The sequence below is a fragment of the Chiroxiphia lanceolata genome, chromosome 1 (assembly GCF_009829145.1).
Source record: "Chiroxiphia lanceolata isolate bChiLan1 chromosome 1, bChiLan1.pri, whole genome shotgun sequence".
In the NCBI taxonomy this organism is placed as follows: domain Eukaryota; kingdom Metazoa; phylum Chordata; class Aves; order Passeriformes; family Pipridae; genus Chiroxiphia; species Chiroxiphia lanceolata.
In genome coordinates this window covers 95522888-95591945 of record NC_045637.1, presented here as the reverse complement: position 1 = coordinate 95591945, position 69058 = coordinate 95522888, and the positions used below count along the sequence as shown (strand labels likewise).

At 52.2% G+C, this 69058-nt stretch overlaps 4 protein-coding genes across 4 annotated transcripts; all 4 read right to left on the bottom strand.

Annotated features, from left to right (window-relative positions):
- Positions 1-24417: 24417 nt before the first annotated feature.
- On the bottom strand, positions 24418-34609 carry LOC116785465. Its single transcript, XM_032685070.1, has 4 exons — positions 34394-34609; positions 33862-34225; positions 29242-29374; positions 24418-24753 (listed from the first exon to the last, which is right to left on the bottom strand). Exons 1-4 carry the CDS (start codon positions 34491-34493, stop codon positions 24418-24420), a joined length of 933 nt encoding a protein of 310 aa, XP_032540961.1. The 5' UTR covers positions 34494-34609.
- Positions 34610-38376: 3767 nt separating this feature from the next.
- Positions 38377-39156, bottom strand: LOC116796569 (glutenin, high molecular weight subunit PW212-like). The gene is made up of 2 exons (XM_032707272.1): positions 38985-39156; positions 38377-38819 (listed from the first exon to the last, which is right to left on the bottom strand). The coding sequence occupies exons 1-2, from the start codon at positions 39152-39154 to the stop codon at positions 38516-38518; spliced, it is 474 nt and encodes a 157-aa protein (XP_032563163.1). The 5' UTR covers positions 39155-39156; the 3' UTR covers positions 38377-38515.
- A 3587-nt stretch (positions 39157-42743) lies between these two features.
- On the bottom strand, positions 42744-43805 carry LOC116785424. The gene is made up of 2 exons (XM_032684932.1): positions 43634-43805; positions 42744-43468 (listed from the first exon to the last, which is right to left on the bottom strand). Exons 1-2 carry the CDS (start codon positions 43731-43733, stop codon positions 42744-42746), a joined length of 825 nt encoding a protein of 274 aa, XP_032540823.1. The 5' UTR covers positions 43734-43805.
- Positions 43806-47392: 3587 nt separating this feature from the next.
- Positions 47393-48345, bottom strand: LOC116785380. Its single transcript, XM_032684803.1, has 2 exons — positions 48175-48345; positions 47393-48009 (listed from the first exon to the last, which is right to left on the bottom strand). The coding sequence occupies exons 1-2, from the start codon at positions 48272-48274 to the stop codon at positions 47393-47395; spliced, it is 717 nt and encodes a 238-aa protein (XP_032540694.1). The 5' UTR covers positions 48275-48345.
- Positions 48346-69058: the final 20713 nt, after the last annotated feature.

Genomic DNA, 69058 nt, shown 5'->3' with positions numbered 1-69058 from the left:
GTGGGATCCTCTCCGCCGCCCACGCTCCATAGCCCCGGTTTTTGCGTACCTCGTGCGCTGTTTGTGTTTGTCTTTCCCGGTGCCTCTTTCGTTTCCGGGTTCCGGGTTCCTTCTGCCTTCTGAGTGGTTCCCGCTCGGGTCCCGCTGCTGCTTCTGCCGGCGCGGGTCTCTCGATCTCGTTGTTTCCTGGGCGCCGGAGGTGGTGGCCCTTCCTCAGGGACCTTCTCCGGGGTGTTGACCTCACGCGTCTGGCCGCCGCTTGGCTGCTGCTGCTGAGAGCGGTAGCGGGCGGTGACACAGGGACTTGCCGAGGCAATGCGGCAGTTTGCTGGCGCTGGCTCGCACCCCGACCCTGCACAGGGTGGCTGCAGCGGCGGTGGCCATGGTTCTGTCTCACACGGCTCTCTCTGGGCAGCGTGTGTCGGGCTGCAATGTGCTTGTGCGCTCAGCTCGGCGGCTGGGGCCCGGCCCGGGCAGCAGCTGCTGAGGTTTTTTCAGGCGGTTGCCGAGTCCCTCCAGCGCGTACCAAGAAGGTTGGTAACGTTCAGTTCTGACATGTGACGCTGGGCCCACAGCAACAGGTTCTGCAAGGGCCGTTCGTCGATTTTCGCGCTGTGCTGCTTAAGCTCGCGTTTTAAGATTAAATAAATGTGGTTTTGTTCAGAAGATATTTGAGTCCCCATTGTACCCTACTTATCGTTACAAAGTCTTTAAAATAATTACCCAATCCGGAGTTCGTAGTCAGCTCACTCAGCAGTTCCCGCCTGCTGAGGACAAGTTTCCGTGCACGTCTTCCGCTTTCTCTCAGTTCTGACTACGCACACACCACCGAAACACAAGGAGTGCTGCTTCCCTTGGTCCAGCCAGCCGATGGCTGAGGAATCTTCTAAATGTTAGAAGGTTCTCAGCCCCACGGTTGTGGCGACATTAGTGGCGGTCTGAAAAATAAAAGCTAGACACGATCCCAGTATGGGGGGACTGGAATAGTTTATTGAACATGAGAACACGATTTTAAAGGTATCTGAGGTTGGACATGTTAATGAAAGGGACGAGTTATGTTAATTATGGAATTACACAAGTTTTTACTGCAATTTCTAAATAGTTAATTTTTCTTCTAGTAAGATTACATGGGGGATAGAGGGATTACAGGTTTGATACAATCATCTCAAGAGTCCTTTCTCATTTCTGCTGGAGCCAGACGGACTATATTCCAAGTACAGCCTCACAAGTGCAAAATTCATGGGAAGCATCACTTTTCTTAACCTGTTAGCCATCTGGGTTCCCCAAATTATTTTCTAAAAAGCTGATTTCCAGCCAGTCAAATGCAACGTCTACAGTTACAAGGGACTATTTCACCCCAGATGCAAACTTTTGTCTTTCTGATATTGCAGATGGTACTTTTTGCCAGCTAATGACAGATTTCATTCTAAAATTTTATTTGCTTCCACTCTCTGCTCCAAATTATAAACAAATAAATAAATACACACAGCAAAACAACTTTTTCATTCTGTAATTAACCATTCAGACTTTTCTGTGAATTTGAATTTTTTGACAATACCACCCCTAGCAAGTATGAAGATCAGTGGAAACTTCATTCATACCAGCAGCATGCACAGATTTGAATAAAACTATGGAGCATGAAAACAGAACAACAAACTCCTTCATACAGGTTGAATTCTATGATATTTTCATATTCAGAGACTTCTTTACCTTAGATAAAATTCTGCTAGAACAGGTATTTTATCCATGCCAGTGGCAGAAGCTGGACTTTTTTACTTTTTCCCTATGTATCTTTTGGCCTGATAATTAAAAAGTTTCTATACCCAAATAATAATGCCTCCAGTCACACTGGCAGATACTCATGTACTTCTTGTTGTAAAACCCCATAGTATATGCAGACAACTCTCCTGTTCCACTTGTGATCCCCAAAAGTTTCTACAAAAATCATAGCAATGAGTAAACAAGAAGAGCACCTCACCACAACCTACTGTGCACAGCAAGCATTGAGTGGATGCAGTGGACATTCTTTCTTGCCTGACTGACTCCAGGTTTTACATCAGAGTTCATCTTTTTCAGTCACAGCTACTCTTAACAAGAACAGCTGACTCCTCAAGAAAATTGCAAGACTAAAAAGAAAAAAACTGAGAAGGCAGCCTTGAAATTATCAAAAGGATATCCTGGAAACATATTTTCACAAGGGAAGTGGAAGCCTATAAAGCAATATTCAGGGGAGCCCCTGTGACAAGCTGAAGGAACAAACTATGTGTATTCAGAGCTGCATTACAGGACATTGTCTATAAAGGCAGAAAACAGGAGTGGAAAAAATCAAGTAATGGCAAGAATAAACTGGCATCAGAGAAAGAGTTGCAGAAGAATTGAAAAGAATCATTGACTGTCCCAGCTCAAGTCACATCAGAATGAAAAAGAACACTTTTCCAAGAATAAAGCTGGAATCAGAAAGTACAATAAACCCTGCCTTAGCTTTGCATAAGTCTTCAGGAGCTGTTGGAGAAAGCTGACTGACAAGGGGGCACTGAATGAAACAGAAAATGCAGCAGGATGGTCAGCTTCTCCAAAGCTTTGGAGCCTTTTACAAGCAAAAGCTTGCAAAAAAGAAGTTAAGTGTTAGGAAAGAGAAAATGTGTGTAAACCTTTATTGGTCTTGCCTTTCCTTTTGCATGCTACGCAGCTTTGGGTGAACAAATGAATAATGCTTTATTTTGAAGAAGCTGGTTTTGACTCATGTGTACCAGCTACTCTCACGAGTGCCTGAACTAAAAGAGCTTACAGGTGAACAATGGAGCTGAGCCTACTGCCTTAATGCTGCTTGGAAATCAATCCCTAGAGGGATGTGGATATCGAGAGAGTGGCTCACAGAGATTGGTCCTTAAAATGGGATGAAAGGACCCCAAAGTACTGCTCACCCCTCAGCTCCCCAGTGTGCCTTTGGACCCCACAAAGCCATAGTTTTGCCTTTAGAAATAGAGATACACATCCTTATGAAAAAGTTACCACTCATTATCTGCGGACAGAGCATTATCCACGGAGGTTAATGAGCAAGAGAGAATGGTGTTGATCAGCCAAAATCCTGCTTCACCAGGAAAGCCGAACTAGTCCGTGGCATTGGCATATCATTGTTATTGAAAATACAAAATTCAAATGGAAATGTAATCCGAGTTCCCACTGTTGGGTGCATTGCACAATTTCTATAAAGCCCACTATAAAAAACTGGTTGCTTAGCTGGTACTACAGAAACAACAGCCATAGGAAGCTGTTTTTGGCAAGGGATCCAGCTGTTGTGTTAAAAATAATCTCAATAAAAGATAAAGAAAAAGTAGCAGGTTCCAAAGGAAGAAATCTGATAAAATTAAAGTGTAATAGACACTTCAAACTGTGTGATCTGACCTAATAAGTTATTAATAGGGAACCATTACTCCTCATACATTTTTTATGAGGAAGGCATTGCCTTTTTGTCAAGATTAGTGGATTATAAAATATTTGTGCTACACAATATAAATGACCCTACCTATTAATAAGTCTCTGGAAAGATATGCTTAAATTGAATTACATTAAGAAGAAAAGTGCCAACAGAAAATTAGGTATAATTAATGGGAACACATAAATAAACCAGAGATAGAGGGAAAAGGACATTCTCTCCATTGATCATTTTGAGGATTAATTGCTGATATGCTCTAATGACATACCGACTATTACTGTTTTTATAAGGATCATTTCACAGAAGATGAAATCCATGTAACTATGAATATGTATTGCAATTTATTGCCAGAAGATAATTACGCTGATCACATATCTCTAATTAGTCAGTACAGTATTGAAGGCTAAAAGATACAGCTTAAAATTTAATATACAATAGAGGTTCATTACACTCTTATAGTAAAATAGATTATTTTTTTTTTTGCTGATACTCAAATACTCAGCCTTTCCTGCTTGTTTTCAGGATAAACAGTGCTGAAAGTGAGAACATGGGCAACACCACTGTTATTTTCCAGACCCTTTCAGAACAGGGAGATGCAGGAAATTATTTTTCACATCTCATTCACATAATGGACAAAGTGAATAGAGTTACACAGTGAACAAGCGCTCTAGTCTTCTCTATTTGCCAGCATAGATAAGGTTTCCTTGGATATCACAGCACTGCTTCCAGTGTATGCGGCCACATTCTGGTTTTCACAGACCCACAGAAATTCTGAAAGATTTCATTATTAATCAGGAATGTAAATACAAAGCTTTATTGCTCTGTATTTAAAAAAAAAAATCTTAGAGACTGTAAATAGAACAGTTATTTTGCTCACAAAGTAAAGCCCTCAAAATAAAATTAATTTTTTCAAAAAGTTAAATAAGGCTTTTTTTTTTTCTAAGGGGAAGAAAAGAAAGAGGACCCATTCATTACAAATAATCCACCTGAAACAAAACACCTTACACTAATCCCCTAAAAACCTTATCTACTCTTTGACACTGTTGTAACAAACACTTCCAAAGTACTGTGCCAACATTGCTCATGTGTTCAGTGGATTTTAATTAGAGCTCTGAAAGCTTGGGAAAACTGTCCGAGCGAGCAAGCTGCTCTTTTCAAATGGCAGCACAACTGTCCTTTTGCCCATGTCCCAGTCAGAGCATATGTTTAATTAAAAGCAGTGCAAATAATGGAGACAGAAGAGACAAATCTCCTTCCCACAAATTAGTGAGGAAAATATCATTAATAAGGTGCACAGCAAGCTGAAGAAAGCAACCCATGTTGTTCTTTAGTTGCACTCTGAACTGGATATCTGTGGATAAGTCTCGGAGAACCATTGTTTGTGAATGGTATGAATAGCTTCATATACAAGATTCTTTAAGTGCTTTAGAAAGAGCAGAGGTATTTAAGGATGAATAGCAAAAGGAAAAGTACAGCAGATAAGGACACAGAGAGAGGCAGAGAGGGAGTTCTGGCTTGTTCTGCTGTTGCAGCAGTAATCACCTCAAATATTTGTCAGATAATACTTAGTTTTCTAATTCACCATGAGGGAATGCTTATCCATCTGTCACCTTTACTAAAGCAAACCAATTCCATAGTCCACATCACCAAGTGGGTTAGAAGATGTCTCCTACTTCTCCTACAGCATCAGTCTCCCAGCCCAATGAACACTCTTACTTTGTTCTGCTCCAGAATGCACCAGAGACTGTGAGAATAAATCCCACAACAACTAGGGGAGGAGAGAAAGGATCCAGTGGTGAGAAAATGCTGCAAGAGCCAAGGAGGAAAACCTTGGGCCAGTTGTGTTGTGACCACTTCACCCAGAAAATTCAAGCTCATTACATACAGAGCTTGATGAAGATGAAGAAGATCGACTATCAGACAAAGAAGATCAACTGGACCACAGTACAGAAAACACATCAGTGAGAAGAAAGAATATGAGAGAAGAATGAAGATTAAAAGCAAAGCAATGGTTGTGTGGTATGCATGTAAGAAGGAAAAATTAAACACAAAACCAAGAAGGAAGACAGTCACAAGAATAACTATAAACCAGTCACATCCTGTAGGTTACTCTGATGCGTAGTTATTGAAGCAAGTTTGAATATGAGAAATATCAGTAATAAATAGGATTTCCTCATGCAATCTTTCATCAGGACTTGAATCTGCACAAGAAAGTTAACAACACTGAGCCTAAAATTTTTGTAAAAGCTACCAAAGCTGAGCCTAAAACTGCTGTTTATCTTGTCAAAGTAATAATATAGAAAGTTGATATTTCAGGGATATCAACTATATTTATTTTTATATAGTGATCTATAAAATTACAAAACTAACAATAAAATCAAAATAAATGCAAAGAGACCTATACAGTATGTGAAATACTTCTAGAAAATCTCTAATTAGTATTACCAGAGGGTTTGTCCTACTAAATCAGAATACAAACAATCTGTATGGAAGACCTGGGGTCAGAAGGGGTACTACTGAGCATTTCTGAATGCTCAAAAAGCTTAACAAATGCTGAATGTCAGAAATAATTTTTTGATTAACTACTGTGCAAATGGAAATAAAATTCAAGAGTAATAATAATTTTTTTTAATATTTGCTGAAAACTGAGGATAAGGTCTCTCATTGAGGCACAGAGTGAAATAATAAGGAGTTCTTACAATGTTATTTTTAAACTGAAAGTCAGTGTGGTTTCAGAGCCAACAGGAGCACCACAGACATGGTATTTGTCCTCAGACAACTGCAAGAGAAGTGTAGGGAACAGAACAAAGGTCTCTATGTAACCTTTGTCGACCTCACCAAGGCTTTTGATACTGTGAGCAGAAAAGGTCTCTGGCAGATTTTGGAACGTGTAGGTTCCTTAAAAGGTTTAGGTTCCAAGTTCCTTAAAATGATCATCTCACTCCATGAGGATCAGCACGGCCAAGTCAGATATGGCAACACACTTTCTGAGCCCTTTTTAATTAAGAATGGTGTGAAACAAGGCTGCGTTCTCGCTCCTACCCTATTCACCGTCTTCTTTAGCATGATGCTCCAAAGGGCCACAGCAGACCTCGATGATCAGGACGGTATCCACATTCGATACCGTACTGATGGAAGTCTATTCAATCTAAGGCGACTGAAGGCCCACACCAAGACCTTAAACCATCTTGTCCGGGAGCTGCTTTATGCTGATGACACCACCCTTGTTGCCCACACAGAAGCAGCTCTGCAGCGTTTAACATCCTGCTTTGCAGATGCTGCTGAGCTCTTTGGGCTGGAAGTCAGCTTGAAGAAGACAGAGGTCCTCCATCAACCTGCACCTCAGGAAGTCTTCCATCATCCCCACATCACCATCGGCCAATCAGAGCTCAAATCAGTCCAACAGTTTAACTACCTTGGTAGCCTCATCTCCTCAGATGGTAAGATCGACGGAGAGATAGACAACAGGTTAGCTAAGGCATATAATGCTTTTGGAAAACTCCACAAAAGAGTATGGCGTAATAAACACTTGAAGAAAAGCACCAAGATCAGTGTTTACAAAGCCATAGTGTTGTCTACTCTCCTATATGGTTCCGAATCATGGGTCATCTACCGCCACCACCTGCGTCTCCTAGAACGCTTCCATCAACGCTGCCTCCGTACAATCCTTAACATCCACTGGTCAGATTATGTGACCAATACATCTGTTCTTGAGCAAGCAGCTGTCACAAGTATTGAGGCCATGTTGATGAGAACACAGCTGCGATGGGCAGGGCACATCTCAAGGATGAAGGACCACCGCCTTCCTAAGATCCTGCTCTATGGTGAACTTGCCACTGGCTGCCGCATGAGAGGAGCCCCGAAGAAAAGATACAAGGACTCCCTGAAACAACATCTCAGCCTTGGCCATATTGATCACCATAACTGGTCTACTCTGGCCTCAAATCGGGAGACCTGAAGACACAGCATCTATAACGCAGCTGTCTCCTTTGAGAACTCACGCAGGATCACTCTCGAGGAAAAAAGGCAACGCAGAAAGAACCGTGTCTTGCAGATTACACCATCTAAGGAGTCTTTCTGTTGTGCCTTTTGCAATCGGATATGTCTGTCACGTATTGGCCTCATAAGCCACCAGCGTGCCTGCAGCAAATGTGGATAGTGCCTTCCCAAATCTTCATTCGCGAAGTCTAGCCATGATGATGATGATTTTTAAACTGATACCAAGGTACATCTGGACTTCTCTGTTTTGGTAGTTGTAATTCTTTGATCTTTCAGCTATATTTAGCAGATTGAAAAGACAGTAAAATAGAGTTTGAGAGATGATGTTGATGCACAGTAGCAATTACTAAAAAGTACGACTCTTTGGGGTGGGGGGGAACAGGGGAGATAGAAGTCTCTCCTGACCTTAGGGAGTAGAATGTTATTGCCACGGTCCGCGGGGGTAGAGGGATGGGACCACGCACTGCAATTAGAGTTCTGACACAGTTGAGACCTCGTGCAGCAATGCCGGTTTTTTCAGGGGTACAAGGGTTTAAATAAACGAGGTTTGAGGGGCGGATTCCAAACCGGGGAGGCGCAAGAGATTGACAGCTCAGGGAAAGATGTGATAGGGGGACAGGGGAAAGATGGGTGGAACTCCCGGGTCTCTGAGGGAGCTGGCTAATGGTAGCTCTCCCTGCCCTGTGATAGCTACAGCCAATCAGTGGCAGATGAGCGGGAAAACAGGGGAGACAAAGAGACAAACAACTTTCAAAGGGGAAGTCTGAGGGAGAAATGGGGACAATATGGAGGTACAGCAGGATTCATAAATTTTGACAATAAACCGGGGTGTGCAAGGATTCATAAGCACACAACAGTAAACTGGGGAAAAACTGTCAGTCTGCTGGGTGGATTATCTAGTGAGTAAAAAGTCCATTCAGATTCCATTAATGCTTCTCCAGGCAACATATCTCTCCCATTCTGTCTTTTCATCCATCACATGTTATAATGAAGATTTTCTGCAGAATTTAAATTTTTCTCTCTTCTACAGGGTCCACTGTAACAATTTTTTAATAAATAAATAAATGAAAGGGGGGGGAATTATATAAATCCTGAAAGGAAAGCTGCCACCTGCAGTTTACATACCTGCAAGAGAATAAGTAATAACCTGCACAGGAAGCAAAAGCTTTATCATCAAGTTGGTTGTATTAGCAGGTGAGAGATTTTTTTTAAGTGCCTGGAGAGTTCAAAGCCATGTTTTCAAGAGCTGTGTTTATTGAGCTGCAGAAGCTTTGCATGTTATCAGCAGATGAATAGGAATAAAAAACTACTTTCTAACCATTTTCTGAAAATCAGTTGCAATTTTTTTCAGTTGTTTTTCAGGTTTCTCATGGAAGCAGGACAGCTGCAGGAAGGTGGTAGCTACCACACACACACTTGGAGGCAACTATCACAGAAGATTCAAAAAACCTGTTTACATCCCTAAGAGAGATTACCCTTAAATTGGTGGCAACTGCACTTTCACCCACAGCACTGAAGTCATAATCATCTATAAATGTAATTCAGTGTGTACAAAACATATTGATTATTTTTCTTTTCAGCTTACATGTTTACAGATACTACTTTGCCTTAGTATTCTAGAATTTAATACTCATAGCATCAAATTATATAAAAGGATTTCCCCCCCTAATACCATGTCCAAGATATTTATATATCTACTGTTCTCTAGTGCCTAGGACAAATTAAAAAAACATGAAGCTATGAGATGCTTGAAGAACTGACTGTTTATATCTAAAGCACTACTGTTCCTAGAATACCTATTTTAAGAAACTGTGTTGCTGAATTATGATTTGCACATGAATGGAGCTATGATTTGAAAGGGAAGCTACTAACTGGGAAAAAAGGTGCAGAAGTGGTAATCGATAAGATGGAGGTAACACTGCCTCCATTTAACTTTCTTTAGTAAAAAAGTTGTGATATTCAAAATGAACAATATTCAGATTGTCTTTCTGTACATTGCACAGCTGAGAGTAGTTTGTCTCTCACAGGTTAACCCTGGATTTGAGTGTAGTAGAAGAGTTTCCAAAAGTTTGAGTAGTTTCAGGTTCGAATCTTGAGTTTTCCCTGGTTTTAAGATGGAATGACTGTTGACTATTTTTCAGATACATATTAGTTTAAAACTGTTTCAAACACAAATAAGAATCTGTGTTTTAAAAATCCCTATGCAAACTTGCAGAGAAAACACATTTTATAAAAAGCATAAGATACCCAGTCTGACAACATTCAGTAGGCTGTTTTGGTTCTCTAATTTGTGAAAACTCTACTCCTTACAACTCTCACTCTAAGTGGCTAAGTTTTGGGATGCAGCTAAATAATGTTCTCTTCTAACCGTACTCATTCAGAAATAATTAACAATGTTATAATTACCAGTGTTAGGAGATTAGGTTGTTTATCATAGAGATTTCTTAGACCCATCTCATTATCCTCTCATATTGTTCTACAACTCCCACATTCTGAATTGCATTAGTACCCACTGATCAAAAATCCTAGTCTGTCAGAAGCAGCTCTGTTGAAGAAGAGGAGATACAAAAAGATTAAGAGAGATAGAAGGGAACTCCAGGTAGAAAACTTAATGTTGTTGAAAATGATCAGCAAATTATTACCTGATTTATATCAGGTGGCACCAACCACATACCTAGCAGGAAAGTGGAATATCATTAAACCAGCCATTTCCAATACCACTAATTGCCAACAATGTTACTGACAATTTCAAACAGAAGTAGTGCCCACTGGATATTAATCCTAATTCCCACTTTACATGGGTTAAGCCTGTATATATCTTGTTTTTGCTATGCTGACTCCTTTCTTTTCAGAAGTGTAGGTTTGGTTACTCACAAAAGTTTATCACTTATGTAACAGGGTTTGGGACATTTTTTTAAACTTTAAAAGTACCTGCCAACAGTTCTATGTTTTTGGCACATCTCAGTCCCACCAAGGGCTGCAAGCCCCAGAGCTGCAAGTGCTGCCATCCAGAAGAAACAGCATAAGGAAAGAGGATTGCTCTAGAATATGTTGTCCTCCTAAACCACATGATGCATTCAGAGAATTAAATTTTCAACAAGTCATTTACTGATAGCCACTCTGCAAGTGCTACTCCACCAGCTTAAGTTTCTTGTGGTTCCACAGGCATTTATAGGACAGGCCTTTGTTATGGAAAGATGCTATGTGGAAGAATTTCTGTTTGTCTTTGCCAAAGTTTGTTCTCACAAAACGAGGTCAGAATTAATAAACACACACACACACACACACACAAATCAGTTTAATATCTTTGCCCTCTAGTTTTCATCACAATTATGAAATGGCAATCGCCCTCATCAAGGGGGGTAGGTGATTAACTGAAGTGCATTCACTATTGATGGGCAGCAAGTGTAAATGAAACTGCAGCACCTCCATGCTGCGAGATTTTAGAGCACGTTTCTCACTGACCAGCTTTTTTGAGATCGTTATCATTTCTCTGAAGTGAATACTCTTTGGTGGAACATTTCTTGCAATGGAATATATTTACCATGCATGTATAACAAGGTGGTATAAGTTCCACCAGGAGGTAATATCATTATCATTTTCCTTTCCGGAGATATCAAGTTTTCCTTTTTCCTTGTTCTTTTTTTTTCCTCTCTTCTTCTTGTGGAGGGCAGGAGGATTTGTAAATAGTCACTAAAAGAACAGAGGTCACAGCTAATTGCAGGCTTTAGATCACTGCAATTTTATCTCAAACTATGTACTTGCTCAGACATAGCTACAATACTTCTCATCTTTTCTCAGTTTTACTCTAGTACAAATCAGATATTTTCATCTAAGACCTTCTTTCAGCTGTAACTGTTTATTTAATACCAATAATATAACAAAAACGTATATATGCATTCACATACTTTTTAAAATCTTCATTATCCTTCAGGCCTTCTGTCTCAAAGGGGGTTAATTACTATTTTGTGAAACTTGGATTCTTAGACTCTCAGAGTTCTAGTAATATGAACCAAGGCAATGATCTTTTGTGTTGAGAACTAATCATTCTAAATTTTCTTTGCATTTCTGAGACCACAAGCAAAAGCAATCCAGGATCAGTAGTACAGGCTCTATGACAGGAGGCATTTTACCTGGGTCTTTGGGAGTTTTATTTGCCTTAATAAGCATATTAAATATTGTTTTCTCCCTCTGAATTATATTATTTTCCTTTACTCCTTCCGAGTGTCTTTCCAACTTTGTGCTGCAACTGCAGCTTAACACAGGAGCTGGGATCTGTTATAGAAAATCTTTGATGTTATATTCAAGATTATTGAGGGAGTTTAAGTAGGATCTTTTTCAGAAGCCTGCTCCAGACCTCAGCGTCAACATTTTTTTTCCTTTTTTTTTTCCATCCCTTTTTATTGGTTGGGTAACCTCAATAACCTGAGGAATTAGACAAGTCAGCAGGAGTTAAGAGAAATTTATGGAAACTACCAAGTAGAGTGGCATTGACATGTTGTAAAAGGAGACATTAGGGGAGGGATGAAAAGGAAAACATAAGAAGGCTTCATTTGGAATACAGGATGTAATTAAAAGCAAGCAGATTAAATCACCTCACACCACCAGCTGAGTGTAAGAATTTGCTAAGTATCAGTAATTGAAGTTACATAGCACTGAGACCCATGGAATAATCTTGTGAGGTTCATGAAATGAAATATAGCAGGTATGTTTTAGCAGGGTTCTACAAAGAATCGCTCTGTTGAATCATCCTGGAGTGGGACAGAAATTTGTATTGCTGATTTCCATGATCCCTAAGTGGAATAAAAGTAGAATTCTGCTCTGTGGAGAGGGGTGATTGAAAACATTTCTTTCATATTAAGAGTGCTTCATGTAGCCAAACTGGTACAGCACCATTCCAGTAATTGAGATTTTCATCAAAGGTTTTGTTGACTTCACTATTCTCACCCTGTCTCATCCTGTGACTTATGAACCTTTTGTGATGAATATTAGTCAAATTACATAAGATGTCATTACAATGTGTTCAGATTACAATATAAGAAGCAGAAGAGTGGAGAGTAATAGAATGAGTCTGCCCTGGAAAGTAGACTACAAGTTACAGAATACTAATATCCAGAAGAAGGATGCTAACGGATTTGGAGTCACTGAGTTGCTTGATCCCTTTCCTATTATCTCCAGTGGTCCTTCTTTATGGCTGAAAAGTCTGCCAAGTGACAATTACATCCTGAATTGCTGCCTTGTGAAGTGAAAACTGAAAGGGCTTTATGCCATCTATAAAACACACTATGAAGTCCACTTTGTGAAATGTCCCTTGCTTACACAAGGTCAGGTGCAAAAGGCGCCATTTGATCACACTGGTCCTGCTGTGCAAGACATTTGCCAAGGAATGGAGAGGAGATAGTACTTTAATTTTACCAATTTTTAAGCACTAATAGAGAGTCCACTTGACTAGAAGTAAACTCCTTCATTGTACATAACCATCCCAGTTTATAATAGGACTTTTTACTTGCATCTTTCAACTCTGATGATACAACCCAAATGAGAACTCTGACTGCTCCATGACAGTTACCTTGTTCCCCAATCGTCTCCCTGGCCTGACCTTGACCTATAGATAGACTTTAGCATTTAGTGATAATGTGGTTTGTGGTAGCAGTAACCGCAAAACAGGATCTTCCCAGTGGCTTCAAGCCAGAGTGTTACTCAGTAGCTAATGGTTGGAATGGAATGATAATAGATATGGGTGGAAAAATCTGAGATTTTGCATTTCTGTTAGTTTGAAATAAGGAGAAAAATCTATACTAGAAGTATCTTTAATCTTGCAAAGTGTTGGTTCTGCAAGACATTCCTTTGAGAAGTTAATGTTTTGTCAGTGGATCTAATATCCATTAGTGTCTCAGTCGTGTAAATATGGAAAATATCTCCCTAGAAAAAAACTCTATCATAAGTTCTTATTTTTTCTTTCCCCAACTCCATTTTACAGCAAGAAACCCTTTATGCAATGTGAGCAGTCGAATTTTGCCTTTGGAACAATAATCTACTGCAGTAAATTGGGTTATAAAAGCAAAAATCACGAATAAACTTTGACCTTTCCATAAAACAGTCTATCTTCTAGAAATCCAATAAACAAAATAGGTGCTTGGTTATCATCAAAATATACCCTTTGCTCCTCATAATACCTTCTGTAATTTCCCAGGTAGGAAATGTAATAAGGTTCACCTACATTGGATCATTTTAACCATGCAAGCACTGATTGTTGATATGGTGGTGCCACCTGAGACTTTTGGTAAGGTTTTGTTGCAACAATGTAGTAATATTACTTCTACCATAAAATTTACAATCTTTTCAACATTCTCTGATATAACTAGCACACAGTGATCCCAGCCTGGACCTCAGTCAGGTAAATTAAGTCCATCACTGTTTTAACACACTGACATTGGTGACAAAATATTAGCCTAATGCTTATGACTATTTTCTCCACTTTCATGGTCCTGCTAATTTTACTGTTCTTAAACTTTTGCTGCCTCTTGAAGAAAACACAAAATGCTCAACCAGCATATGATGGTGTCTTCCTTTTACAGTAGAGCTGCCCAGTCTGAAGCTTCCCACTTTATGACTGGTATACCAGCTGAAAACAAGATTAATTCCCTTTAGTGATATATAACTACACTAATTTTTAACTGTAAAATATTTTGAATTTATTTGTTAAGTATTGACATAATGATAAAAAGTTAAAATACCCCCAGGATATGAAAAAAGACTTTGATTAAATATTTTTGAAGGATTTTAATATGCTATAAAAGTTGTTCTTGGGCATTTTCTTTACCCATTATGCAAATATGTCAACTCATTAATAATTCAAAATAGGTAATACATTAATAATTAGGATCCCCCATTACAAATCTGACCTTTAATTGAATTCTATAGAAAGAGACTGTGAAAAATGAGCCTCTTGATTTATGCTACGAATAAAGGTTAAAAAGCGTTTTCCTAGTAGATCTAATTTTTATCATTATTGCCTAAGCAGAAACATTGAGATAAGAAATTTTTTTCCCAGTTCAAACTGTTTTTTGGAAAGGCTACTTCTAGGGAAAAAGTATTAAAAGATATTTGTTTATGCAGTTTAGTAAGTTGTGTCACTGGACAAGTAATATAGCAATCATATGTACTTCAGAGGTTTGAATTCAACTCTTTTCCTTCATTTCTCTTCGCCAAATGACCCATGGGCTTCATGATTACATAATTCTTCATAGTTAACTAATTTTTCTTCATAATTCTTCTTGTTAACTTCACCACAATGTTTAAAAGTAAAAACATTTACTGACTATATAAAAGAATGATTACTTCCAGCTGTTGGAAAACTGACAATTAAACAGGCTGTTGAAATGCTGCAAGGGCACTGCTACTATGATTATCTGGTCTTCTTTTCTCAGTTCTTCCTAAAATTTCGTTTCTGCAATGTAATGGCAACTGTGCAGACACATTTATTTCTTGTAAATTTTGAGCAAAACCATAACTGAGATCAATTAGAATATCTTTAAGGAAATGGAAGAGGGACAAGGAAAATGCCTAACACATTGGAGTATGTACCAACAGGACTCAAAGAATATTTTATCCATTTAAAAGAGTAATAATAAGCTTGGAAAAAATCTTTTATGCATCCTTGTTGCAGACAAAGTATATAAAGTCTAAATGCATATAGAGGGCTTTTTTCTGAAAGCTATTGCATATTAAAAGTTTGGACTTCTTATTTCATTTCATAATGATCTGAAGTCAAAAAAACACTTGAATGTCCCAGCAGAAAAAGTTTCACAGTGGCTGGTAAATCAAGAGCACTATCTGGTGCCGTAATGCACATCAGAATCAGTTATTGCTATGCAGTAAATATCACATTGGTACAATGCTCTTTAAAAAATGCTAACTTTGAGAAACTATGAATGTATCAAATGAATAGACCCAATCCATTTGAACAATTAAAGCAGCATTGTCACAGACATATGCTTTGAATATTATTAAAAGACCACAACCCTTCTATTCCTAAAAGGGATAAGAATAACCAAACACCCTGTTAACTCCCACTGATGGTACACACATCCAGAACTGGAAATGATTTACAACAAGCTACCTGAGCCATGACCACACTGAGCAGCAGCTTCACAGACCTTTTGTTAGTTCAACATGCAAAGTGTGAAGGAATCACACGTGTGCATTTTCATAGCACAAATTCAAAACCAACCTGAGTAACACAGAGATCAGTTTAACCCAGAAGTAGTTACATGCCACAATAACATTAATATCACTAGAATTTATCAGCTCCCAGAAAACATAAAAAGTAAGCCCAAAAGGGCTGGCACTCCTGGGCTGACCTACAAATAAACACTGCTGCAAGGGCTAATGTTCTGCTTGCCTGAAGAGCTGCTAAATTCATTCTTGCAGTAAACTATACATTATATAGACTTAAATTATCCATTGCCTGAATGGTGCTACAGCCAGGAGAGTTTCAATTATGGTGAAACTGAACTACAACTAATGTTATGAAAGGGACAAGCAGCTCCCTCATTAATGGTCACAGCATGAAACTTCCTACCAAGGATTTAACAACATCACACTCCCAACCACACCAGAAGAGCTGAAAAAGGTGTTGGATGTGCAACAGCCAACCTGTTCAGAGGTCTTAGCACACATTGCACCTTAATCCAGTTTAGGTACATCGGTCTCTCTATGGTTGTGGAACGAGGAGGACTCTGCTTCTTAACAGCAAGTACACCCATGTCACCTTCCTAACAAACTCCATGTTTGCTGCATTTTTTTAAATTCCCATAAGTGGAACTAATGGCAACAAATTGGAGTGGTTTCCCCCTTCAACTTCTTCATTAATAAACTATCTGCTTAGGCTTAGGCTAAAGTTTATAGGCATGACTTGGACATCACTTAGGCTAGAGCACTCCCTCTTCCCAGTCAAACCTCAGCTGAGTCACCTGAGTGCCAGTATTCTTTCCTCCTGCAGCCAAATTCTGCCACAAACAACTCAGGCAATTAGCAAAAAGCACTTCAACACAAATTAACAAGTTTTCTTTGCACTATTTGTATTCTTCACCAATGTTAAAATATTTGCTTTTAATATATATGTTCAAATAAATATAGAAGAGACTCTGTTCCAGCCTAGAAACTGAACTGTGCACGCCCACAAGTATGTTGTCTCTTACAAGCAATACTGCTAAAGCTTTAGGTCTGCTACCATGTACAGGTACACATAATATTTTCAAGTGTAAATTCCTGAAATTTTAGTGTGACTTGGAACATATCTCTGCATTCCGAGACATCAGACCAAGATTCTTTTTTACTGTAACAAAACTTATTCTTACTTTTTCACATCTCTACCACCACTTGAGTTACAGCAAAACTACAATGAATACTGCTCCCCACAAGTGCAAGAAGTTCTTTGGGATGTCAGAGGAAAGACAGCATTAGAGTAATTGATTTATTTCATGGATTGGAAGAGTGTTTTCAATATATTTTGATTTTTCTCTAGCAATTCCCGCTTTCAATTTGACTGTACCTGTACTAGCTACAAGTGGCAAACACCATTTAAAAGAAAAAGGAGGAGGGGGGGGAGGGCTGTAATTGTCATTATTCTATTCTGTTGCCAGAAGTCCCATACAAGGAGAAAAACAGATAATCTGGGGAGCTAATTTACTCATTTCTTTTCCTGCTCCAGGAAAGCAGGCAAATATGATTAGTATGGATTTTATATACTGCCTATAGGGATTGTGATAAACGTAACTTCTGCTTTATGACTAATAAACTTTAAAAAAATGTGTCCAGAACTGATCAAGATACTGAAATCAAGATGTTTAGTTGTGGCAAGGAAAAATCCTGAGTACTCCCATTTTTTGTTTGCAAAATCAAAAAAAAAAGTGTACTGAAATACAAACGACAGAAAATCAGGAATGTCTCCTTTTCAGAAATAAAGCCTTAAAACAGTTAATGTCATCAAGCAAACTGGAAATAAACCCAAACTGTTTCTATCAATACACAGCTGAGATTAATTCAGGAGTGTCTGATTTCAGTGTAGCCTGTACTTTGCTCTGCTATTAGTGCTTACTCAAAGAACCAGGCTGAAGCTACAATATCAGATTGCAGACTGTTTTAGTCAAGTGCTGTTGAAGCTAACTTATCAGACTAAAAAAATGGTTATGAGATATTAGCAGCTACTGAGGCTTCACTCACTTTTCCTTTCTTTCTTTTTACTACCTGCATGATGAAGACCAATTGCTATTTGTCATTAGGCAAAAAAAAATTCTTGTTTTCTATGACACTAAGCAAGTGTTCTCACTACCCCGGCAAATAAATGCCTTGAAGGTGGGTGAAGGTGAAAAAGAAAGAAAAAAAAAAAGAAGAAAAGCAACATACAGGAGAGGTTTTACAGGAAAAGTGAAACCACTGAGTGAAAACTGTGGTGTGAAGGATGATGAAAAAGGCTGTTCCTGATTCAGTGTCCCAGCGCCAGGTCCAACAGCCATTGTTGTTACTTGCGAGGACACGAATCCCTGACCACACCAAAGTTTGAACGATGGCTTCCTTTAGCCATGTGTGGTATCATTTTCTATTGCCTCCAGAACAACAGAAGGCCATAGTATTTTGCTATTTATCGTGAGTTTCATTTCCAACAGCCAAATTAGACATCTAAACTGTTTTCTCTCTTCAGCTTTCAGAGTAGGGGCTGAAAGCAGATAACAGAGAAACACCCTTCCCCCCCCCCCCCCAGTGTTTCTGAATGTAAGAAGGAAGGGTCTTTCAAGGATTTTGTTACAGGGTACATGATAGAGAAGGGCAGAGAAGACAGAGGAATTTTGGAGAAGCAAGGGAGAAATATGCAAAGATTTTAGGAGCTTCCTGTCCAAAACAGAATTAGAACTGCTATCCTATCACTTTGTAAATTAGCAATATTAGGCATGATACATCTTCTGGAAGCAATTGTCATCAGGGTACCCTGGAGCACATTAGGACTGCAGCACTCTATGCATTTATATACAAGGGCCTAGCACAGCATGGTGCCACAGAAACAAATTATACCTAGTACTAGTAAAATATCAAGAACTGTAGAAGTATAATTATCAGTTTTACAGCATGACTGCTGTACTGCAATAATTATGGAAAAGTTGACATGTTAGTGCAGGAAAATAGGTAAAATATCTTTTTATTTCACCAATACACTCTTCTAACTCCTACTAGTGTTTGAAATCCTGATGTTCCCAGTGGAAGTGATGGCCTGGAAAATTTTTCTTCTGCCTCATTTTTCCCTTAATCATCTGTGGATAATTAATGGCCACCTATTAGCATTCCAACCCTTGTTAAAATAGGCCCTTTAATTTTTTATATTTTTACCTGAGTTATAAAAAAGATTGTTCCTGCATAGAATAGTGGACTTGTCATAAACATTTAAGATATACCACAGTGTCGTATTTTCTGGGCAGTATAATAGCATTACATTTTTGTTTCCCAAGGACTATGCCTTTATGAAAAGGCTAATTGATTGAAGTTGGTTGACTCCATTCGTCCTCCAACAGACTCCTCAGCAAAACAATTTCCCTTTAATTAAGTAATATGATGCAAATTACTTGGCAGTTGGTTTAATAAAAATATATGATGCAAACTAGCATGGGGAAAAAATCTTAAAAAAACCAGAATAATTCTCTGTGTAGAGCAGGTAATGGGGAGACTACTGAAAATGAGCTTAGAACAACAATAAAAAGTGAGATTTTATAGACTTTTTCAACATTTCTATTTTTGTAACAGTTAGATGGATGTATCCCTTGCTACCTCCCTCATTTACTAGCGTTAAAGAAATTTGAGCTGTCCCTTTTTCCTCTCTTCTACCCAATTACTAATGTATTTTCTTTAATAATAATACAATCAGTTCTGATGTTAATGCTTTCTGGGGTAGATACACATACTTTTCTGATTTATTTTTTTGATCTATGTATGTTTTTGAGTTTCAAGTGAGAGAAGTTTTCCATTTCTTGTCCGAACCCTTGTGCTAATACTCTTGTGCCCTATTGCATGTATTATTGCTCATGTATATTTTGTAGAAAACCTGTGGGACAATGTTAAGGCAAAATGTCCTCTGCCTGCACTCCTCATCTCAAGTACTGCTTGTTTAAAATTTGTAGATGGTAGGGACTATCCAGTTGCAAAGATTCATAACGCGGTATGTGGTAATTTTGGGGACATCCTTATGAAAATGTATCTCTTTGTAGCACATCTTTTCTCTATGTCCCAGTCTTCTGAGGAGTCATATAAAGGTAGCTCCTATCTGTCATTTACTGTCATCTGTCCCTTTATGGTGCGGGTGAACCCTAGAAGTTATTGTTGCAGAAACAAGTATTTTTCCAGCAATCTCTGCCCAGGGATACTCATAGGAGGAAAAGCTCTTTGGTAGTGCATGTGAACAAGACGGACAGAGAAAATGGAGTCACTACAAACTGATGAACTCCTGGAAAGTACTGAAAGGTTGCAAGAACATGAGCAAGACTGCAAGGACAGGGGAAGGTACCCAGAGAGTGTTACAAAAGGGCTGAGTGGAGCAAACCTTGGTCAAACTCCTGCAACTCAGATACAGAAAAATGTATGATTTTCACATAGGTTCTTTACTCTTCTTGAGAACACTGCTAGCTGTGTAAGAGCCCACCTTTATGGTTTCAAGAACTCAACATGTGTCTGAGGTAGCACCAAGCAGTCTGATTTTACTGTGATTAGTTGCAGTTCTCATGTCTGCAAAATTAGCCCAACAGGCTAAAAAGAACAATTGTTTTGGAGAGAGCTAGTATTTTTTCCAACTTTCTTTTAAGACAAAAATCTTTGACTGTCATTTTGTAGATATCATTTGTACTGACTTTAGCCACCATCAGAAAAAAATAAGCACAAATAAAAACTTTTTTCTTTTGGTTTTAGCATTAAATTAAGTTTCTTTAGGAATCCTTTAGAAACACAAATACACCTCAACTCGGGCTGTGGCCAGAGCTTCAGATCTTATTTTAGTTTAATTTTCTTTACTGAAGCAAACCATCAGTCTTTCCTGGCAGGCAGTTCAACCCAACTAGAATATTTTTCATAGTGAGCTCCAGATACCCAGCATTCTAATGCATGCCTTTAAAGAAAGAAGAAATATCCAGAGTCCTGATGCATTCAATCAAAACAGCAAAAAAGTGATTTCCAACCAGCATTTTCCTCAACAGAGTAATGCAAGGGGAGAAGCAATAATTTCTTTCTGAAATCAGCAATGTCAGTCCTTGACACAAAGGAGGTTGGTGAAGAAAGGTTAGCTTTGGTGTCATCGTGCCATTAGGTCTGAACACCTCTGAGTGATCACTAGTACAACCTGCCATTCATTGGCCCTTGAGGATTTCTTTTTAAACGAAAGGTTGCAAAAATCTCATTCTCTATTCCAGCACTGCACACACGACATACTTCCCTTCCCTCATCCATTGGAAGAAACTAATTGGAATAAGGTCCTTAATGGAGGGCAATGGCAATTCTGTGCAGGTGAGAAGGCATAAAACATTTGCCAGGCAACTATTTTTGACTGGTGTTCAATGAAATATTAATACACGCCCTTCATAATTTTCTCTTTCCATTAAATACCTCAGGGCACTGGAACCAAGGTATTTGAGAAACACTTCCACTTCCTGGTAATCAGGGTTTAAAAGAGAAATAAAAATATATCTGTGCTCCTTGCATTTGTGATCAAAAAGCCTCCTCCAGACTGACTCTGATCTTAGATGCCAATGTCCTTTTGAAAGGATTTTAAAAGAAACTGAATATGAGAGACACATAACTTCTCTACATCTAAAAGCAACATTTGCCTATGGAGATGAAGAGATAAAAGGTTCTTACTTCAGCCACACCACTTCTGGATTGTTGCACTGACTTTTCCTGCCCAGCAGCATTTGAGAAAGCTGTGTAAGGTCTAATAGACTGGAGCTACCTGTTACCCAAAGTTTGGTTGAATGTAAACCTTAGTAAATGTTCTGTCTTTTCCTGAATGTTGATTTATATTCTAGGGTGGAAAGCCAGCTATTTTAAGCAGAAATGATGTAGTAAGTTCCTACTCTTTTCTTTTTCAACCAATGTTCAGGATCCTGAATATTTTCATGCGTAAAACTACCTTACTGTTCAAAGACAACATCTCTTCACCAATGTCAGAAATACCAAAGGTGACTGAACTGGTTTATAAAAAGAATAAAGTTTAACTCATTTATTTTTTGACATATGGATGATGACAGCTATCTAGAAGCAATAGGAAAGATGGCTTTGGGTCCAGAAGAACAAAATGAAAGTGTCAGAGTTCATCAGTGGATGTGCCAAAAGCTTCCTTCACGAGCTTTGGAAAGTAACCTCATTATTTAGTCTAAATGTATCATAAACACCACCGTTTCTGCTACACTCAGAATTATTGTATCGCAATTTTGTATCTATACTCTGCAGTGAAATGCTGAGGCAGCGACAGGCTGCAGAAGATTCTTACCCATGACTGCAATTTCATCCTAAGGCATCTTCAATATCCTGCAAATATGTGGTAGTTTCTCATGACTTAAAAGAAATTGCTAATATGAAAAAAATAATGAAAATGGTATGCTTTCCATTCCATGGGAAGACAAGTGTGGACAAGAAGAACAGGGTTCTGTCCGCTCAGGGTCAAAGGCGCTTTAGGTCTGTGCTGTGATCTGTTGGAGTTGAGCTCTTGTCTAGAGAACGAGGGCTTTCGGGACTGCTCAGCATCTGGCTCCTCACGTGGAATCAGACGTTCCAAGCAGGGAAGGGTATGTCCAAGAGAGGTTCTGCCCACTTGAACTTCTGAACTTGTGGAGCTCTCCTGGCAGTTCTGGGCGTAGTGATTCCGTGGATGTCAATTGGCTGTTCTGGAGAAAAGCTGGGGATTAAAAGAAGCAGTGACAGAACCAGACTGAAAACGGGTGAAAGGGTTGCAGAAAGTGAGGCTGGGCAGCAAGAGCTCAACGATAAGAACAAGGGTGTTTCCCATTCCCTGGCATTAGGAGAAGGACGAAGGGAAACAAGGAGCTCGGCCCCTGGAGAAAGACCCACCGGTGCAGTGTTTTAGGAGACAGGGTGTGCAGCAAATCAGGCGGTGGGCTTCGAGCAGTGAGTGAGGGGAAAAAAAGATTTCAGGCAAGAAGGAAGAAGATCCCTGAAGAGGCTCAAGGCAGCTCTCCTCAGCTCCACGATTCTAGTCTTACAGGCTGCCTTGCTTCCTCCTCCCGCCGTCCCGAGCTCCACTCTTAGCAATAGGAAGGTGTTCTGGCAAAGGCTGTAGTGCAGTCACGGTTCGCAGTGAGAAGCAAGAAGTCACCGGTTGCTCAGTTGTCAGTTCCCAAGAGGTGCCGTTTGCCCGGAGACAGGGGGTCCAGTCGGCAGCACAGAAGGTCTCAGGTGGCCACGTCCTCCCTTTCGAAGCGGTCTCCATTTTGAAAAATGTCAGCGGCCTTCCGAGCCACCTCATCGGGACGTAATGGGGGGCACAGAGTAGGCGTGTCGGGAAGCCTGTAACCCCAGAGTATCTCAGCCAGTGGAGAAACGGGCAGGGAGCAGCGCTCCGGGCAAAGGGGCTAAAAGGGGGCTGCGACCTCCACTGAGCTGAGCCACCTCACTGCGGTTTGTCCAGTGAAGTCTCCCTTTTATTGCAATAAAAGTTTATTTTTTTTCGTCAGCTCCTCTATCTCCTGGCTATTTATGTGTTTCCCACCGGCTGGAATTTCAGACGACCACAATCCCATGGTCTCTACAGCCCCGGCTGTCCCGGACCTTCCCATCTCCAACAAGGTCTTTGCCGTGTGTTAGTAAGAGGTGGAGCAGCACAGCATTCCTTTTGCTTGTCAGAGGCTCCAGCCCCCTGGGCCAGGAAGTTGTGGTCAGCGCTTTCCGGGAACCTGCTGGACTCTTGGTGCTTGGCTGTGTTGCTTCTCCAGCTGCCGTCAGGGCAGTTGAAGTCTCCACGAGAACCAGGGCCTGTGACTTGGAGGCTGCTTCAAGCTGCCTGTAGAGGTCTCCTCCAGCATCTTGCTCCTGCTCAGGAGGCCTGGAGCAAACACCCACAGCAGTGTGCCCATTCCCAGCCTGCCCGCCCTTTGATCCTGACCCATCAACTCCTGAGTGGCTCGCCATCCACCCCAAGACAGAGGTCGAGACATTCCGAGTGTCACCTCCCAGAGATCTAGGGATGTCGTCTCCCTGGGCTCCTGCGAGGCCCTGGATGCGGTTGCCAGCGCATTCTTCCCTCTCCCTTAGCGGCCCTGTCCAATGCAGCCCCAGGGCAGCCCGGAGGAGCCCTGTCTGGGGCTGCTGTGCTGGGGTGACCGGGGACATGGTGAGGTCACTGGGAGCAGCCTTCCAAAGCCCCAGAGCGGGAGGGTGGTGCCCAGGCTGTGCTCAGGGCTGCTTTGGGCGGGGGGCCGTCTGCGCGAGTCCTGCCCGGGACCCATGTGTCCTGGCTGCCACGCCAAAGGGCTGCTTCCCCAGGCGAAGGGGACAGGGGAGTGACCCTGCGTGAGTGCCTGCACCTCTAGCAGTGACTCAGGCCCGGGGTGCCCTTTGGGTGCCCTTGGTGCCCTTTGGGCCTTGGTGGATCTGCTTGGTGCCATTTGCTGGTGCCACCCTGCACTGCCTCCCCATTCCATGCAGACACAGGCAGGTGTTGGAATAAAATCTTTTATTCCGTAACCACAAGAAAACTGTTAACTATATCTACGTCTACATCTCTCTCTGCATCTTCCCTACATCTCTATGTACATCTTCGTGACGTAAACACCCTCCCTCCCTCCCTCCCACTGGGATAGATCCCCAAACGATCTATCCCTCCAACTGGTATAGATCCCCAAACGACCTATGCCTCAACCTGGGATAGGTCCCCAAACGACCTATCCCTCAAAGTGGGATAGATCCCCAAACGATCTATCCCTTTAACAGGCCTAAGCCAATCTTCCTGCCCCAGCCCCGGCTGCGGGAGCCTTGATCTTGCTGGCAACCCCTGGCTCAGAGCCCCTCTTCCTCTTCGCCCCCCGCCTTTCCAGCTTGGTGTCGTCTGGGGACACGCTGCTCTGCGGTGGAGGCAGGCCTGTCCCCACGTGCTGCTGGGTGTCCTCCTCCATGGCAACATCACTGGCCAGCGAGAGGTCGCAGCCTCGGGGGGCGTCCTCCTCCATGGAGACGTCGCTGGCCAGCGAGAGGTCGCAGCCGCGGGCGGTGTCCTCCTCCATGGAGACGTCGCTGGCCAGCGAGAGGTCGCAGCCGCGGGGGGCGTCCTCCTCCATGGAGACGTCACTGGCCAGGCTGATGTTAAGCACTGGGGTGGCGTCCACATCCATGGGGGTGCTGCTGTCTGGGGGGCTGCCACTGCCCAGGGCTGTCCCGGAGGGGTTGGCTGAGCTGGCAGGGCTGCGCTGGCTGTGCCGCGCTGGTGGGACCGGGGCCACTGCTCTCCCCTGATGGTCGTAGGGCTGCAGTTGACCCGGGGGGGCACTCTGGTCTGCCCCAGCCAGGGGCTTCCCACTGCCCTGGGCCCCCCCCCGGGCAGTGTTTGATGGGACAGCAACACCGGGGCTGCTTGCCAGTGGGGCTGGTGGAGGCAGGTTGGCTGAGCCTGTGAGAAAGAGCAAAGCCTGGAAGTCACATCCCGAGCTGGGGCTGTCAGGCGCTGAGAGGACTGAGGAGGAGGAGGAGGAGGAGGGCGAGGGGCAGGGGAGGAAGGGCTGTGAATGTCCCCACCGTGCACCGCGGGGCTTTCGGGGTCAGGCTCTGTCCTCACCTTTGGTGCCGGAGGTTTGGGGGGAGCGGAAGAGCTGCACGAGCCGGGTCAGGGCTGATCTCCAGCTCACAGAGCGGCGCCACAGAGCTGACAGGGCCATGGTCAGTCAGGCTCGGTGGCTGGTCGCTTCTGTTGACTGGACACAGGTCTGGATGCTCCTCTTGGAGCATCTCCAGGGACGGAATGTTAGGCCTCCCGTTGTGTCATAGAGACAGCAGTAATGCTGGGGCTTCCCTTCTTCTGCCCCACCCCCAACAGCTTTGCCAGCTCTTCATGGGCAGAGGAAGGGTTAACCAAAGAGCTCGAATCACATAACATCCTGCCTTGGAAGGGACCCACAAGGGTCGCCCACTCCAACTCCTGGCCCTGTGCAGGACAGCACAGCCATCCCACCATGTGCCTGAGAGCGTTGTCCAAACGCTCCTTGAGCTCTGGCAGCCTTGGGGCCGTGACCACTGCCCTGGGCAGCCTGTTCCAGTGCCCGACCACCCTCCGGGGGAAGCACCTTTTCCTAGTGTCCAACCTAAGCCTCCTCTGACACAGCTCCGGCCATTCCCTCGGGTCCTGTCCCTGGTCCCACAGAGCAGAAATGGCCTCTGCCCCTTGGCAGGAAGCTACAGCCCCCGATGAGATCTGACCTCAGTCTCCTCTTGTCCAGGCTCAACAGCCCCAGTGACCTCAGACCTCAAGTGCAAGGTCCTGCACCTGGCTCAGGGCTTGGCTGGTGCCACCTGGCACAACATCAACTTGCAAATTTTGCAACACAACAGGGAGGACCAAGAAGGCTTTGGCTAAGAGAGACTATTTACAAGGGACTGGAGTGACAGACCAAGGGGCAATGGCTTCGCACTGGCAGAGGGCAGGGTTAGATGGCATATCGGAAAGAAAGCCTTCCCTGTGAGAGTGGTGGGGCCCTGGCACAGGTTGTCCAGAGAAGCTGTGGCTGCCCCATGCCTGGAAGTGTTCAGGGCCAGGTTGGACGCGGCTTGGAGCAAGCTGGTCTAGCGGAAGGTGTCCCTGCCCGTGGCAGAGGGGTGGTTGGAAGCAGATGAGCTTTCAGGTCCCTTCCTTCCAACACGAACTGGTCTAGGAGTCTAGGAGTCTTGAAAAACAGGAGACTTCTGCAGAAGCCAGGAGGTGAATAAAAACATTTGCCACTTAAAGACAAAGTCTTGTTACCAAGGGGCACCACCTGATTCTGGGGACTACTCTCATGACTTCTCACCACTGGAAGCTGACATTGCTGAAAGCCATATAAATTGACCTAAAACCAAACAATCCGACAAAAGCTCCCTGATGGAAGGATCCCGGAGCAGGCATATCATCCTGGATGGAGGCAATGACAGGGCAATTTCTGCGCCTCTGCCGTAAACCTGTCAGTTCTGGCCCTACCCTGGAGAGGTTTTTTTCGGCTCTCCATTCCATGGGAAGACAAGTGTGGACAAGAAGAACAGGGTTCTGTCCGCTCAGGGTCAAAGGCGCTTTAGGTCTGTGCTGTGATCTGTTGGAGTTGAGCTCTTGTCTAGAGAACGAGGGCTTTCGGGACTGCTCAGCATCTGGCTCCTCACGTGGAATCAGACGTTCCAAGCAGGGAAGGGTATGTCCAAGAGAGGTTCTGCCCGCTTGAACTTCTGAACTTGTGGAGCTCTCCTGGCAGTTCTGGGCGTAGTGATTCCGTGGATGTCAATTGGCTGTTCTGGAGAAAAGCTGGGGATTAAAAGAAGTAGTGACAGAACCAGACTGAAAACGGGTGAAAGGGTTGCAGAAAGTGAGGCTGGGCAGCAAGAGCTCAACGATAAGAACAAGGGTGTTTCCCATTCCCTGGCATTAGGAGAAGGACGAAGGGAAACAAGGAGCTCGGCCCCTGGAGAAAGACCCACCGGTGCAGTGTTTTAGGAGACAGGGTGTGCAGCAAATCAGGCGGTGGGCTTCGAGCAGTGAGTGAGGGGAAAAAAAGATTTCAGGCAAGAAGGAAGAAGATCCCTGAAGAGGCTCAAGGCAGCTCTCCTCAGCTCCACGATTCTAGTCTTACAGGCTGCCTTGCTTCCTCCTCCCGCCGTCCCGAGCTCCACTCTTAGCAATAGGAAGGTGTTCTGGCAAAGGCTGTAGTGCAGTCACGGTTCGCAGTGAGAAGCAAGAAGTCACCGGTTGCTCAGTTGTCAGTTCCCAAGAGGTGCCGTTTGCCCGGAGACAGGGGGCCCAGTCGGCAGCACAGAAGGTCTCAGGTGGCCACGTCCTCCCTTTCGAAGCGGCCTCCATTTTGAAAAATGTCAGCGGCCTTCCGAGCCACCTCATCGGGACGTAATGGGGGGCACAGAGTAGGCGTGTCGGGAAGCCTGTAACCCCAGAGTATCTCAGCCAGTGGAGAAACGGGCAGGGAGCAGCGCTCCGGGCAAAGGGGCTAAAAGGGGGCTGCGACCTCCACTGAGCTGAGCCACCTCACTGCGGTTTGTCCAGTGAAGTCTCCCTTTTATTGCAATAAAAGTTTATTTTTTTTCGTCAGCTCCTCTATCTCCTGGCTATTTATGTGTTTCCCACCGGCTGGAATTTCAGACGACCACAATCCCATGGTCTCTACAGCCCCGGCTGTCCCGGACCTTCCCATCTCCAACAAGGTCTTTGCCGTGTGTTAGTAAGAGGTGGAGCAGCACAGCATTCCTTTTGCTTGTCAGAGGCTCCAGCCCCCTGGGCCAGGAAGTTGTGGTCAGCGCTTTCCGGGAACCTGCTGGACTCTTGGTGCTTGGCTGTGTTGCTTCTCCAGCTGCCGTCAGGGCAGTTGAAGTCTCCACGAGAACCAGGGCCTGTGACTTGGAGGCTGCTTCAAGCTGCCTGTAGAGGTCTCCTCCACATCTTGCTCCTGCTCAGGAGGCCTGGAGCAAACACCCACAGCAGTGTGCCCATTCCCAGCCTGCCCGCCCTTTGATCCTGACCCATCAACTCCTGAGTGGCTCGCCATCCACCCCAAGACAGAGGTCGAGACATTCCGAGTGTCACCTCCCAGAGATCTAGGGATGTCGTCTCCCTGGGCTCCTGCGAGGCCCTGGATGCGGTTGCCAGCGCATTCTTCCCTCTCCCTTAGCGGCCCTGTCCAATGCAGCCCCAGGGCAGCCCGGAGGAGCCCTGTCTGGGGCTGCTGTGCTGGGGTGACCGGGGACATGGTGAGGTCACTGGGAGCAGCCTTCCAAAGCCCCAGAGCCGGGAGGGTGGTGCCCAGGCTGTGCTCAGGGCTGCTTTGGGCGGGGGGCCGTCTGCGCGAGTCCTGCCCGGGACCCATGTGTCCTGGCTGCCACGCCAAAGGGCTGCTTCCCCAGGCGAAGGGGACAGGGGAGTGACCCTGCGTGAGTGCCTGCACCTCTAGCAGTGACTCAGGCCCGGGGTGCCCTTTGGGTGCCCTTGGTGCCCTTTGGGCCTTGGTGGATCTGCTTGGTGCCATTTGCTGGTGCCACCCTGCACTGCCTCCCCATTCCATGCAGACACAGGCAGGTGTTGGAATAAAATCTTTTATTCCGTAACCACAAGAAAACTGTTAACTATATCTACGTCTACATCTCTCTCTGCATCTTCCCTACATCTCTATGTACATCTTCGTGACGTAAACACCCTCCCTCCCTCCCTCCCACTGGGATAGATCCCCAAACGATCTATCCCTCCAACTGGCATAGATCCCCAAACGACCTATGCCTCAACCTGGGATAGGTCCCCAAACGACCTATCCCTCAAAGTGGGATAGATCCCCAAACGATCTATCCCTTTAACAGGCCTAAGCCAATCTTCCTGCCCCAGCCCCGGCTGCGGGAGCCTTGATCTTGCTGGCAACCCCTGGCTCAGAGCCCCTCTTCCTCTTCGCCCCCCGCCTTTCCAGCTTGGTGTCGTCTGGGGACACGCTGCTCTGCGGTGGAGGCAGGCCTGTCCCCACGTACTGCTGGGTGTCCTCCTCCATGGCAACATCACTGGCCAGCGAGAGGTCGCAGCCTCGGGGGGCGTCCTCCTCCATGGAGACGTCGCTGGCCAGCGAGAGGTCGCAGCCGCGGGCGGTGTCCTCCTCCATGGAGACGTCGCTGGCCAGCGAGAGGTCGCAGCCGCGGGGGGCGTCCTCCTCCATGGCGACGTCGCTGGCCAGGCTGATGTTAAGCACTGGGGTGGCGTCCACATCCATGGGGGTGCTCCTGTCTGGGGGGCTGCCACTGCCCAGGGCTGTCCCGGAGGGGTTGGCTGAGCTGGTAGGGCTGCGCTGGCTGTGCCGCGCTGGTGAGACCGGGGCCACTGCTCTCCCCTGATGGTCGTAGGGCTGCAGTTGACCCGGGGGTGCACTCTGGTCTGCCCCAACCAGGGGCTTCCCACTGCCCTGGGCCCCCCCCCGGGCAGTGTTTGATGGGACAGCAACACCGGGGCTGCTTGCCAGTGGGGCTGGTGGAGGCAGGTTGGCTGAGCCTGTGAGAAAGAGCAAAGCCTGGAAGTCACATCCCGAGCTGGGGCTGTCAGGCGCTGAGAGGACTGAGGAGGAGGAGGAGGAGGAGGGCGAGGGGCAGGGGAGGAAGGGCTGTGAATGTCCCCACCGTGCACCGCGGGGCTTTCGGGGTCAGGCTCTGTCCTCACCTTTGGTGCCGGAGGTTTGGGGGGAGCGGAAGAGCTGCACGAGCCGGGTCAGGGCTGATCTCCAGCTCACAGAGCGGCGCCACAGAGCTGACAGGGCCATGGTCAGTCAGGCTCGGTGGCCGGTCGCTTCTGTTGACTGGACACAGGTCTGGATGCTCCTCTTGGAGCATCTCCAGGGACGGAATGTTAGGCCTCCCGTTGTGTCATAGAGACAGCAGTAATGCTGGGGCTTCCCTTCTTCTGCCCCACCCCCAACAGCTTTGCCAGCTCTTCATGGGCAGTGGAAGAGTTAACCAAAGAGCTCGAATCACATAACATCCTGCCTTGGAAGGGACCCACAAGGGTCGCCCACTCCAACTCCTGGCCCTGTGCAGGACAGCACAGCCATCCCACCATGTGCCTGAGAGCGTTGTCCAAACGCTCCTTGAGCTCTGGCAGCCTTGGGGCCGTGACCACTGCCCTGGGCAGCCTGTTCCAGTGCCCGACCACCCTCCGGGGGAAGCACCTTTTCCTAGTGTCCAACCTAAGCCTCCTCTGACACAGCTCCGGCCATTCCCTCGGGTCCTGTCCCTGGTCCCACAGAGCAGAAATGGCCTCTGCCCCTTGGCAGGAAGCTACAGCCCCCGATGAGATCTGACCTCAGTCTCCTCTTGTCCAGGCTCAACAGCCCCAGTGACCTCAGACCTCAAGTGCAAGGTCCTGCACCTGGCTCAGGGCTTGGCTGGTGCCACCTGGCACAACATCAACTTGCAAATTTTGCAACACAACAGGGAGGACCAAGAAGGCTTTGGCTAAGAGAGACTATTTACAAGGGACTGGAGTGACAGACCAAGGGGCAATGGCTTCGCACTGGCAGAGGGCAGGGTTAGATGGCATATCGGAAAGAAAGCCTTCCCTGTGAGAGTGGTGGGGCCCTGGCACAGGTTGTCCAGAGAAGCTGTGGCTGCCCCATGCCTGGAAGTGTTCAGGGCCAGGTTGGACGCGGCTTGGAGCAAGCTGGTCTAGCGGAAGGTGTCCCTGCCCGTGGCAGAGGGGTGGTTGGAAGCAGATGAGCTTTCAGGTCCCTTCCTTCCAACACGAACTGGTCTAGGAGTCTAGGAGTCTTGAAAAACAGGAGACTTCTGCAGAAGCCAGGAGGTGAATAAAAACATTTGCCACTTAAAGACAAAGTCTTGTTACCAAGGGGCACCACCTGATTCTGGGGACTACTCTCATGACTTCTCACCACTGGAAGCTGACATTGCTGAAAGCCATATAAATTGACCTAAAACCAAACAATCCGACAAAAACTCCCTGATGGAAGGATCCCGGAGCAGGCATATCATCCTGGATGGAGGCAATGACAGGGCAATTTCTGCGCCTCTGCCGTAAACCTGTCAGTTCTGGCCCTACCCTGGAGAGGTTTTTTTCGGCTCTCCATTCCATGGGAAGACAAGTGTGGACAAGAAGAACAGGGTTCTGTCCGCTCAGGGTCAAAGGCGCTTTAGGTCTGTGCTGTGATCTGTTGGAGTTGAGCTCTTGTCTAGAAAACGAGGGCTTTCGGGACTGCTCAGCATCTGGCTCCTCACGTGGAATCAGACGTTCCAAGCAGGGAAGGGTATGTCCAAGAGAGGTTCTGCCCGCTTGAACTTCTGAACTTGTGGAGCTCTCCTGGCAGTTCTGGGCGTAGTGATTCCGTGGATGTCAATTGGCTGTTCTGGAGAAAAGCTGGGGATTAAAAGAAGTAGTGACAGAACCAGACTGAAAACGGGTGAAAGGGTTGCAGAAAGTGAGGCTGGGCAGCAAGAGCTCAACGATAAGAACAAGGGTGTTTCCCATTCCCTGGCATTAGGAGAAGGACGAAGGGAAACAAGGAGCTCGGCCCCTGGAGAAAGACCCACCGGTGCAGTGTTTTAGGAGACAGGGTGTGCAGCAAATCAGGCGGTGGGCTTCGAGCAGTGAGTGAGGGGAAAAAAAGATTTCAGGCAAGAAGGAAGAAGATCCCTGAAGAGGCTCAAGGCAGCTCTCCTCAGCTCCACGATTCTAGTCTTACAGGCTGCCTTGCTTCCTCCTCCCGCCGTCCCGAGCTCCACTCTTAGCAATAGGAAGGTGTTCTGGCAAAGGCTGTAGTGCAGTCACGGTTCGCAGTGAGAAGCAAGAAGTCACCGGTTGCTCAGTTGTCAGTTCCCAAGAGGTGCCGTTTGCCCGGAGACAGGGGGCCCAGTCGGCAGCACAGAAGGTCTCAGGTGGCCACGTCCTCCCTTTTGAAGCGGCCTCCATTTTGAAAAATGTCAGCGGCCTTCCGAGCCACCTCATCGGGACGTAATGGGGGGCACAGAGTAGGCGTGTCGGGAAGCCTGTAACCCCAGAGTATCTCAGCCAGTGGAGAAACGGGCAGGGAGCAGCGCTCCGGGCAAAGGGGCTAAAAGGGGGCTGCGACCTCCACTGAGCTGAGCCACCTCACTGCGGTTTGTCCAGTGAAGTCTCCCTTTTATTGCAATAAAAGTTTATTTTTTTTCGTCAGCTCCTCTATCTCCTGGCTATTTATGTGTTTCCCACCGGCTGGAATTTCAGACGACCACAATCCCATGGTCTCTACAGCCCCGGCTGTCCCGGACCTTCCCATCTCCAACAAGGTCTTTGCCGTGTGTTAGTAAGAGGTGGAGCAGCACAGCATTCCTTTTGCTTGTCAGAGGCTCCAGCCCCCTGGGCCAGGAAGTTGTGGTCAGCGCTTTCCGGGAACCTGCTGGACTCTTGGTGCTTGGCTGTGTTGCTTCTCCAGCTGCCGTCAGGGCAGTTGAAGTCTCCACGAGAACCAGGGCCTGTGACTTGGAGGCTGCTTCAAGCTGCCTGTAGAGGTCTCCTCCACATCTTGCTCCTGCTCAGGAGGCCTGGAGCAAACACCCACAGCAGTGTGCCCATTCCCAGCCTGCCCGCCCTTTGATCCTGACCCATCAACTCCTGAGTGGCTCGCCATCCACCCCAAGACAGAGGTCGAGACATTCCGAGTGTCACCTCCCAGAGATCTAGGGATGTCGTCTCCCTGGGCTCCTGCGAGGCCCTGGATGCGGTTGCCAGCGCATTCTTCCCTCTCCCTTAGCGGCCCTGTCCAATGCAGCCCCAGGGCAGCCCGGAGGAGCCCTGTCTGGGGCTGCTGTGCTGGGGTGACCGGGGACATGGTGAGGTCACTGGGAGCAGCCTTCCAAAGCCCCAGAGCGGGAGGGTGGTGCCCAGGCTGTGCTCAGGGCTGCTTTGGGCGGGGGGCCGTCTGCGCGAGTCCTGCCCGGGACCCATGTGTCCTGGCTGCCACGCCAAAGGGCTGCTTCCCCAGGCGAAGGGGACAGGGGAGTGACCCTGCGTGAGTGCCTGCACCTCTAGCAGTGACTCAGGCCCGGGGTGCCCTTTGGGTGCCCTTGGTGCCCTTTGGGCCTTGGTGGATCTGCTTGGTGCCATTTGCTGGTGCCACCCTGCACTGCCTCCCCATTCCATGCAGACACAGGCAGGTGTTGGAATAAAATCTTTTATTCCGTAACCACAAGAAAACTGTTAACTATATCTACGTCTACATCTCTCTCTGCATCTTCCCTACATCTCTATGTACATCTTCGTGACGTAAACACCCTCCCTCCCTCCCTCCCACTGGGATAGATCCCCAAACGATCTATCCCTCCAACTGGCATAGATCCCCAAACGACCTATGCCTCAACCTGGGATAGGTCCCCAAACGACCTATCCCTCAAAGTGGGATAGATCCCCAAACGATCTATCCCTTTAACAGGCCTAAGCCAATCTTCCTGCCCCAGCCCCGGCTGCGGGAGCCTTGATCTTGCTGGCAACCCCTGGCTCAGAGCCCCTCTTCCTCTTCGCCCCCCGCCTTTCCAGCTTGGTGTCGTCTGGGGACACGCTGCTCTGCGGTGGTGGCAGGCCTGTCCCCACGTGCTGCTGGGTGTCCTCCTCCATGGCAACATCACTGGCCAGCGAGAGGTCGCAGCCTCGGGGGGCGTCCTCCTCCATGGAGACGTCGCTGGCCAGCGAGAGGTCGCAGCCGCGGGGGGCGTCCTCCTCCATGGAGACGTCACTGGCCAGGCTGATGTTAAGCACTGGGGTGGCGTCCACATCCATGGGGGTGCTCCTGTCTGGGGGGCTACCACTGCCCAGGGCTGTCCCGGAGGGGTTGGCTGAGCTGGCAGGGCTGCGCTGGCTGTGCCGCGCTGGTGGGACCGGGGCCACTGCTCTCCCCTGATGGTCGTAGGGCTGCAGTTGACCCGGGGGGGCACTCTGGTCTGCCCCAGCCAGGGGCTTCCCACTGCCCTGGGCCCCCCCCCGGGCAGTGTTTGATGGGACAGCAACACCGGGGCTGCTTGCCAGTGGGGCTGGTGGAGGCAGGTTGGCTGAGCCTGTGAGAAAGAGCAAAGCCTGGAAGTCACATCCCGAGCTGGGGCTGTCAGGCGCTGAGAGGACTGAGGAGGAGGAGGAGGAGGAGGAGGGCGAGGGGCAGGGGAGGAAGGGCTGTGAATGTCCCCACCGTGCACCGCGGGGCTTTCGGGGTCAGGCTCTGTCCTCACCTTTGGTGCCGGAGGTTTGGGGGGAGCGGAAGAGCTGCACGAGCCGGGTCAGGGCTGATCTCCAGCTCACAGAGCGGCGCCACAGAGCTGACAGGGCCATGGTCAGTCAGGCTCGGTGGCCGGTCGCTTCTGTTGACTGGACACAGGTCTGGATGCTCCTCTTGGAGCATCTCCAGGGACGGAATGTTAGGCCTCCCGTTGTGTCATAGAGACAGCAGTAATGCTGGGGCTTCCCTTCTTCTGCCCCACCCCCAACAGCTTTGCCAGCTCTTCATGGGCAGAGGAAGAGTTAACCAAAGAGCTCGAATCACATAACATCCTGCCTTGGAAGGGACCCACAAGGGTCGCCCACTCCAACTCCTGGCCCTGTGCAGGACAGCACAGCCATCCCACCATGTGCCTGAGAGCGTTGTCCAAACGCTCCTTGAGCTCTGGCAGCCTTGGGGCCGTGACCACTGCCCTGGGCAGCCTGTTCCAGTGCCCGACCACCCTCCGGGGGAAGCACCTTTTCCTAGTGTCCAACCTAAGCCTCCTCTGACACAGCTCCGGCCATTCCCTCGGGTCCTGTCCCTGGTCCCACAGAGCAGAAATGGCCTCTGCCCCTTGGCAGGAAGCTACAGCCCTCGATGAGATCTGACCTCAGTCTCCTCTTGTCCAGGCTCAACAGCCCCAGTGACCTCAGACCTCAAGTGCAAGGTCCTGCACCTGGCTCAGGGCTTGGCTGGTGCCACCTGGCACAACATCAACTTGCAAATTTTGCAACACAACAGGGAGGACCAAGAAGGCTTTGGCTAAGAGAGACTATTTACAAGGGACTGGAGTGACAGACCAAGGGGCAATGGCTTCGCACTGGCAGAGGGCAGGGTTAGATGGCATATCGGAAAGAAAGCCTTCCCTGTGAGAGTGGTGGGGCCCTGGCACAGGTTGTCCAGTGAAGCTGTGGCTGCCCCATGCCTGGAAGTGTTCAGGGCCAGGTTGGACGCGGCTTGGAGCAAGCTGGTCTAGCGGAAGGTGTCCCTGCCCGTGGCAGAGGGGTGGTTGGAAGCAGATGAGCTTTCAGGTCCCTTCCTTCCAACACGAACTGGTCTAGGAGTCTAGGAGTCTTGAAAAACAGGAGACTTCTGCAGAAGCCAGGAGGTGAATAAAAACATTTGCCACTTAAAGACAAAGTCTTGTTACCAAGGGGCACCACCTGATTCTGGGGACTACTCTCATGACTTCTCACCACTGGAAGCTGACATTGCTGAAAGCCATATAAATTGACCTAAAACCAAACAATCCGACAAAAACTCCCTGATGGAAGGATCCCGGAGCAGGCATATCATCCTGGAGGCAATGACAGGGCAATTTCTGCGCCTCTGCCGTAAACCTGTCAGTTCTGGCCCTACCCTGGAGAGGTTTTTTTCGGCTCTCCATTCCATGGGAAGACAAGTGTGGACAAGAAGAACAGGGTTCTGTCCGCTCAGGGTCAAAGGCGCTTTAGGTCTGTGCTGTGATCTGTTGGAGTTGAGCTCTTGTCTAGAAAACGAGGGCTTTCGGGACTGCTCAGCATCTGGCTCCTCACGTGGAATCAGACGTTCCAAGCAGGGAAGGGTATGTCCAAGAGAGGTTCTGCCCGCTTGAACTTCTGAACTTGTGGAGCTCTCCTGGCAGTTCTGGGTGTAGTGATTCCGTGGATGTCAATTGGCTGTTCTGGAGAAAAGCTGGGGATTAAAAGAAGTAGTGACAGAACCAGACTGAAAACGGGTGAAAGGGTTGCAGAAAGTGAGGCTGGGCAGCAAGAGCTCAACGATAAGAACAAGGGTGTTTCCCATTCCCTGGCATTAGGAGAAGGACGAAGGGAAACAAGGAGCTCGGCCCCTGGAGAAAGACCCACCGGTGCAGTGTTTTAGGAGACAGGGTGTGCAGCAAATCAGGCGGTGGGCTTCGAGCAGTGAGTGAGGGGAAAAAAAGATTTCAGGCAAGAAGGAAGAAGATCCCTGAAGAGGCTCAAGGCAGCTCTCCTCAGCTCCACGATTCTAGTCTTACAGGCTGCCTTGCTTCCTCCTCCCGCCGTCCCGAGCTCCACTCTTAGCAATAGGAAGGTGTTCTGGCAAAGGCTGTAGTGCAGTCACGGTTCGCAGTGAGAAGCAAGAAGTCACCGGTTGCTCAGTTGTCAGTTCCCAAGAGGTGCCGTTTGCCCGGAGACAGGGGGCCCAGTCGGCAGCACAGAAGGTCTCAGGTGGCCACGTCCTCCCTTTCGAAGCGGCCTCCATTTTGAAAAATGTCAGCGGCCTTCCGAGCCACCTCATCGGGACGTAATGGGGGGCACAGAGTAGGCGTGTCGGGAAGCCTGTAACCCCAGAGTATCTCAGCCAGTGGAGAAACGGGCAGGGAGCAGCGCTCCGGGCAAAGGGGCTAAAAGGGGGCTGCGACCTCCACTGAGCTGAGCCACCTCACTGCGGTTTGTCCAGTGAAGTCTCCCTTTTATTGCAATAAAAGTTTATTTTTTTTCGTCAGCTCCTCTATCTCCTGGCTATTTATGTGTTTCCCACCGGCTGGAATTTCAGACGACCACAATCCCATGGTCTCTACAGCCCCGGCTGTCCCGGACCTTCCCATCTCCAACAAGGTCTTTGCCGTGTGTTAGTAAGAGGTGGAGCAGCACAGCATTCCTTTTGCTTGTCAGAGGCTCCAGCCCCCTGGGCCAGGAAGTTGTGGTCAGCGCTTTCCGGGAACCTGCTGGACTCTTGGTGCTTGGCTGTGTTGCTTCTCCAGCTGCCGTCAGGGCAGTTGAAGTCTCCACGAGAACCAGGGCCTGTGACTTGGAGGCTGCTTCAAGCTGCCTGTAGAGGTCTCCTCCGCATCTTGCTCCTGCTCAGGAGGCCTGGAGCAAACACCCACAGCAGTGTGCCCATTCCCAGCCTGCCCGCCCTTTGATCCTGACCCATCAACTCCTGAGTGGCTCGCCATCCACCCCAAGACAGAGGTCGAGACATTCCGAGTGTCACCTCCCAGAGATCTAGGGATGTCGTCTCCCTGGGCTCCTGCGAGGCCCTGGATGCGGTTGCCAGCGCATTCTTCCCTCTCCCTTAGCGGCCCTGTCCAATGCAGCCCCAGGGCAGCCCGGAGGAGCCCTGTCTGGGGCTGCTGTGCTGGGGTGACCGGGGACATGGTGAGGTCACTGGGAGCAGCCTTCCAAAGCCCCAGAGCGGGAGGGTGGTGCCCAGGCTGTGCTCAGGGCTGCTTTGGGCGGGGGGCCGTCTGCGCGAGTCCTGCCCGGGACCCATGTGTCCTGGCTGCCACGCCAAAGGGCTGCTTCCCCAGGCGAAGGGGACAGGGGAGTGACCCTGCGTGAGTGCCTGCACCTCTAGCAGTGACTCAGGCCCGGGGTGCCCTTTGGGCGCCCTTGGTGCCCTTTGGGCCTTGGTGGATCTGCTTGGTGCCATTTGCTGGTGCCACCCTGCACTGCCTCCCCATTCCATGCAGACACAGGCAGGTGTTGGAATAAAATCTTTTATTCCGTAACCACAAGAAAACTGTTAACTATATCTACGTCTACATCTCTCTCTGCATCTTCCCTACATCTCTATGTACATCTTCGTGACGTAAACACCCTCCCTCCCTCCCTCCCACTGGGATAGATCCCCAAACGATCTATCCCTCCAACTGGCATAGATCCCCAAACGACCTATGCCTCAACCTGGGATAGGTCCCCAAACGACCTATCCCTCAAAGTGGGATAGATCCCCAAACGATCTATCCCTTTAACAGGCCTAAGCCAATCTTCCTGCCCCAGCCCCGGCTGCGGGAGCCTTGATCTTGCTGGCAACCCCTGGCTCAGAGCCCCTCTTCCTCTTCGCCCCCCGCCTTTCCAGCTTGGTGTCGTCTGGGGACACGCTGCTCTGCGGTGGTGGCAGGCCTGTCCCCACGTGCTGCTGGGTGTCCTCCTCCATGGCAACATCACTGGCCAGCGAGAGGTCGCAGCCTCGGGGGGCGTCCTCCTCCATGGAGACGTCGCTGGCCAGCGAGAGGTCGCAACCGCGGGCGGTGTCCTCCTCCATGGCGACGTCGCTGGCCAGCGAGAGGTCGCAGCCGCGGGGGGCGTCCTCCTCCATGGAGACGTCACTGGCCAGGCTGATGTTAAGCACTGGGGTGGCGTCCACATCCATGGGGGTGCTCCTGTCTGGGGGGCTGCCACTGCCCAGGGCTGTCCCGGAGGGGTTGGCTGAGCTGGCAGGGCTGCGCTGGCTGTGCCGCGCTGGTGGGACCGGGGCCACTGCTCTCCCCTGATGGTCGTAGGGCTGCAGTTGACCCGGGGGGGCACTCTGGTCTGCCCCAGCCAGGGGCTTCCCACTGCCCTGGGCCCCCCCCCGGGCAGTGTTTGATGGGACAGCAACACCGGGGCTGCTTGCCAGTGGGGCTGGTGGAGGCAGGTTGGCTGAGCCTGTGAGAAAGAGCAAAGCCTGGAAGTCACATCCCGAGCTGGGGCTGTCAGGCGCTGAGAGGACTGAGGAGGAGGAGGAGGAGGAGGGCGAGGGGCAGGGGAGGAAGGGCTGTGAATGTCCCCACCGTGCACCGCGGGGCTTTCGGGGTCAGGCTCTGTCCTCACCTTTGGTGCCGGAGGTTTGGGGGGAGCGGAAGAGCTGCACGAGCCGGGTCAGGGCTGATCTCCAGCTCACAGAGCGGCGCCACAGAGCTGACAGGGCCATGGTCAGTCAGGCTCGGTGGCCGGTCGCTTCTGTTGACTGGACACAGGTCTGGATGCTCCTCTTGGAGCATCTCCAGGGACGGAATGTTAGGCCTCCCGTTGTGTCATAGAGACAGCAGTAATGCTGGGGTTTCCCTTCTTCTGCCCCACCCCCAACAGCTTTGCCAGCTCTTCATGGGCAGAGGAAGAGTTAACCAAAGAGCTCGAATCACATAACATCCTGCCTTGGAAGGGACCCACAAGGGTCGCCCACTCCAACTCCTGGCCCTGTGCAGGACAGCACAGCCATCCCACCATGTGCCTGAGAGCGTTGTCCAAACGCTCCTTGAGCTCTGGCAGCCTTGGGGCCGTGACCACTGCCCTGGGCAGCCTGTTCCAGTGCCCGACCACCCTCCGGGGGAAGCACCTTTTCCTAGTGTCCAACCTAAGCCTCCTCTGACACAGCTCCGGCCATTCCCTCGGGTCCTGTCCCTGGTCCCACAGAGCAGAAATGGCCTCTGCCCCTTGGCAGGAAGCTACAGCCCCCGATGAGATCTGACCTCAGTCTCCTCTTGTCCAGGCTCAACAGCCCCAGTGACCTCAGACCTCAAGTGCAAGGTCCTGCACCTGGCTCAGGGCTTGGCTGGTGCCACCTGGCACAACATCAACTTGCAAATTTTGCAACACAACAGGGAGGACCAAGAAGGCTTTGGCTAAGAGAGACTATTTACAAGGGACTGGAGTGACAGACCAAGGGGCAATGGCTTCGCACTGGCAGAGGGCAGGGTTAGATGGCATATCGGAAAGAAAGCCTTCCCTGTGAGAGTGGTGGGGCCCTGGCACAGGTTGTCCAGAGAAGCTGTGGCTACCCCATGCCTGGAAGTGTTCAGGGCCAGGTTGGACGCGGCTTGGAGCAAGCTGGTCTAGCGGAAGGTGTCCCTGCCCGTGGCAGAGGGGTGGTTGGAAGCAGATGAGCTTTCAGGTCCCTTCCTTCCAACACGAACTGGTCTAGGAGTCTAGGAGTCTTGAAAAACAGGAGACTTCTGCAGAAGCCAGGAGGTGAATAAAAACATTTGCCACTTAAAGACAAAGTCTTGTTACCAAGGGGCACCACCTGATTCTGGGGACTACTCTCGTGACTTCTCACCACTGGAAGCTGACATTGCTGAAAACCATATAAATTGACCTAAAACCAAACAATCCGACAAAAGCTCCCTGATGGAAGGATCCCGGAGCAGGCATATCATCCTGGATGGAGGCAATGACAGGGCAATTTCTGCGCCTCTGCCGTAAACCTGTCAGTTCTGGCCCTACCCTGGAGAGGTTTTTTTCGGCTCTCCATTCCATGGGAAGACAAGTGTGGACAAGAAGAACAGGGTTCTGTCCGCTCAGGGTCAAAGGCGCTTTAGGTCTGTGCTGTGATCTGTTGGAGTTGAGCTCTTGTCTAGAAAACGAGGGCTTTCGGGACTGCTCAGCATCTGGCTCCTCACGTGGAATCAGACGTTCCAAGCAGGGAAGGGTATGTCCAAGAGAGGTTCTGCCCACTTGTACTTCTGAACTTGTGGAGCTCTCCTGGCAGTTCTGGGCGTAGTGATTCCGTGGATGTCAATTGGCTGTTCTGGAGAAAAGCTGGGGATTAAAAGAAGTAGTGACAGAACCAGACTGAAAACGGGTGAAAGGGTTGCAGAAAGTGAGGCTGGGCAGCAAGAGCTCAACGATAAGAACAAGGGTGTTTCCCATTCCCTGGCATTAGGAGAAGGACGAAGGGAAACAAGGAGCTCGGCCCCTGGAGAAAGACCCACCGGTGCAGTGTTTTAGGAGACAGGGTGTGCAGCAAATCAGGCGGTGGGCTTCGAGCAGTGAGTGAGGGGAAAAAAAGATTTCAGGCAAGAAGGAAGAAGATCCCTGAAGAGGCTCAAGGCAGCTCTCCTCAGCTCCACGATTCTAGTCTTACAGGCTGCCTTGCTTCCTCCTCCCGCCGTCCCGAGCTCCACTCTTAGCAATAGGAAGGTGTTCTGGCAAAGGCTGTAGTGCAGTCACGGTTCGCAGTGAGAAGCAAGAAGTCACCGGTTGCTCAGTTGTCAGTTCCCAAGAGGTGCCGTTTGCCCGGAGACAGGGGGCCCAGTCGGCAGCACAGAAGGTCTCAGGTGGCCACGTCCTCCCTTTCGAAGCGGCCTCCATTTTGAAAAATGTCAGCGGCCTTCCGAGCCACCTCATCGGGACGTAATGGGGGGCACAGAGTAGGCGTGTCGGGAAGCCTGTAACCCCAGAGTATCTCAGCCAGTGGAGAAACGGGCAGGGAGCAGCGCTCCGGGCAAAGGGGCTAAAAGGGGGCTGCGACCTCCACTGAGCTGAGCCACCTCACTGCGGTTTGTCCAGTGAAGTCTCCCTTTTATTGCAATAAAAGTTTATTTTTTTTCGTCAGCTCCTCTATCTCCTGGCTATTTATGTGTTTCCCACCGGCTGGAATTTCAGACGACCACAATCCCATGGTCTCTACAGCCCCGGCTGTCCCGGACCTTCCCATCTCCAACAAGGTCTTTGCCGTGTGTTAGTAAGAGGTGGAGCAGCACAGCATTCCTTTTGCTTGTCAGAGGCTCCAGCCCCCTGGGCCAGGAAGTTGTGGTCAGCGCTTTCCGGGAACCTGCTGGACTCTTGGTGCTTGGCTGTGTTGCTTCTCCAGCTGCCGTCAGGGCAGTTGAAGTCTCCACGAGAACCAGGGCCTGTGACTTGGAGGCTGCTTCAAGCTGCCTGTAGAGGTCTCCTCCACATCTTGCTCCTGCTCAGGAGGCCTGGAGCAAACACCCACAGCAGTGTGCCCATTCCCAGCCTGCCCGCCCTTTGATCCTGACCCATCAACTCCTGAGTGGCTCGCCATCCACCCCAAGACAGAGGTCGAGACATTCCGAGTGTCACCTCCCAGAGATCTAGGGATGTCGTCTCCCTGGGCTCCTGCGAGGCCCTGGATGCGGTTGCCAGCGCATTCTTCCCTCTCCCTTAGCGGCCCTGTCCAATGCAGCCCCAGGGCAGCCCGGAGGAGCCCTGTCTGGGGCTGCTGTGCTGGGGTGACCGGGGACATGGTGAGGTCACTGGGAGCAGCCTTCCAAAGCCCCAGAGCGGGAGGGTGGTGCCCAGGCTGTGCTCAGGGCTGCTTTGGGCGGGGGGCCGTCTGCGCGAGTCCTGCCCGGGACCCATGTGTCCTGGCTGCCACGCCAAAGGGCTGCTTCCCCAGGCGAAGGGGACAGGGGAGTGACCCTGCGTGAGTGCCTGCACCTCTAGCAGTGACTCAGGCCCGGGGTGCCCTTTGGGTGCCCTTGGTGCCCTTTGGGCCTTGGTGGATCTGCTTGGTGCCATTTGCTGGTGCCACCCTGCACTGCCTCCCCATTCCATGCAGACACAGGCAGGTGTTGGAATAAAATCTTTTATTCCGTAACCACAAGAAAACTGTTAACTATATCTACGTCTACATCTCTCTCTGCATCTTCCCTACATCTCTATGTACATCTTCGTGACGTAAACACCCTCCCTCCCTCCCTCCCACTGGGATAGATCCCCAAACGATCTATCCCTCCAACTGGCATAGATCCCCAAACGACCTATGCCTCAACCTGGGATAGGTCCCCAAACGACCTATCCCTCAAAGTGGGATAGATCCCCAAACGATCTATCCCTTTAACAGGCCTAAGCCAATCTTCCTGCCCCAGCCCCGGCTGCGGGAGCCTTGATCTTGCTGGCAACCCCTGGCTCAGAGCCCCTCTTCCTCTTCGCCCCCCGCCTTTCCAGCTTGGTGTCGTCTGGGGACACGCTGCTCTGCGGTGGTGGCAGGCCTGTCCCCACGTGCTGCTGGGTGTCCTCCTCCATGGCAACATCACTGGCCAGCGAGAGGTCGCAGCCTCGGGGGGCGTCCTCCTCCATGGAGACGTCGCTGGCCAGCGAGAGGTCGCAGCCTCGGGGGGCGTCCTCCTCCATGGAGACGTCGCTGGCCAGCGAGAGGTCGCAGCCGCGGGCGGTGTCCTCCTCCATGGAGACGTCGCTGGCCAGCGAGAGGTCGCAGCCGCGGGGGGCGTCCTCCTCCATGGAGACGTCACTGGCCAGGCTGATGTTAAGCACTGGGGTGGCGTCCACATCCATGGGGGTGCTGCTGTCTGGGGGGCTGCCACTGCCCAGGGCTGTCCCGGAGGGGTTGGCTGAGCTGGCAGGGCTGCGCTGGCTGTGCCGCGCTGGTGGGACCGGGGCCACTGCTCTCCCCTGATGGTCGTAGGGCTGCAGTTGACCCGGGGGGGCACTCTGGTCTGCCCCAGCCAGGGGCTTCCCACTGCCCTGGGCCCCCCCCCGGGCAGTGTTTGATGGGACAGCAACACCGGGGCTGCTTGCCAGTGGGGCTGGTGGAGGCAGGTTGGCTGAGCCTGTGAGAAAGAGCAAAGCCTGGAAGTCACATCCCGAGCTGGGGCTGTCAGGCGCTGAGAGGACTGAGGAGGAGGAGGAGGAGGAGGGCGAGGGGCAGGGGAGGAAGGGCTGTGAATGTCCCCACCGTGCACCGCGGGGCTTTCGGGGTCAGGCTCTGTCCTCACCTTTGGTGCCGGAGGTTTGGGGGGAGCGGAAGAGCTGCACGAGCCGGGTCAGGGCTGATCTCCAGCTCACAGAGCGGCGCCACAGAGCTGACAGGGCCATGGTCAGTCAGGCTCGGTGGCCGGTCGCTTCTGTTGACTGGACACAGGTCTGGATGCTCCTCTTGGAGCATCTCCAGGGACGGAATGTTAGGCCTCCCGTTGTGTCATAGAGACAGCAGTAATGCTGGGGTTTCCCTTCTTCTGCCCCACCCCCAACAGCTTTGCCAGCTCTTCATGGGCAGAGGAAGAGTTAACCAAAGAGCTCGAATCACATAACATCCTGCCTTGGAAGGGACCCACAAGGGTCGCCCACTCCAACTCCTGGCCCTGTGCAGGACAGCACAGCCATCCCACCATGTGCCTGAGAGCGTTGTCCAAACGCTCCTTGAGCTCTGGCAGCCTTGGGGCCGTGACCACTGCCCTGGGCAGCCTGTTCCAGTGCCCGACCACCCTCCGGGGGAAGCACCTTTTCCTAGTGTCCAACCTAAGCCTCCTCTGACACAGCTCCGGCCATTCCCTCGGGTCCTGTCCCTGGTCCCACAGAGCAGAAATGGCCTCTGCCCCTTGGCAGGAAGCTACAGCCCCCGATGAGATCTGACCTCAGTCTCCTCTTGTCCAGGCTCAACAGCCCCAGTGACCTCAGACCTCAAGTGCAAGGTCCTGCACCTGGCTCAGGGCTTGGCTGGTGCCACCTGGCACAACATCAACTTGCAAATTTTGCAACACAACAGGGAGGACCAAGAAGGCTTTGGCTAAGAGAGACTATTTACAAGGGACTGGAGTGACAGACCAAGGGGCAATGGCTTCGCACTGGCAGAGGGCAGGGTTAGATGGCATATCGGAAAGAAAGCCTTCCCTGTGAGAGTGGTGGGGCCCTGGCACAGGTTGTCCAGAGAAGCTGTGGCTACCCCATGCCTGGAAGTGTTCAGGGCCAGGTTGGACGCGGCTTGGAGCAAGCTGGTCTAGCGGAAGGTGTCCCTGCCCGTGGCAGAGGGGTGGTTGGAAGCAGATGAGCTTTCAGGTCCCTTCCTTCCAACACGAACTGGTCTAGGAGTCTAGGAGTCTTGAAAAACAGGAGACTTCTGCAGAAGCCAGGAGGTGAATAAAAACATTTGCCACTTAAAGACAAAGTCTTGTTACCAAGGGGCACCACCTGATTCTGGGGACTACTCTCATGACTTCTCACCACTGGAAGCTGACATTGCTGAAAACCATATAAATTGACCTAAAACCAAACAATCCGACAAAAGCTCCCTGATGGAAGGATCCCGGAGCAGGCATATCATCCTGGATGGAGGCAATGACAGGGCAATTTCTGCGCCTCTGCCGTAAACCTGTCAGTTCTGGCCCTACCCTGGAGAGGTTTTTTTCGGCTCTCCATTCCATGGGAAGACAAGTGTGGACAAGAAGAACAGGGTTCTGTCCGCTCAGGGTCAAAGGCGCTTTAGGTCTGTGCTGTGATCTGTTGGAGTTGAGCTCTTGTCTAGAAAACGAGGGCTTTCGGGACTGCTCAGCATCTGGCTCCTCACGTGGAATCAGACGTTCCAAGCAGGGAAGGGTATGTCCAAGAGAGGTTCTGCCCACTTGAACTTCTGAACTTGTGGAGCTCTCCTGGCAGTTCTGGGCGTAGTGATTCCGTGGATGTCAATTGGCTGTTCTGGAGAAAAACTGGGGATTAAAAGAAGTAGTGACAGAACCAGACTGAAAACGGGTGAAAGGGTTGCAGAAAGTGAGGCTGGGCAGCAAGAGCTCAACGATAAGAACAAGGGTGTTTCCCATTCCCTGGCATTAGGAGAAGGACGAAGGGAAACAAGGAGCTCGGCCCCTGGAGAAAGACCCACCGGTGCAGTGTTTTAGGAGACAGGGTGTGCAGCAAATCAGGCGGTGGGCTTCGAGCAGTGAGTGAGGGGAAAAAAAGATTTCAGGCAAGAAGGAAGAAGATCCCTGAAGAGGCTCAAGGCAGCTCTCCTCAGCTCCACGATTCTAGTCTTACAGGCTGCCTTGCTTCCTCCTCCCGCCGTCCCGAGCTCCACTCTTAGCAATAGGAAGGTGTTCTGGCAAAGGCTGTAGTGCAGTCACGGTTCGCAGTGAGAAGCAAGAAGTCACCGGTTGCTCAGTTGTCAGTTCCCAAGAGGTGCCGTTTGCCCGGAGACAGGGGGCCCAGTCGGCAGCACAGAAGGTCTCAGGTGGCCACGTCCTCCCTTTCGAAGCGGCCTCCATTTTGAAAAATGTCAGCGGCCTTCCGAGCCACCTCATCGGGACGTAATGGGGGGCACAGAGTAGGCGTGTCGGGAAGCCTGTAACCCCAGAGTATCTCAGCCAGTGGAGAAACGGGCAGGGAGCAGCGCTCCGGGCAAAGGGGCTAAAAGGGGGCTGCGACCTCCACTGAGCTGAGCCACCTCACTGCGGTTTGTCCAGTGAAGTCTCCCTTTTATTGCAATAAAAGTTTATTTTTTTTCGTCAGCTCCTCTATCTCCTGGCTATTTATGTGTTTCCCACCGGCTGGAATTTCAGACGACCACAATCCCATGGTCTCTACAGCCCCGGCTGTCCCGGACCTTCCCATCTCCAACAAGGTCTTTGCCGTGTGTTAGTAAGAGGTGGAGCAGCACAGCATTCCTTTTGCTTGTCAGAGGCTCCAGCCCCCTGGGCCAGGAAGTTGTGGTCAGCGCTTTCCGGGAACCTGCTGGACTCTTGGTGCTTGGCTGTGTTGCTTCTCCAGCTGCCGTCAGGGCAGTTGAAGTCTCCACGAGAACCAGGGCCTGTGACTTGGAGGCTGCTTCAAGCTGCCTGTAGAGGTCTCCTCCACATCTTGCTCCTGCTCAGGAGGCCTGGAGCAAACACCCACAGCAGTGTGCCCATTCCCAGCCTGCCCGCCCTTTGATCCTGACCCATCAACTCCTGAGTGGCTCGCCATCCACCCCAAGACAGAGGTCGAGACATTCCGAGTGTCACCTCCCAGAGATCTAGGGATGTCGTCTCCCTGGGCTCCTGCGAGGCCCTGGATGCGGTTGCCAGCGCATTCTTCCCTCTCCCTTAGCGGCCCTGTCCAATGCAGCCCCAGGGCAGCCCGGAGGAGCCCTGTCTGGGGCTGCTGTGCTGGGGTGACCGGGGACATGGTGAGGTCACTGGGAGCAGCCTTCCAAAGCCCCAGAGCGGGAGGGTGGTGCCCAGGCTGTGCTCAGGGCTGCTTTGGGCGGGGGGCCGTCTGCGCGAGTCCTGCCCGGGACCCATGTGTCCTGGCTGCCACGCCAAAGGGCTGCTTCCCCAGGCGAAGGGGACAGGGGAGTGACCCTGCGTGAGTGCCTGCACCTCTAGCAGTGACTCAGGCCCGGGGTGCCCTTTGGGTGCCCTTGGTGCCCTTTGGGCCTTGGTGGATCTGCTTGGTGCCATTTGCTGGTGCCACCCTGCACTGCCTCCCCATTCCATGCAGACACAGGCAGGTGTTGGAATAAAATCTTTTATTCCGTAACCACAAGAAAACTGTTAACTATATCTACGTCTACATCTCTCTCTGCATCTTCCCTACATCTCTATGTACATCTTCGTGACGTAAACACCCTCCCTCCCTCCCTCCCACTGGGATAGATCCCCAAACGATCTATCCCTCCAACTGGCATAGATCCCCAAACGACCTATGCCTCAACCTGGGATAGGTCCCCAAACGACCTATCCCTCAAAGTGGGATAGATCCCCAAACGATCTATCCCTTTAACAGGCCTAAGCCAATCTTCCTGCCCCAGCCCCGGCTGCGGGAGCCTTGATCTTGCTGGCAACCCCTGGCTCAGAGCCCCTCTTCCTCTTCGCCCCCCGCCTTTCCAGCTTGGTGTCGTCTGGGGACACGCTGCTCTGCGGTGGAGGCAGGCCTGTCCCCACGTGCTGCTGGGTGTCCTCCTCCATGGCAACATCACTGGCCAGCGAGAGGTCGCAGCCTCGGGGGGCGTCCTCCTCCATGGAGACGTCGCTGGCCAGCGAGAGGTCGCAGCCGCGGGGGGCGTCCTCCTCCATGGAGACGTCACTGGCCAGGCTGATGTTAAGCACTGGGGTGGCGTCCACATCCATGGGGGTGCTCCTGTCTGGGGGGCTGCCACTGCCCAGGGCTGTCCCGGAGGGGTTGGCTGAGCTGGCAGGGCTGCGCTGGCTGTGCCGCGCTGGTGGGACCGGGGCCACTGCTCTCCCCTGATGGTCGTAGGGCTGCAGTTGACCCGGGGGGGCACTCTGGTCTGCCCCAGCCAGGGGCTTCCCACTGCCCTGGGCCCCCCCCCGGGCAGTGTTTGATGGGACAGCAACACCGGGGCTGCTTGCCAGTGGGGCTGGTGGAGGCAGGTTGGCTGAGCCTGTGAGAAAGAGCAAAGCCTGGAAGTCACATCCCGAGCTGGGGCTGTCAGGCGCTGAGAGGACTGAGGAGGAGGAGGAGGAGGAGGGCGAGGGGCAGGGGAGGAAGGGCTGTGAATGTCCCCACCGTGCACCGCGGGGCTTTCGGGGTCAGGCTCTGTCCTCACCTTTGGTGCCGGAGGTTTGGGGGGAGCGGAAGAGCTGCACGAGCCGGGTCAGGGCTGATCTCCAGCTCACAGAGCGGCGCCACAGAGCTGACAGGGCCATGGTCAGTCAGGCTCGGTGGCCGGTCGCTTCTGTTGACTGGACACAGGTCTGGATGCTCCTCTTGGAGCATCTCCAGGGACGGAATGTTAGGCCTCCCGTTGTGTCATAGAGACAGCAGTAATGCTGGGGTTTCCCTTCTTCTGCCCCACCCCCAACAGCTTTGCCAGCTCTTCATGGGCAGAGGAAGAGTTAACCAAAGAGCTCGAATCACATAACATCCTGCCTTGGAAGGGACCCACAAGGGTCGCCCACTCCAACTCCTGGCCCTGTGCAGGACAGCACAGCCATCCCACCATGTGCCTGAGAGCGTTGTCCAAACGCTCCTTGAGCTCTGGCAGCCTTGGGGCCGTGACCACTGCCCTGGGCAGCCTGTTCCAGTGCCCGACCACCCTCCGGGGGAAGCACCTTTTCCTAGTGTCCAACCTAAGCCTCCTCTGACACAGCTCCGGCCATTCCCTCGGGTCCTGTCCCTGGTCCCACAGAGCAGAAATGGCCTCTGCCCCTTGGCAGGAAGCTACAGCCCCCGATGAGATCTGACCTCAGTCTCCTCTTGTCCAGGCTCAACAGCCCCAGTGACCTCAGACCTCAAGTGCAAGGTCCTGCACCTGGCTCAGGGCTTGGCTGGTGCCACCTGGCACAACATCAACTTGCAAATTTTGCAACACAACAGGGAGGACCAAGAAGGCTTTGGCTAAGAGAGACTATTTACAAGGGACTGGAGTGACAGACCAAGGGGCAATGGCTTCGCACTGGCAGAGGGCAGGGTTAGATGGCATATCGGAAAGAAAGCCTTCCCTGTGAGAGTGGTGGGGCCCTGGCACAGGTTGTCCAGAGAAGCTGTGGCTACCCCATGCCTGGAAGTGTTCAGGGCCAGGTTGGACGCGGCTTGGAGCAAGCTGGTCTAGCGGAAGGTGTCCCTGCCCGTGGCAGAGGGGTGGTTGGAAGCAGATGAGCTTTCAGGTCCCTTCCTTCCAACACGAACTGGTCTAGGAGTCTAGGAGTCTTGAAAAACAGGAGACTTCTGCAGAAGCCAGGAGGTGAATAAAAACATTTGCCACTTAAAGACAAAGTCTTGTTACCAAGGGGCACCACCTGATTCTGGGGACTACTCTCGTGACTTCTCACCACTGGAAGCTGACATTGCTGAAAACCATATAAATTGACCTAAAACCAAACAATCCGACAAAAGCTCCCTGATGGAAGGATCCCGGAGCAGGCATATCATCCTGGATGGAGGCAATGACAGGGCAATTTCTGCGCCTCTGCCGTAAACCTGTCAGTTCTGGCCCTACCCTGGAGAGGTTTTTTTCGGCTCTCCATTCCATGGGAAGACAAGTGTGGACAAGAAGAACAGGGTTCTGTCCGCTCAGGGTCAAAGGCGCTTTAGGTCTGTGCTGTGATCTGTTGGAGTTGAGCTCTTGTCTAGAAAACGAGGGCTTTCGGGACTGCTCAGCATCTGGCTCCTCACGTGGAATCAGACGTTCCAAGCAGGGAAGGGTATGTCCAAGAGAGGTTCTGCCCACTTGTACTTCTGAACTTGTGGAGCTCTCCTGGCAGTTCTGGGCGTAGTGATTCCGTGGATGTCAATTGGCTGTTCTGGAGAAAAACTGGGGATTAAAAGAAGTAGTGACAGAACCAGACTGAAAACGGGTGAAAGGGTTGCAGAAAGTGAGGCTGGGCAGCAAGAGCTCAACGATAAGAACAAGGGTGTTTCCCATTCCCTGGCATTAGGAGAAGGACGAAGGGAAACAAGGAGCTCGGCCCCTGGAGAAAGACCCACCGGTGCAGTGTTTTAGGAGACAGGGTGTGCAGCAAATCAGGCGGTGGGCTTCGAGCAGTGAGTGAGGGGAAAAAAAGATTTCAGGCAAGAAGGAAGAAGATCCCTGAAGAGGCTCAAGGCAGCTCTCCTCAGCTCCACGATTCTAGTCTTACAGGCTGCCTTGCTTCCTCCTCCCGCCGTCCCGAGCTCCACTCTTAGCAATAGGAAGGTGTTCTGGCAAAGGCTGTAGTGCAGTCACGGTTCGCAGTGAGAAGCAAGAAGTCACCGGTTGCTCAGTTGTCAGTTCCCAAGAGGTGCCGTTTGCCCGGAGACAGGGGGCCCAGTCGGCAGCACAGAAGGTCTCAGGTGGCCACGTCCTCCCTTTCGAAGCGGCCTCCATTTTGAAAAATGTCAGCGGCCTTCCGAGCCACCTCATCGGGACGTAATGGGGGGCACAGAGTAGGCGTGTCGGGAAGCCTGTAACCCCAGAGTATCTCAGCCAGTGGAGAAACGGGCAGGGAGCAGCGCTCCGGGCAAAGGGGCTAAAAGGGGGCTGCGACCTCCACTGAGCTGAGCCACCTCACTGCGGTTTGTCCAGTGAAGTCTCCCTTTTATTGCAATAAAAGTTTATTTTTTTTCGTCAGCTCCTCTATCTCCTGGCTATTTATGTGTTTCCCACCGGCTGGAATTTCAGACGACCACAATCCCATGGTCTCTACAGCCCCGGCTGTCCCGGACCTTCCCATCTCCAACAAGGTCTTTGCCGTGTGTTAGTAAGAGGTGGAGCAGCACAGCATTCCTTTTGCTTGTCAGAGGCTCCAGCCCCCTGGGCCAGGAAGTTGTGGTCAGCGCTTTCCGGGAACCTGCTGGACTCTTGGTGCTTGGCTGTGTTGCTTCTCCAGCTGCCGTCAGGGCAGTTGAAGTCTCCACGAGAACCAGGGCCTGTGACTTGGAGGCTGCTTCAAGCTGCCTGTAGAGGTCTCCTCCACATCTTGCTCCTGCTCAGGAGGCCTGGAGCAAACACCCACAGCAGTGTGCCCATTCCCAGCCTGCCCGCCCTTTGATCCTGACCCATCAACTCCTGAGTGGCTCGCCATCCACCCCAAGACAGAGGTCGAGACATTCCGAGTGTCACCTCCCAGAGATCTAGGGATGTCGTCTCCCTGGGCTCCTGCGAGGCCCTGGATGCGGTTGCCAGCGCATTCTTCCCTCTCCCTTAGCGGCCCTGTCCAATGCAGCCCCAGGGCAGCCCGGAGGAGCCCTGTCTGGGGCTGCTGTGCTGGGGTGACCGGGGACATGGTGAGGTCACTGGGAGCAGCCTTCCAAAGCCCCAGAGCGGGAGGGTGGTGCCCAGGCTGTGCTCAGGGCTGCTTTGGGCGGGGGGCCGTCTGCGCGAGTCCTGCCCGGGACCCATGTGTCCTGGCTGCCACGCCAAAGGGCTGCTTCCCCAGGCGAAGGGGACAGGGGAGTGACCCTGCGTGAGTGCCTGCACCTCTAGCAGTGACTCAGGCCCGGGGTGCCCTTTGGGTGCCCTTGGTGCCCTTTGGGCCTTGGTGGATCTGCTTGGTGCCATTTGCTGGTGCCACCCTGCACTGCCTCCCCATTCCATGCAGACACAGGCAGGTGTTGGAATAAAATCTTTTATTCCGTAACCACAAGAAAACTGTTAACTATATCTACGTCTACATCTCTCTCTGCATCTTCCCTACATCTCTATGTACATCTTCGTGACGTAAACACCCTCCCTCCCTCCCTCCCACTGGGATAGATCCCCAAACGATCTATCCCTCCAACTGGCATAGATCCCCAAACGACCTATGCCTCAACCTGGGATAGGTCCCCAAACGACCTATCCCTCAAAGTGGGATACATCCCCAAACGATCTATCCCTTTAACAGGCCTAAGCCAATCTTCCTGCCCCAGCCCCGGCTGCGGGAGCCTTGATCTTGCTGGCAACCCCTGGCTCAGAGCCCCTCTTCCTCTTCGCCCCCCGCCTTTCCAGCTTGGTGTCGTCTGGGGACACGCTGCTCTGCGGTGGTGGCAGGCCTGTCCCCACGTGCTGCTGGGTGTCCTCCTCCATGGCAACATCACTGGCCAGCGAGAGGTCGCAGCCTCGGGGGGCGTCCTCCTCCATGGAGACGTCGCTGGCCAGCGAGAGGTCGCAGCCTCGGGGGGCGTCCTCCTCCATGGAGACGTCGCTGGCCAGCGAGAGGTCGCAGCCGCGGGCGGTGTCCTCCTCCATGGAGACGTCGCTGGCCAGCGAGAGGTCGCAGCCGCGGGGGGCGTCCTCCTCCATGGAGACGTCGCTGGCCAGGCTGATGTTAAGCACTGGGGTGGCGTCCACATCCATGGGGGTGCTCCTGTCTGGGGGGCTGCCACTGCCCAGGGCTGTCCCGGAGGGGTTGGCTGAGCTGGCAGGGCTGCGCTGGCTGTGCCGCGCTGGTGGGACCGGGGCCACTGCTCTCCCCTGATGGTCGTAGGGCTGCAGTTGACCCGGGGGGGCACTCTGGTCTGCCCCAACCAGGGGCTTCCCACTGCCCTGGGCCCCCCCCCGGGCAGTGTTTGATGGGACAGCAACACCGGGGCTGCTTGCCAGTGGGGCTGGTGGAGGCAGGTTGGCTGAGCCTGTGAGAAAGAGCAAAGCCTGGAAGTCACATCCCGAGCTGGGGCTGTCAGGCGCTGAGAGGACTGAGGAGGAGGAGGAGGAGGAGGGCGAGGGGCAGGGGAGGAAGGGCTGTGAATGTCCCCACCGTGCACCGCGGGGCTTTCGGGGTCAGGCTCTGTCCTCACCTTTGGTGCCGGAGGTTTGGGGGGAGCGGAAGAGCTGCACGAGCCGGGTCAGGGCTGATCTCCAGCTCACAGAGCGGCGCCACAGAGCTGACAGGGCCATGGTCAGTCAGGCTCGGTGGCCGGTCGCTTCTGTTGACTGGACACAGGTCTGGATGCTCCTCTTGGAGCATCTCCAGGGACGGAATGTTAGGCCTCCCGTTGTGTCATAGAGACAGCAGTAATGCTGGGGCTTCCCTTCTTCTGCCCCACCCCCAACAGCTTTGCCAGCTCTTCATGGGCAGAGGAAGAGTTAACCAAAGAGCTCGAATCACATAACATCCTGCCTTGGAAGGGACCCACAAGGGTCGCCCACTCCAACTCCTGGCCCTGTGCAGGACAGCACAGCCATCCCACCATGTGCCTGAGAGCGTTGTCCAAACGCTCCTTGAGCTCTGGCAGCCTTGGGGCCGTGACCACTGCCCTGGGCAGCCTGTTCCAGTGCCCGACCACCCTCCGGGGGAAGCACCTTTTCCTAGTGTCCAACCTAAGCCTCCTCTGACACAGCTCCGGCCATTCCCTCGGGTCCTGTCCCTGGTCCCACAGAGCAGAAATGGCCTCTGCCCCTTGGCAGGAAGCTACAGCCCCCGATGAGATCTGACCTCAGTCTCCTCTTGTCCAGGCTCAACAGCCCCAGTGACCTCAGACCTCAAGTGCAAGGTCCTGCACCTGGCTCAGGGCTTGGCTGGTGCCACCTGGCACAACATCAACTTGCAAATTTTGCAACACAACAGGGAGGACCAAGAAGGCTTTGGCTAAGAGAGACTATTTACAAGGGACTGGAGTGACAGACCAAGGGGCAATGGCTTCGCACTGGCAGAGGGCAGGGTTAGATGGCATATCGGAAAGAAAGCCTTCCCTGTGAGAGTGGTGGGGCCCTGGCACAGGTTGTCCAGAGAAGCTGTGGCTACCCCATGCCTGGAAGTGTTCAGGGCCAGGTTGGACGCGGCTTGGAGCAAGCTGGTCTAGCGGAAGGTGTCCCTGCCCGTGGCAGAGGGGTGGTTGGAAGCAGATGAGCTTTCAGGTCCCTTCCTTCCAACACGAACTGGTCTAGGAGTCTAGGAGTCTTGAAAAACAGGAGACTTCTGCAGAAGCCAGGAGGTGAATAAAAACATTTGCCACTTAAAGACAAAGTCTTGTTACCAAGGGGCACCACCTGATTCTGGGGACTACTCTCATGACTTCTCACCACTGGAAGCTGACATTGCTGAAAACCATATAAATTGACCTAAAACCAAACAATCCGACAAAAGCTCCCTGATGGAAGGATCCCGGAGCAGGCATATCATCCTGGATGGAGGCAATGACAGGGCAATTTCTGCGCCTCTGCCGTAAACCTGTCAGTTCTGGCCCTACCCTGGAGAGGTTTTTTTCGGCTCTCCATTCCATGGGAAGACAAGTGTGGACAAGAAGAACAGGGTTCTGTCCGCTCAGGGTCAAAGGCGCTTTAGGTCTGTGCTGTGATCTGTTGGAGTTGAGCTCTTGTCTAGAAAACGAGGGCTTTCGGGACTGCTCAGCATCTGGCTCCTCACGTGGAATCAGACGTTCCAAGCAGGGAAGGGTATGTCCAAGAGAGGTTCTGCCCACTTGAACTTCTGAACTTGTGGAGCTCTCCTGGCAGTTCTGGGTGTAGTGATTCCGTGGATGTCAATTGGCTGTTCTGGAGAAAAGCTGGGGATTAAAAGAAGTAGTGACAGAACCAGACTGAAAACGGGTGAAAGGGTTGCAGAAAGTGAGGCTGGGCAGCAAGAGCTCAACGATAAGAACAAGGGTGTTTCCCATTCCCTGGCATTAGGAGAAGGACGAAGGGAAACAAGGAGCTCGGCCCCTGGAGAAAGACCCACCGGTGCAGTGTTTTAGGAGACAGGGTGTGCAGCAAATCAGGCGGTGGGCTTCGAGCAGTGAGTGAGGGGAAAAAAAGATTTCAGGCAAGAAGGAAGAAGATCCCTGAAGAGGCTCAAGGCAGCTCTCCTCAGCTCCACGATTCTAGTCTTACAGGCTGCCTTGCTTCCTCCTCCCGCCGTCCCGAGCTCCACTCTTAGCAATAGGAAGGTGTTCTGGCAAAGGCTGTAGTGCAGTCACGGTTCGCAGTGAGAAGCAAGAAGTCACCGGTTGCTCAGTTGTCAGTTCCCAAGAGGTGCCGTTTGCCCGGAGACAGGGGGCCCAGTCGGCAGCACAGAAGGTCTCAGGTGGCCACGTCCTCCCTTTCGAAGCGGCCTCCATTTTGAAAAATGTCAGCGGCCTTCCGAGCCACCTCATCGGGACGTAATGGGGGGCACAGAGTAGGCGTGTCGGGAAGCCTGTAACCCCAGAGTATCTCAGCCAGTGGAGAAACGGGCAGGGAGCAGCGCTCCGGGCAAAGGGGCTAAAAGGGGGCTGCGACCTCCACTGAGCTGAGCCACCTCACTGCGGTTTGTCCAGTGAAGTCTCCCTTTTATTGCAATAAAAGTTTATTTTTTTTCGTCAGCTCCTCTATCTCCTGGCTATTTATGTGTTTCCCACCGGCTGGAATTTCAGACGACCACAATCCCATGGTCTCTACAGCCCCGGCTGTCCCGGACCTTCCCATCTCCAACAAGGTCTTTGCCGTGTGTTAGTAAGAGGTGGAGCAGCACAGCATTCCTTTTGCTTGTCAGAGGCTCCAGCCCCCTGGGCCAGGAAGTTGTGGTCAGCGCTTTCCGGGAACCTGCTGGACTCTTGGTGCTTGGCTGTGTTGCTTCTCCAGCTGCCGTCAGGGCAGTTGAAGTCTCCACGAGAACCAGGGCCTGTGACTTGGAGGCTGCTTCAAGCTGCCTGTAGAGGTCTCCTCCACATCTTGCTCCTGCTCAGGAGGCCTGGAGCAAACACCCACAGCAGTGTGCCCATTCCCAGCCTGCCCGCCCTTTGATCCTGACCCATCAACTCCTGAGTGGCTCGCCATCCACCCCAAGACAGAGGTCGAGACATTCCGAGTGTCACCTCCCAGAGATCTAGGGATGTCGTCTCCCTGGGCTCCTGCGAGGCCCTGGATGCGGTTGCCAGCGCATTCTTCCCTCTCCCTTAGCGGCCCTGTCCAATGCAGCCCCAGGGCAGCCCGGAGGAGCCCTGTCTGGGGCTGCTGTGCTGGGGTGACCGGGGACATGGTGAGGTCACTGGGAGCAGCCTTCCAAAGCCCCAGAGCGGGAGGGTGGTGCCCAGGCTGTGCTCAGGGCTGCTTTGGGCGGGGGGCCGTCTGCGCGAGTCCTGCCCGGGACCCATGTGTCCTGGCTGCCACGCCAAAGGGCTGCTTCCCCAGGCGAAGGGGACAGGGGAGTGACCCTGCGTGAGTGCCTGCACCTCTAGCAGTGACTCAGGCCCGGGGTGCCCTTTGGGTGCCCTTGGTGCCCTTTGGGCCTTGGTGGATCTGCTTGGTGCCATTTGCTGGTGCCACCCTGCACTGCCTCCCCATTCCATGCAGACACAGGCAGGTGTTGGAATAAAATCTTTTATTCCGTAACCACAAGAAAACTGTTAACTATATCTACGTCTACATCTCTCTCTGCATCTTCCCTACATCTCTATGTACATCTTCGTGACGTAAACACCCTCCCTCCCTCCCTCCCACTGGGATAGATCCCCAAACGATCTATCCCTCCAACTGGCATAGATCCCCAAACGACCTATGCCTCAACCTGGGATAGGTCCCCAAACGACCTATCCCTCAAAGTGGGATAGATCCCCAAACGATCTATCCCTTTAACAGGCCTAAGCCAATCTTCCTGCCCCAGCCCCGGCTGCGGGAGCCTTGATCTTGCTGGCAACCCCTGGCTCAGAGCCCCTCTTCCTCTTCGCCCCCCGCCTTTCCAGCTTGGTGTCGTCTGGGGACACGCTGCTCTGCGGTGGAGGCAGGCCTGTCCCCACGTGCTGCTGGGTGTCCTCCTCCATGGCAACATCACTGGCCAGCGAGAGGTCGCAGCCTCGGGGGGCGTCCTCCTCCATGGAGACGTCGCTGGCCAGCGAGAGGTCGCAGCCGCGGGGGGCGTCCTCCTCCATGGAGACGTCACTGGCCAGGCTGATGTTAAGCACTGGGGTGGCGTCCACATCCATGGGGGTGCTCCTGTCTGGGGGGCTGCCACTGCCCAGGGCTGTCCCGGAGGGGTTGGCTGAGCTGGCAGGGCTGCGCTGGCTGTGCCGCGCTGGTGGGACCGGGGCCACTGCTCTCCCCTGATGGTCGTAGGGCTGCAGTTGACCCGGGGGGGCACTCTGGTCTGCCCCAGCCAGGGGCTTCCCACTGCCCTGGGCCCCCCCCCCGGGCAGTGTTTGATGGGACAGCAACACCGGGGCTGCTTGCCAGTGGGGCTGGTGGAGGCAGGTTGGCTGAGCCTGTGAGAAAGAGCAAAGCCTGGAAGTCACATCCCGAGCTGGGGCTGTCAGGCGCTGAGAGGACTGAGGAGGAGGAGGAGGAGGAGGGCGAGGGGCAGGGGAGGAAGGGCTGTGAATGTCCCCACCGTGCACCGCGGGGCTTTCGGGGTCAGGCTCTGTCCTCACCTTTGGTGCCGGAGGTTTGGGGGGAGCGGAAGAGCTGCACGAGCCGGGTCAGGGCTGATCTCCAGCTCACAGAGCGGCGCCACAGAGCTGACAGGGCCATGGTCAGTCAGGCTCGGTGGCCGGTCGCTTCTGTTGACTGGACACAGGTCTGGATGCTCCTCTTGGAGCATCTCCAGGGACGGAATGTTAGGCCTCCCGTTGTGTCATAGAGACAGCAGTAATGCTGGGGCTTCCCTTCTTCTGCCCCACCCCCAACAGCTTTGCCAGCTCTTCATGGGCAGAGGAAGAGTTAACCAAAGAGCTCGAATCACATAACATCCTGCCTTGGAAGGGACCCACAAGGGTCGCCCACTCCAACTCCTGGCCCTGTGCAGGACAGCACAGCCATCCCACCATGTGCCTGAGAGCGTTGTCCAAACGCTCCTTGAGCTCTGGCAGCCTTGGGGCCGTGACCACTGCCCTGGGCAGCCTGTTCCAGTGCCCGACCACCCTCCGGGGGAAGCACCTTTTCCTAGTGTCCAACCTAAGCCTCCTCTGACACAGCTCCGGCCATTCCCTCGGGTCCTGTCCCTGGTCCCACAGAGCAGAAATGGCCTCTGCCCCTTGGCAGGAAGCTACAGCCCCCGATGAGATCTGACCTCAGTCTCCTCTTGTCCAGGCTCAACAGCCCCAGTGACCTCAGACCTCAAGTGCAAGGTCCTGCACCTGGCTCAGGGCTTGGCTGGTGCCACCTGGCACAACATCAACTTGCAAATTTTGCAACACAACAGGGAGGACCAAGAAGGCTTTGGCTAAGAGAGACTATTTACAAGGGACTGGAGTGACAGACCAAGGGGCAATGGCTTCGCACTGGCAGAGGGCAGGGTTAGATGGCATATCGGAAAGAAAGCCTTCCCTGTGAGAGTGGTGGGGCCCTGGCACAGGTTGTCCAGAGAAGCTGTGGCTGCCCCATGCCTGGAAGTGTTCAGGGCCAGGTTGGACGCGGCTTGGAGCAAGCTGGTCTAGCGGAAGGTGTCCCTGCCCGTGGCAGAGGGGTGGTTGGAAGCAGATGAGCTTTCAGGTCCCTTCCTTCCAACACGAACTGGTCTAGGAGTCTAGGAGTCTTGAAAAACAGGAGACTTCTGCAGAAGCCAGGAGGTGAATAAAAACATTTGCCACTTAAAGACAAAGTCTTGTTACCAAGGGGCACCACCTGATTCTGGGGACTACTCTCATGACTTCTCACCACTGGAAGCTGACATTGCTGAAAACCATATAAATTGACCTAAAACCAAACAATCCGACAAAAGCTCCCTGATGGAAGGATCCCGGAGCAGGCATATCATCCTGGATGGAGGCAATGACAGGGCAATTTCTGCGCCTCTGCCGTAAACCTGTCAGTTCTGGCCCTACCCTGGAGAGGTTTTTTCGGCTCTCCATTCCATGGGAAGACAAGTGTGGACAAGAAGAACAGGGTTCTGTCCGCTCAGGGTCAAAGGCGCTTTAGGTCTGTGCTGTGATCTGTTGGAGTTGAGCTCTTGTCTAGAAAACGAGGGCTTTCGGGACTGCTCAGCATCTGGCTCCTCACGTGGAATCAGACGTTCCAAGCAGGGAAGGGTATGTCCAAGAGAGGTTCTGCCCACTTGAACTTCTGAACTTGTGGAGCTCTCCTGGCAGTTCTGGGCGTAGTGATTCCGTGGATGTCAATTGGCTGTTCTGGAGAAAAGCTGGGGATTAAAAGAAGTAGTGACAGAACCAGACTGAAAACGGGTGAAAGGGTTGCAGAAAGTGAGGCTGGGCAGCAAGAGCTCAACGATAAGAACAAGGGTGTTTCCCATTCCCTGGCATTCGGAGAAGGACGAAGGGAAACAAGGAGCTCGGCCCCTGGAGAAAGACCCACCGGTGCAGTGTTTTAGGAGACAGGGTGTGCAGCAAATCAGGCGGTGGGCTTCGAGCAGTGAGTGAGGGGAAAAAAAGATTTCAGGCAAGAAGGAAGAAGATCCCTGAAGAGGCTCAAGGCAGCTCTCCTCAGCTCCACGATTCTAGTCTTACAGGCTGCCTTGCTTCCTCCTCCCGCCGTCCCGAGCTCCACTCTTAGCAATAGGAAGGTGTTCTGGCAAAGGCTGTAGTGCAGTCACGGTTCGCAGTGAGAAGCAAGAAGTCACCGGTTGCTCAGTTGTCAGTTCCCAAGAGGTGCCGTTTGCCCGGAGACAGGGGGCCCAGTCGGCAGCACAGAAGGTCTCAGGTGGCCACGTCCTCCCTTTCGAAGCGGCCTCCATTTTGAAAAATGTCAGCGGCCTTCCGAGCCACCTCATCGGGACGTAATGGGGGGCACAGAGTAGGCGTGTCGGGAAGCCTGTAACCCCAGAGTATCTCAGCCAGTGGAGAAACGGGCAGGGAGCAGCGCTCCGGGCAAAGGGGCTAAAAGGGGGCTGCGACCTCCACTGAGCTGAGCCACCTCACTGCGGTTTGTCCAGTGAAGTCTCCCTTTTATTGCAATAAAAGTTTATTTTTTTTCGTCAGCTCCTCTATCTCCTGGCTATTTATGTGTTTCCCACCGGCTGGAATTTCAGACGACCACAATCCCATGGTCTCTACAGCCCCGGCTGTCCCGGACCTTCCCATCTCCAACAAGGTCTTTGCCGTGTGTTAGTAAGAGGTGGAGCAGCACAGCATTCCTTTTGCTTGTCAGAGGCTCCAGCCCCCTGGGCCAGGAAGTTGTGGTCAGCGCTTTCCGGGAACCTGCTGGACTCTTGGTGCTTGGCTGTGTTGCTTCTCCAGCTGCCGTCAGGGCAGTTGAAGTCTCCACGAGAACCAGGGCCTGTGACTTGGAGGCTGCTTCAAGCTGCCTGTAGAGGTCTCCTCCACATCTTGCTCCTGCTCAGGAGGCCTGGAGCAAACACCCACAGCAGTGTGCCCATTCCCAGCCTGCCCGCCCTTTGATCCTGACCCATCAACTCCTGAGTGGCTCGCCATCCACCCCAAGACAGAGGTCGAGACATTCCGAGTGTCACCTCCCAGAGATCTAGGGATGTCGTCTCCCTGGGCTCCTGCGAGGCCCTGGATGCGGTTGCCAGCGCATTCTTCCCTCTCCCTTAGCGGCCCTGTCCAATGCAGCCCCAGGGCAGCCCGGAGGAGCCCTGTCTGGGGCTGCTGTGCTGGGGTGACCGGGGACATGGTGAGGTCACTGGGAGCAGCCTTCCAAAGCCCCAGAGCGGGAGGGTGGTGCCCAGGCTGTGCTCAGGGCTGCTTTGGGCGGGGGGCCGTCTGCGCGAGTCCTGCCCGGGACCCATGTGTCCTGGCTGCCACGCCAAAGGGCTGCTTCCCCAGGCGAAGGGGACAGGGGAGTGACCCTGCGTGAGTGCCTGCACCTCTAGCAGTGACTCAGGCCCGGGGTGCCCTTTGGGTGCCCTTGGTGCCCTTTGGGCCTTGGTGGATCTGCTTGGTGCCATTTGCTGGTGCCACCCTGCACTGCCTCCCCATTCCATGCAGACACAGGCAGGTGTTGGAATAAAATCTTTTATTCCGTAACCACAAGAAAACTGTTAACTATATCTACGTCTACATCTCTCTCTGCATCTTCCCTACATCTCTATGTACATCTTCGTGACGTAAACACCCTCCCTCCCTCCCTCCCACTGGGATAGATCCCCAAACGATCTATCCCTCCAACTGGCATAGATCCCCAAACGACCTATGCCTCAACCTGGGATAGGTCCCCAAACGACCTATCCCTCAAAGTGGGATAGATCCCCAAACGATCTATCCCTTTAACAGGCCTAAGCCAATCTTCCTGCCCCAGCCCCGGCTGCGGGAGCCTTGATCTTGCTGGCAACCCCTGGCTCAGAGCCCCTCTTCCTCTTCGCCCCCCGCCTTTCCAGCTTGGTGTCGTCTGGGGACACGCTGCTCTGCGGTGGAGGCAGGCCTGTCCCCACGTGCTGCTGGGTGTCCTCCTCCATGGCAACATCACTGGCCAGCGAGAGGTCGCAGCCTCGGGGGGCGTCCTCCTCCATGGAGACGTCGCTGGCCAGCGAGAGGTCGCAGCCGCGGGGGGCGTCCTCCTCCATGGAGACGTCACTGGCCAGGCTGATGTTAAGCACTGGGGTGGCGTCCACATCCATGGGGGTGCTCCTGTCTGGGGGGCTGCCACTGCCCAGGGCTGTCCCGGAGGGGTTGGCTGAGCTGGCAGGGCTGCGCTGGCTGTGCCGCGCTGGTGAGACCGGGGCCACTGCTCTCCCCTGATGGTCGTAGGGCTGCAGTTGACCCGGGGGGGGCACTCTGGTCTGCCCCAACCAGGGGCTTCCCACTGCCCTGGGCCCCCCCCCGGGCAGTGTTTGATGGGACAGCAACACCGGGGCTGCTTGCCAGTGGGGCTGGTGGAGGCAGGTTGGCTGAGCCTGTGAGAAAGAGCAAAGCCTGGAAGTCACATCCCGAGCTGGGGCTGTCAGGCGCTGAGAGGACTGAGGAGGAGGAGGAGGAGGAGGAGGGCGAGGGGCAGGGGAGGAAGGGCTGTGAATGTCCCCACCGTGCACCGCGGGGCTTTCGGGGTCAGGCTCTGTCCTCACCTTTGGTGCCGGAGGTTTGGGGGGAGCGGAAGAGCTGCACGAGCCGGGTCAGGGCTGATCTCCAGCTCACAGAGCGGCGCCACAGAGCTGACAGGGCCATGGTCAGTCAGGCTCGGTGGCCGGTCGCTTCTGTTGACTGGACACAGGTCTGGATGCTCCTCTTGGAGCATCTCCAGGGACGGAATGTTAGGCCTCCCGTTGTGTCATAGAGACAGCAGTAATGCTGGGGCTTCCCTTCTTCTGCCCCACCCCCAACAGCTTTGCCAGCTCTTCATGGGCAGAGGAAGAGTTAACCAAAGAGCTCGAATCACATAACATCCTGCCTTGGAAGGGACCCACAAGGGTCGCCCACTCCAACTCCTGGCCCTGTGCAGGACAGCACAGCCATCCCACCATGTGCCTGAGAGCGTTGTCCAAACGCTCCTTGAGCTCTGGCAGCCTTGGGGCCGTGACCACTGCCCTGGGCAGCCTGTTCCAGTGCCCGACCACCCTCCGGGGGAAGCACCTTTTCCTAGTGTCCAACCTAAGCCTCCTCTGACACAGCTCCGGCCATTCCCTCGGGTCCTGTCCCTGGTCCCACAGAGCAGAAATGGCCTCTGCCCCTTGGCAGGAAGCTACAGCCCCCGATGAGATCTGACCTCAGTCTCCTCTTGTCCAGGCTCAACAGCCCCAGTGACCTCAGACCTCAAGTGCAAGGTCCTGCACCTGGCTCAGGGCTTGGCTGGTGCCACCTGGCACAACATCAACTTGCAAATTTTGCAACACAACAGGGAGGACCAAGAAGGCTTTGGCTAAGAGAGACTATTTACAAGGGACTGGAGTGACAGACCAAGGGGCAATGGCTTCGCACTGGCAGAGGGCAGGGTTAGATGGCATATCGGAAAGAAAGCCTTCCCTGTGAGAGTGGTGGGGCCCTGGCACAGGTTGTCCAGAGAAGCTGTGGCTACCCCATGCCTGGAAGTGTTCAGGGCCAGGTTGGACGCGGCTTGGAGCAAGCTGGTCTAGCGGAAGGTGTCCCTGCCCGTGGCAGAGGGGTGGTTGGAAGCAGATGAGCTTTCAGGTCCCTTCCTTCCAACACGAACTGGTCTAGGAGTCTAGGAGTCTTGAAAAACAGGAGACTTCTGCAGAAGCCAGGAGGTGAATAAAAACATTTGCCACTTAAAGACAAAGTCTTGTTACCAAGGGGCACCACCTGATTCTGGGGACTACTCTCATGACTTCTCACCACTGGAAGCTGACATTGCTGAAAACCATATAAATTGACCTAAAACCAAACAATCCGACAAAAGCTCCCTGATGGAAGGATCCCGGAGCAGGCATATCATCCTGGATGGAGGCAATGACAGGGCAATTTCTGCGCCTCTGCCGTAAACCTGTCAGTTCTGGCCCTACCCTGGAGAGGTTTTTTTCGGCTCTCCATTCCATGGGAAGACAAGTGTGGACAAGAAGAACAGGGTTCTGTCCGCTCAGGGTCAAAGGCGCTTTAGGTCTGTGCTGTGATCTGTTGGAGTTGAGCTCTTGTCTAGAAAACGAGGGCTTTCGGGACTGCTCAGCATCTGGCTCCTCACGTGGAATCAGACGTTCCAAGCAGGGAAGGGTATGTCCAAGAGAGGTTCTGCCCACTTGTACTTCTGAACTTGTGGAGCTCTCCTGGCAGTTCTGGGCGTAGTGATTCCGTGGATGTCAATTGGCTGTTCTGGAGAAAAACTGGGGATTAAAAGAAGTAGTGACAGAACCAGACTGAAAACGGGTGAAAGGGTTGCAGAAAGTGAGGCTGGGCAGCAAGAGCTCAACGATAAGAACAAGGGTGTTTCCCATTCCCTGGCATTAGGAGAAGGACGAAGGGAAACAAGGAGCTCGGCCCCTGGAGAAAGACCCACCGGTGCAGTGTTTTAGGAGACAGGGTGTGCAGCAAATCAGGCGGTGGGCTTCGAGCAGTGAGTGAGGGGAAAAAAAGATTTCAGGCAAGAAGGAAGAAGATCCCTGAAGAGGCTCAAGGCAGCTCTCCTCAGCTCCACGATTCTAGTCTTACAGGCTGCCTTGCTTCCTCCTCCCGCCGTCCCGAGCTCCACTCTTAGCAATAGGAAGGTGTTCTGGCAAAGGCTGTAGTGCAGTCACGGTTCGCAGTGAGAAGCAAGAAGTCACCGGTTGCTCAGTTGTCAGTTCCCAAGAGGTGCCGTTTGCCCGGAGACAGGGGGCCCAGTCGGCAGCACAGAAGGTCTCAGGTGGCCACGTCCTCCTTTTGAAGCGGCCTCCATTTTGAAAAATGTCAGCGGCCTTCCGAGCCACCTCATCGGGACGTAATGGGGGGCACAGAGTAGGCGTGTCGGGAAGCCTGTAACCCCAGAGTATCTCAGCCAGTGGAGAAACGGGCAGGGAGCAGCGCTCCGGGCAAAGGGGCTAAAAGGGGGCTGCGACCTCCACTGAGCTGAGCCACCTCACTGCGGTTTGTCCAGTGAAGTCTCCCTTTTATTGCAATAAAAGTTTATTTTTTTTCGTCAGCTCCTCTATCTCCTGGCTATTTATGTGTTTCCCACCGGCTGGAATTTCAGACGACCACAATCCCATGGTCTCTACAGCCCCGGCTGTCCCGGACCTTCCCATCTCCAACAAGGTCTTTGCCGTGTGTTAGTAAGAGGTGGAGCAGCACAGCATTCCTTTTGCTTGTCAGAGGCTCCAGCCCCCTGGGCCAGGAAGTTGTGGTCAGCGCTTTCCGGGAACCTGCTGGACTCTTGGTGCTTGGCTGTGTTGCTTCTCCAGCTGCCGTCAGGGCAGTTGAAGTCTCCACGAGAACCAGGGCCTGTGACTTGGAGGCTGCTTCAAGCTGCCTGTAGAGGTCTCCTCCACATCTTGCTCCTGCTCAGGAGGCCTGGAGCAAACACCCACAGCAGTGTGCCCATTCCCAGCCTGCCCGCCCTTTGATCCTGACCCATCAACTCCTGAGTGGCTCGCCATCCACCCCAAGACAGAGGTCGAGACATTCCGAGTGTCACCTCCCAGAGATCTAGGGATGTCATCTCCCTGGGCTCCTGCGAGGCCCTGGATGCGGTTGCCAGCACATTCTTCCCTCTCCCTTAGCGGCCCTGTCCAATGCAGCCCCAGGGCAGCCCGGAGGAGCCCTGTCTGGGGCTGCTGTGCTGGGGTGACCGGGGACATGGTGAGGTCACTGGGAGCAGCCTTCCAAAGCCCCAGAGCGGGAGGATGGTGCCCAGGCTGTGCTCAGGGCTGCTTTGGGCGGGGGGCCGTCTGCGCGAGTCCTGCCCGGGACCCATGTGTCCTGGCTGCCACGCCAAAGGGCTGCTTCCCCAGGCGAAGGGGACAGGGGAGTGACCCTGCGTGAGTGCCTGCACCTCTAGCAGTGACTCAGGCCCGGGGTGCCCTTTGGGTGCCCTTGGTGCCCTTTGGGCCTTGGTGGATCTGCTTGGTGCCATTTGCTGGTGCCACCCTGCACTCCCTCCCCATTCCATGCAGACACAGGCAGGTGTTGGAATAAAATCTTTTATTCCGTAACCACAAGAAAACTGTTAACTATATCTACGTCTACATCTCTCTCTGCATCTTCCCTACATCTCTATGTACATCTTCGTGACGTAAACACCCTCCCTCCCTCCCTCCCACTGGGATAGATCCCCAAACGATCTATCCCTCCAACTGGCATAGATCCCCAAACGACCTATGCCTCAACCTGGGATAGGTCCCCAAACGACCTATCCCTCAAAGTGGGATAGATCCCCAAACGATCTATCCCTTTAACAGGCCTAAGCCAATCTTCCTGCCCCAGCCCCGGCTGCGGGAGCCTTGATCTTGCTGGCAACCCCTGGCTCAGAGCCCCTCTTCCTCTTCGCCCCCCGCCTTTCCAGCTTGGTGTCGTCTGGGGACACGCTGCTCTGCGGTGGAGGCAGGCCTGTCCCCACGTGCTGCTGGGTGTCCTCCTCCATGGCAACATCACTGGCCAGCGAGAGGTCGCAGCCTCGGGGGGCGTCCTCCTCCATGGAGACGTCGCTGGCCAGCGAGAGGTCGCAGCCGCGGGGGGCGTCCTCCTCCATGGAGACGTCGCTGGCCAGGCTGATGTTAAGCACTGGGGTGGCGTCCACATCCATGGGGGTGCTCCTGTCTGGGGGGCTGCCACTGCCCAGGGCTGTCCCGGAGGGGTTGGCTGAGCTGGCAGGGCTGCGCTGGCTGTGCCGCGCTGGTGAGACCGGGGCCACTGCTCTCCCCTGATGGTCGTAGGGCTGCAGTTGACCCGGGGGGGCACTCTGGTCTGCCCCAACCAGGGGCTTCCCACTGCCCTGGGCCCCCCCCCGGGCAGTGTTTGATGGGACAGCAACACCGGGGCTGCTTGCCAGTGGGGCTGGTGGAGGCAGGTTGGCTGAGCCTGTGAGAAAGAGCAAAGCCTGGAAGTCACATCCCGAGCTGGGGCTGTCAGGCGCTGAGAGGACTGAGGAGGAGGAGGAGGAGGAGGAGGGCGAGGGGCAGGGGAGGAAGGGCTGTGAATGTCCCCACCGTGCACCGCGGGGCTTTCGGGGTCAGGCTCTGTCCTCACCTTTGGTGCCGGAGGTTTGGGGGGAGCGGAAGAGCTGCACGAGCCGGGTCAGGGCTGATCTCCAGCTCACAGAGCGGCGCCACAGAGCTGACAGGGCCATGGTCAGTCAGGCTCGGTGGCCGGTCGCTTCTGTTGACTGGACACAGGTCTGGATGCTCCTCTTGGAGCATCTCCAGGGACGGAATGTTAGGCCTCCCGTTGTGTCATAGAGACAGCAGTAATGCTGGGGCTTCCCTTCTTCTGCCCCACCCCCAACAGCTTTGCCAGCTCTTCATGGGCAGAGGAAGGGTTAACCAAAGAGCTCGAATCACATAACATCCTGCCTTGGAAGGGACCCACAAGGGTCACCCAGTCCAACTCCTGGCCCTGTGCAGGACAGCACAGCCATCCCACCATGTGCCTGAGAGCGTTGTCCAAACGCTCCTTGAGCTCTGGCAGCCTTGGGGCCGTGACCACTGCCCTGGGCAGCCTGTTCCAGTGCCCGACCACCCTCCGGGGGAAGCACCTTTTCCTAGTGTCCAACCTAAGCCTCTGCTGACACAGCTCCGGCCATTCCCTCGGGCCCTGTCCCTGGTCCCACAGAGCAGAAATGGCCTCTGCCCCTTGGCAGGAAGCTACAGCCCCCGATGAGATCTGACCTCAGTCTCCTCTTGTCCAGGCTCAACAGCCCCAGTGACCTCAGACCTCAAGTGCAAGGTCCTGCACCTGGCTCAGGGCTTGGCTGGTGCCACCTGGCACAACATCAACGTGCAAATTTTGCAACACAACAGGGAGGACCAAGAAGGCTTTGGCTAAGAGAGACTATTTACAAGGGACTGGAGTGACAGACCAAGGGGCAATGGCTTCGCACTGGCAGAGGGCAGGGTTAGATGGCATATCGGAAAGAAAGCCTTCCCTGTGAGAGTGGTGGGGCCCTGGCACAGGTTGTCCAGAGAAGCTGTGGCTACCCCATGCCTGGAAGTGTTCAGGGCCAGGTTGGACGCGGCTTGGAGCAAGCTGGTCTAGCGGAAGGTGTCCCTGCCCGTGGCAGAGGGGTGGTTGGAAGCAGATGAGCTTTCAGGTCCCTTCCTTCCAACACGAACTGGTCTAGGAGTCTAGGAGTCTTGAAAAACAGGAGACTTCTGCAGAAGCCAGGAGGTGAATAAAAACATTTGCCACTTAAAGACAAAGTCTTGTTACCAAGGGGCACCACCTGATTCTGGGGACTACTCTCATGACTTCTCACCACTGGAAGCTGACATTGCTGAAAACCATATAAATTGACCTAAAACCAAACAATCCGACAAAAGCTCCCTGATGGAAGGATCCCGGAGCAGGCATATCATCCTGGATGGAGGCAATGACAGGGCAATTTCTGCGCCTCTGCCGTAAACCTGTCAGTTCTGGCCCTACCCTGGAGAGGTTTTTTTCGGCTCTCCATTCCATGGGAAGACAAGTGTGGACAAGAAGAACAGGGTTCTGTCCGCTCAGGGTCAAAGGCGCTTTAGGTCTGTGCTGTGATCTGTTGGAGTTGAGCTCTTGTCTAGAAAACGAGGGCTTTCGGGACTGCTCAGCATCTGGCTCCTCACGTGGAATCAGACGTTCCAAGCAGGGAAGGGTATGTCCAAGAGAGGTTCTGCCCGCTTGAACTTCTGAACTTGTGGAGCTCTCCTGGCAGTTCTGGGCGTAGTGATTCCGTGGATGTCAATTGGCTGTTCTGGAGAAAAACTGGGGATTAAAAGAAGTAGTGACAGAACCAGACTGAAAACGGGTGAAAGGGTTGCAGAAAGTGAGGCTGGGCAGCAAGAGCTCAACGATAAGAACAAGGGTGTTTCCCATTCCCTGGCATTAGGAGAAGGACGAAGGGAAACAAGGAGCTCGGCCCCTGGAGAAAGACCCACCGGTGCAGTGTTTTAGGAGACAGGGTGTGCAGCAAATCAGGCGGTGGGCTTCGAGCAGTGAGTGAGGGGAAAAAAAGATTTCAGGCAAGAAGGAAGAAGATCCCTGAAGAGGCTCAAGGCAGCTCTCCTCAGCTCCACGATTCTAGTCTTACAGGCTGCCTTGCTTCCTCCTCCCGCCGTCCCGAGCTCCACTCTTAGCAATAGGAAGGTGTTCTGGCAAAGGCTGCAGTGCAGTCACGGTTCGCAGTGAGAAGCAAGAAGTCACCGGTTGCTCAGTTGTCAGTTCCCAAGAGGTGCCGTTTGCCCGGAGACAGGGGGCCCAGTCGGCAGCACAGAAGGTCTCAGGTGGCCACGTCCTCCCTTTCGAAGCGGCCTCCATTTTGAAAAATGTCAGCGGCCTTCCGAGCCACCTCATCGGGACGTAATGGGGGGCACAGAGTAGGCGTGTCGGGAAGCCTGTAACCCCAGAGTATCTCAGCCAGTGGAGAAACGGGCAGGGAGCAGCGCTCCGGGCAAAGGGGCTAAAAGGGGGCTGCGACCTCCACTGAGCTGAGCCACCTCACTGCGGTTTGTCCAGTGAAGTCTCCCTTTTATTGCAATAAAAGTTTATTTTTTTTCGTCAGCTCCTCTATCTCCTGGCTATTTATGTGTTTCCCACCGGCTGGAATTTCAGACGACCACAATCCCATGGTCTCTACAGCCCCGGCTGTCCCGGACCTTCCCATC

Coding starts and splice junctions, on each gene's coding strand:
- LOC116785465 (XM_032685070.1), bottom strand. CDS start 34,493: ATGGCCCTGTCAGCTCTGTGGCGCCGCTCTGTGAGCTGGAGATCAGCC. Junction 29,375..33,861: donor CCCCGCGGCTGCGACCTCTC/GCTGGCCAGCGA, acceptor GCTTAACATCAG/CCTGGCCAGCGACGTCGCCA. Junction 24,754..29,241: donor CCAGCGACGTCTCCATGGAG/GAGGACGCCCCC, acceptor GTCTCCATGGAG/GAGGACGCCCCCCGCGGCTG.
- LOC116796569 (XM_032707272.1), bottom strand. CDS start 39,154: ATGCTCCAAGAGGAGCATCCAGACCTGTGTCCAGTCAACAGAAGCGAC. Junction 38,820..38,984: donor CCAAACCTCCGGCACCAAAG/GTGAGGACAGAG, acceptor TCTTTCTCACAG/GCTCAGCCAACCTGCCTCCA.
- LOC116785424 (XM_032684932.1), bottom strand. CDS start 43,733: ATGGCCCTGTCAGCTCTGTGGCGCCGCTCTGTGAGCTGGAGATCAGCC. Junction 43,469..43,633: donor CCAAACCTCCGGCACCAAAG/GTGAGGACAGAG, acceptor TCTTTCTCACAG/GCTCAGCCAACCTGCCTCCA.
- LOC116785380 (XM_032684803.1), bottom strand. CDS start 48,274: ATGGCCCTGTCAGCTCTGTGGCGCCGCTCTGTGAGCTGGAGATCAGCC. Junction 48,010..48,174: donor CCAAACCTCCGGCACCAAAG/GTGAGGACAGAG, acceptor TCTTTCTCACAG/GCTCAGCCAACCTGCCTCCA.